At 37.9% G+C, this 72089-nt stretch overlaps 4 protein-coding genes across 5 annotated transcripts in view; 2 read left to right on the top strand and 2 right to left on the bottom strand.

The window, feature by feature from the left end:
- The window catches only part of LOC149832857 (Pentatricopeptide repeat (PPR) superfamily protein), a 2858-nt gene extending 1392 nt beyond the window's left edge, over positions 1-1466 (bottom strand). Inside the window, exon 1 of the mRNA XM_090013319.1 lies at positions 1-1466. This exon is cut by the window's left edge and continues 1392 nt beyond it. Coding sequence (XP_089869445.1) covers positions 1-1466 — 1466 coding nt within the window.
- Positions 1467-3000: 1534 nt separating this feature from the next.
- Positions 3001-10575, bottom strand: LOC149832858 (cation/H(+) antiporter 15-like). The gene is made up of 5 exons (XM_090013320.1): positions 10327-10575; positions 8943-9090; positions 8076-8597; positions 5119-5612; positions 3001-4450 (listed from the first exon to the last, which is right to left on the bottom strand). Exons 1-5 carry the CDS (start codon positions 10573-10575, stop codon positions 3098-3100), a joined length of 2766 nt encoding a protein of 921 aa, XP_089869446.1. The 3' UTR covers positions 3001-3097.
- A 4031-nt stretch (positions 10576-14606) lies between these two features.
- Positions 14607-45476, top strand: LOC149832859 (uncharacterized). The gene is made up of 14 exons (XM_090014748.1): positions 14607-14687; positions 15311-15937; positions 25048-25126; positions 25237-25293; positions 25641-25696; positions 26119-26350; positions 30504-30590; positions 30669-30740; positions 30873-30956; positions 43251-43315; positions 43382-43604; positions 43692-43780; positions 44998-45112; positions 45199-45476. Exons 2-14 carry the CDS (start codon positions 15327-15329, stop codon positions 45244-45246), a joined length of 1818 nt encoding a protein of 605 aa, XP_089870874.1. The 5' UTR covers positions 14607-14687; positions 15311-15326; the 3' UTR covers positions 45247-45476.
- Positions 45477-69606: 24130 nt separating this feature from the next.
- Positions 69607-72089, top strand: part of LOC149832860 (uncharacterized) — a 6739-nt gene continuing 4256 nt past the window's right edge. For both annotated transcript variants that reach the window (XM_090014752.1, XM_090014753.1), the window contains exons 1-2: positions 69607-69685; positions 69856-69982. In XM_090014752.1, the coding sequence (XP_089870878.1) occupies positions 69860-69982 (123 nt within the window). In that variant the 5' untranslated portion in view covers positions 69607-69685; positions 69856-69859. The remainder of the gene's footprint in view (positions 69686-69855; positions 69983-72089) is intronic.

The raw sequence follows: 72089 nt of genomic DNA on the forward strand, positions 1-72089 counted from the left end.
CACCCTTCTTCTGTTAACCCCCTTTGGCTACATGCAGAAAGAACACAAGTAAAACTTATTGAATCGGGTCTCTGCCCGCTTCTTAGCATTGACTGAAATAACTGCAGGGCTTGCTTAGCCATCCCATGCATTCCATAACCACCCATAATAGCATTCCAGGAAACCAGGTTCCTCACCGGCATCCAATCAAACATGCACTGTGCATCAGCTATCTTTCCGCATTTTGCATACATATCTATAAGAGCACTACCCACATACACGTCATAAGCGATTAAGCGTCTGAGAGAGAAGCAGTGAATTGCCCTTCCATGTTGCAATGCTGCTATGTTGGCACAAGCAGGTAGCAAGCATGGAATCGTCACAGAATTGGGCTTAACTCCTGCATCCTGCATTTCCCGGAAGAGCTCCAATGCTTCAAGATCCTTCCCATTCTGGGTACAGCAAGCAACCATTGAGGTCCACGAAATAACATTCAATTTCAATCCCTGATCTTCCATTTCTCTGAAAACCATCAGCGCTTCGTCTACAAGACCATTACGAGAGAACCCGGCAACAAGCGCATTACACAAGCCCACATCCTTCTGAGGCATTTCATGAAAAACTCTACGCATATCCTCAGTGCACCCACACTTCCCGTACATATCAACAAGAGCACTAACAGCACATACATCCCAATCTAAAGCATGCTTCATCACATAGGCATGAATCTGCTTACCAACCATAACCCTATCTAGATTGCCAACAGCAGGAAGAACACATGAAACTGACGAACCATCAGGCTTGAACCCTTGGCTGACCATCTCAACAAATACCATAACAGCTTTTAGAAAGTAGCCATTATGTGCATGACCGGTTATCAAACCGTTCCACGAAACCACGTTGGGCTCGATCCCCGATGCTCTCATCTCCACCAAGAGTGTTTCTGCCTCATCAACGCATCCTGCTCGAGCATAGCCTGCAATCATGGCGCTCCACGAGACCAAATTCCAAATAGGCATTTCATCAAACAATCTGCGGGCATCATCCAATTCACCACATTTGACATACATGCTGATCAAAGAAGACCGGATGAAAGAATCCGGATTGAACCCATTAACGAGCACGAGATTGTGGATCTGGCGGCCGACACCGAGTGCCAACAATGCAGAACATGACCTAATTGCAGAAGGGAATGCATAGTGGTCGGGAGGGAGGCTGGACGACAGGGCGCCCACGAAGACGCGGAGCGCGTCTTTGAATCGATGGTGGCGGGCGTATAGATTGACGATTTTGGAAGCAAGGAGGGGGAATTGATCCCAGAGGCCGAGTTTGCATATATGGGAGTGGGTTTGTTGGGTTTGGGAAAGGGAGGAAGATGGGGCGAGGTATTGAATAGGCATTTGGGAGAACCTGCAGAAGGCAGGCAGGAAGGAGAGGGGAAGATGGTGATGGGAGGAGAGGAGCAAAGCTTGCCCAATGGAATGCATTCTGTGACATGGTAGGATGTCCGCCCAACGGTAACAGATTTGAATTCTTCTCTGAGATGGCAGTAGTACCAGCTGTACGACGTGATATGGGCTATCCAAGTGGAAAGAAACTGATTCTTGCGCTTGCTTATGGGGTTGGTAGTAACCCAACAGGTTTGTCCACGTGGCGAAACAGAAGCGAAGGCTTGATTTAGATATATTATGTAGTTTCACTAACTGAAAAACAAGCCAAGCTGCTTGTGGCTCGGGTCACGTTCACACTCGTTCAAACGGTTTAGCAAGTTGAACATGAACATTAGGTACTCGGCTCAGCTCAACTCTCGACTCGATTAAGTAGTAAGAAATATGTTTTACACGTACGTTTTTGTAATCCTATTTCTTTCAGCTCTAAAAACAATGTGTTTTTTCTTACAAATAAGGTGGCTTGAACTCGGCTCGAACTTGGCTCATTCTAGCTTGGATTGATTATGGGCTCGAACTCGAAATGAGCCATGCTTAAACAGTTCCATCTCGTTTACTAGCCCTACTTACTACACCATACTTTTGTAATCTCTAGAGAATATTAGGGATGTAAACGGATCAGACTTGGGTCAGATTTAGGCAACACTGAGTCTGAACTAGCATAAGTTAAAACCGAATCCAGATCCTACTAACTTAAAATCTAATATTTAAATTTATTGAATTCGGATGTTAGTCGGACTCGGACACTGATCAGAATGCAAAATCCAATACCAAGTCCAACCGATTATTAATCGGATCTTACTTTGCCTACCAGATCTGACTAATTGGATTTATACTCAAGCCATATGTCGGATAATATCCAACCCATTGACATCCCTACTAGAGATGCTTGGTGTTCTTGCTTGCTTACACGATGGTCCCACTCAACATATGTCTTATGTAGATATATTTCTTTTTCTAAGTAGTATAGATAAACCAGAGCTATGGTTTGGACGACCCATTACCCATTACGAGCCTAGAGGTGTGATGTTGGCCATGCATGGAACTGAGTGGTTTCTGTAGTGTAAAACACCATGAGTACTTTCCCTGGACTATCATAGATAGCTTCTTATTTGGCAACTTAAAAGCCTTAAGCCAACCTACCCAGCTAGGCGTTCAAAGCACTTATATTTTTTTGGATTTATAACCCGAACAAACCGCACCCGGCACAAAGACCTGATCGCGTTGGCAAGACCTGATCGCGTTGGCTCAAACTGCCATACCTACTCGTGCAGTGTAATACTCTGAGGTTAGGATCCTTGCCCCCGGGGCCTATTCTACACGTTGGCTTGCACAAGGGGCGATGCCCATGGGAATCAAACCTTGACTGCTCATCTAGCAGCTAAGGCCCCACCCCACTCCCCAACCCCTCTTGGGGCAGAGCACTTAAATTTGCTTATGGGTTTAAGTTTCTATTGCCTTACAGTATAGAACACATGCATAACAAAAAAAAAGGCGGGTGTTTTTTTTGTTAAATGAAGAGAAAATTGGAGTTTTGATTCATTCACATCTACTACTAACATGACCAAAACAAATTCTAATACAATCCATTGGAAGGCCCATACTCTTCGTGTAACATATGGCTATGCTTCCTAGCAAGAAGAAGGTGCTCACTCTTATTTCTTGTGGTCTCATTGGTTGTCTTTGCGCTGAATAAGGTGATCCATTGACATATTAGGCCTACTGAAACTAGAGGAACCACCAAATGCTTGCACTGAAGAGGGATGCTTGCTAGCATTACTTATGAATTGCTTAACTTGTGCTGAGAATGCATCTTCACTCAACAACTCTCCCTTGTACTGCTGGACCACCAAAACCGAAACGGACACCGACACGAAATCCGGCGATGCCAACAGGTCACCGATCGGCCCCAGCTCGGGGCACTCGCTCCAATCCGTTAACCCGGTAGCCACGGGGGACTTCCACAGGTATTCGTTCCTTCCAATGATGAACAAGTCATGCTTACGATCTATCGACCGGATCACGGTCACTGTCTCGTCGCCATCGCACACGATGACCTCATTGTACACTACAGAGTTGTCGCTAACCGTCCTTAGTCGGAAGTCATTAAGGAACTCCTCATCAATCTCCTTCTCTTGATCATCCATGATATTGGTAGCCATGGTGTGGTCCATTTCCAGTGGGTCTTGGTTCAGGTGGGCTGCTGGGGATGCAGCTGGGTGCCTCGCATTGTCACTTACTATGAAACGTAGCACGGTTAGACTGATACCCTCATGCTCGACCATACGTGCAGCATAACATAGTGCCTCCCGGTCGTCGGGCCCACCAAAGAATAGTACCGCAATTTGGTGCGACATGTGGATAGACGAGATGCCGGTGGTCCCACTAAGCCCTCTATCAATGAGCACGCCCACCGAGCAAGGTGCAGTAGCAAGGACCTGCTGGTTGACGGTCCGGATTCCAGCACTGGCAGCCTCATTGCTAGTAAGAGCAGTAGTCTGCTTGTGGAATGGGAGTATGATAAGTGCAATTCTCTTCTCTTCAGCCACATTGCATATGTCCTCATTCATGGTTGAGTATGGGGAGATGGAGGTGAGTGCTTGGACATGGACGCCGCTGGCTTCATGGTAGTCGTGGAACGCGGTGATTATGCGGTCATTCTCGTCACGCGGCTTGGAGCGCTTGTTGCCGGAATTGCCCATGTTGACACGGAGGTCATGGACGATGAGCATCGAGGCGCGGCCCGTCAGTTGGACTAGCCGGAGGGCAAAGACAGTGAGGGGCGACTTCTTGGATACATTTGAGGCCTCCAGCAGATTGATGATTGTTGGAACACAATGGAGGTTGTGTACGCATGTTAGGACCCGGAGCTCTGACTCGTACTTGGCTCGTTGGATGGTTCTGTGCTTGTATGGGATGAGTGGCAAGGTTCGTTTGTGGAGAAGGGCTACAATTGGAGCAACTACTGATGTCATTGCAACTGAAGTGAAGACCATGATGGAGAAGGATTCCCCACTTATTGACTGTAGATGGAATCACCAACAATTTCATGTTAGACTTGACTGTTGGTGCAACAAAGTTAGGGGTCCAATCAAGAAATCATGTCTTATTCTTTTATGCAGTCACAATTTTCATTTACTTCTTTTCTTTTGGATTTGGGGGGTGGGGGGTCTAGATCAAGGGACGAGGCTGGATCAGGTGCAATCGCATTGCACATTTCTGATGTGCCACTGCACCTGCACCCTCAATCCTTTTAGTACAGCCCGGCAGATGTGAGGCCCAACAGCAGATGTTGATGCTCAAGCCCGGCACCACAATTGAAATGTACAATGTAATTGCACCTGATATTTTTCCCAGGGGCACCCCTCTTCCCCAATCACAGACTTCACAGGGATGGATTTTAACCTCCACCTCCATCTCTGGTCCAAACGGGGGTGAGGCGGGGTAGGGCTCCTCCGTTTTCCCTCGGTCTATTGTCATCCCTTAGAATGATTGGGGATGGGGTGAGGCGGGATCCATCTCGGCCTTCATCCCCGCACCGGAATAGATTTTAACCTTCATCCCCGCCTCCATCCCTGTTTCATGCCCTTCATCTCCGGTCCAAACGGGGCGGGGCCCCATTTTCCCCCGATCCATTGCCATCTATCCCTAAACACAAGACTACCTGGCTAGGCAAAGAAAATTAAAGTACCTTCTTGTCATAGAGTTGGTTCAACAAAATCATGTCCACAACTCCCTTTGTGTTTGTGAGCAGGCCAAGCAGGAACCCCTCAAGAACGGTCAGACCATAGGACATCCCCACGAGCATAGTCCCTATTCCCTTCACCAATGCAGAGGAAAGTATGACCACTAACAGAACCCATGAGCCCGCAGTTACATCAAAGAGGTTGGTCTTCAACCCTGTAATGGCGAAGAAGAGTGGCAGGAGCAAACCAGAAGTGAAGTCCTCCAACTTCTCTATCAGTGCCACACCAAGCGGGCCGTCCGGTATGATGAGCCCGAAAGCGAATGCACCGAAGGCCGGCCGGAGTCCGATCGTGTCTGTTAAGAAGGAAAATCCCACAACTCCTACCAATATTAGGCACACATAGAGCTCGTTGACAGCTTCTCCTTCTGGAGTTTGTAGCATAACCCATTCAATTGCTGGCCGAACAATGTAGACCAAAAATAGTATAAAAGCCATCCCTGCCAAATATTGAACTTGTTACATTAATCTCTTGTTAATCAAATATTCCTCTCTCTCTCTCTCTCTCTCTCTCTCTCTCACACACACACACACACACTGAAAGGGGGCATCGTGGCACTTTAAGCTTAGAATTGAACGAGATCCAGGGCTTGCTTTAAGTGCCTGCCTATGTGACATAGGTCAATCACATAACAGCATCCATGGGCCTGGCCTGAGTCACATAGGCAGACACTTAAGTGATCCTTGTATCCCTTCTGGTTTAGAATATAAAAATGACATTTGATCCAACAAAACTTCTAGGTAATTTCTAAAATAGTAGATCGGGTTAGGGCTTAGTTTTTCGGAAGAAGGCCTGATCCTACAAAATATCAGGTTGGGCCAAGTTAAATTGCGGGTTTTCTCTCTCTATATGTATATATATAGATATAGATATATATTGAAGTAGGTTAAGTATGATAATATTCCAACAATGAATCCATCTTGGATCCCAACTATTCATTTGCATTTTTAAAATTTTCTTTAAAATAACCTATCAATTCAAGGAAATGAATTAGAAATGTTTTGTTTGAATTAGGCCTGTGAGCTTAACGGGCAGGCCGTGGGCTTTGTATTAGACCTGATCCCAACTCAAGTTGTGCCTAAGCTTGACTCGATTAGTCATCAAGTCGGGCTTGAGCAGGCTGACCCATCGACTGCCCCGTCAAGCCCGTCCGCTAAACGGACTGGACTGGGCCGGCCCGCCCATTATCCAGCACTATAAAATAATGTGTCCATGTACCTTTGTGACATAGCTTGGGGCATGCCACCAAAATAGTATGACTGTTCTATTCAACAACAACAATACTAATAATAATAATATTTTTATATTATCTTACTACTTAAAGACGGAAGAGGGGGCATCGGTGCACCAAAATATTTTGCTTAAGAAAATTTTAAAAAATTGCATAGATGTGTCATTTTCAAATTTTCAAGACATTTGTAACGATGCCCCCTTCACGTCACGTGAGAGGGATTAAGAAAATCCTAGCAAAGTTACCAAAATAAAATTATGAAACATGTTGGAAATTATAGAGAATGAGTGACATTAGGAAAACTTATTTACGTGGGGATCGATGTTAGAGAGAGAATCCAATGAGGACGTTATCAAGAGAGAGAGAGATATTAGGTAAATCTTACCAAAATTACCAAAGTTAAAATTATGAATTATATTAACAGGTACCTAAAGTTAGAGAAATTGGTAGTTGCTCACACGTTAGGTGAGTGCTAAATGGGTTTTTCTGCCCTTCTGGTATTTTTTTTGCAGTTTTGAGCATGGTCATCCACCTCTGGATCATGTGTTTTCGATGAAAAAATAATATTTGGAGAATAAAAAATTTACAAAGATTTTAGACCGTTGATTTTTCAAACCTTATAAAAACTCACCCATGGGTCTGAATCTAACGATTCAAGAGCTGATTCCTATAAAATCAGTACATAGATCACATCTGCACCGTCAGAATTTATAAATAAAATGAAAAAAAAATATTGAAAACCCCATTTAACATGCTCATTTAGCACCTAATATGTGAGCTGCTACCAAACTCAATTCAGATAAGTAAGCATATGAGAGAGAGAGAGAACGCAAGGATGTTAAAGACATAATCCAATGAGGACGTTACCAAGAGAGAGAGAGAGAGAGAGAGAGAGAGAGAGTAGCCAGGGATGGTAGTGGACCGGGGGGGGCAATGGGGCTCTGCCTCGCCCGGTTTGGACTGGAGATGAAGGGCATGAAACGGGGATGGAGGCGGGGATGAAGATTAAAATCTATCCCCGTGCGGGGATGGACTTACATTTTTCCCCGCCCCACCCCATCCCATCCCCATCCCAATCCCCACCCCGCCCTGTCCCCATTCCTTTAAGGGAAAACGGGAGCCCGCCCCGCCCCGCCCCCGTTTGGACCGGGGATGGAGGCGGGGGTGGAGGTTAAAATCCATCCCCGTGCGGGGATGGAGGTTCAGATTTTGAAACGGTGCAGGGGTGGAGACCTTGTCCCCCGACCCGGTCCACTGCCATCCCTAAGAGTAGCTAAATCCTACCAAAATTATCAAACTTAAAATTATGAACTATATTAACAGTTACCTAAAGTTAAACATAGATAAGTAAGCACAAGATAGAGAGCGAGTGTGTATTAGCTATTTAAAAATAGCTAAAATTTAGAGAAGTAGATATTTTTAAAAGTTAGCGAATTTCAAAACCCATCAAGCATGAGATTCATTAGGCTCCTCCATTCTATTTATTAAGGGGTCACACCCATGATGAAGATCGTGAGATTTACTATTCTTATGGATTCCTAAAAGGAGGGTTTGCTCTTGTTCTACGTAAGCGATTCTGCGATCAGGCTGTTGATTTGAATTGAGGATTTTTTGTTTATTTAGGGCCGTTGATCTAGTAATAATAAATGAATAAATAAGATGCACACGTACCACATAAAACCACCCACAGAGGAGCCAATTTAGATGTTTCCTCAGTAGCGAGGCCACCAGCCACAATGAGCATCGACCACATGACCATATCATTGACGATGGTAGCAGACAGAGAGAGGGCGCCGAGCTCCGTGTGCACGAGTTTGAGCTCCGCAATTATCTGCGCTAAGATCGGGAAGGAGCTAACAGAGAGGAGGACGCCACCAAGGAAGACCACCAGAACGCCGTCCGGAATGGTGGCGGAGAAGACTTGTTGGACGAGGAAGTAGGCGGCCAGCGACACGAGGCAAGGTGGAATGATGCCGGCAACCACCACCACCACCGCCTTCCTGCCGACGCTCTTTAGCAACGCCACCAGGTCCAGCTGAATGCCCACCAGGAAGAGCCAGTAGACGAGCCCTATGTTCGCAAATGTCTCAAACAGGTTCACGCTTGGTGCTGGGATGAAATGCGCTCGGAACGAGGGTACCAGTTTGCCCAACACCGAAGGGCCCAACACGATTCCAGCCTGCATATATTTCTCTACATGAGTAATGGGTAAGTGCTAAATGAAACTTGCTAAATGAGATTTTCAGTTTTTGTTTTTTTCTTTTTATTCTGACTGTACAGATATAATTTATGTACTTGATTTTATAAAGATCAGCTCTTGAATTATTCAATTCAGATACATGAGTGAGTTTTTATAACGTTCTAAAAATCAACGGTCCAAAATCTAAACACATGATCCAGGTGTGGATTCCTCTTAAATAGATCATGCTCAACATGAAAGAGGGTGTTGCGTGTGCACCCATGTTTTGGGGTCTCCACTGAGTGCTGTGTGGTGCTCAGTGGAGTGTACGGGGGAGCCATACACCGCCGTACATCAACCTGCAGGATGTATGACGGTGTACGGCTCCCCCCTACGCCCCACTGCACACAACACGATGCTCAATGGGGAACCAGGAACATGCACTGTAGCTACAGTGCATGTTCCTGGAAGGAACATATGACCTGCCGGCCATTTATTAGGTCGGAACTGTGAAAATTTGCCAAAAGAACAGAAAAAACCATTTAGCATATACCCATTTTTCTTTCTTTATATATATATATATATAAGTGCTAATGTCATCATTATACAAGCAGTAAGTTCACCCAAAATGCTGATGTCATCAAATTCACCTGGTATTTTTTTTTTTTATAACATGGCTAAAAGTGAAGAAGAAAGGATCATGTAATCTCACCCAAATGTATACATGGAGTTGAGATAAAAGGAGCAGAGAAGTGTCATAGCCAATAACATGACAACATTGTATGAGGCTCGCATGCAGCTACAGAGTTCAGGCCCCACATCAAATGCTGTCATGTGATTGGCTGTGTCCATTAGTCATGGCACTTGGCCGCTCTCTGGATCCTGCTGATTTACATGGGGTAATATATTATTTGGTCATGTCAACCCACTTGGATGGGTTTCAGCATGATCCAAATGCTAAGAACGGGCTTTTCGATTGTTTATTTAATAAAAAGCCATCATTTATCCTACATTGTAGGGCTGTTGATTTTGTAAGGCTCATAAAATCGTGCCTGTGTCATAATAGGACGATCCAAGAGCAGATTCTCACCAACAAAACCATGTACATCATGCCTGTAAGGTTAGTTTCAAGAAAGAAAAAAAACTCATTTAAGCTCATAAAAACTATATATATATATATATATATATATATGTGTGTGTGTGTGTGTGTGTGTAGGGGGGGGGGGGCGGAGATGGGATTGAAATCCCGCCTATTAATGCATTTTTAAGTAAATCGGACTATGAATGTAATTCGTTTTAACATGGTTCATTTAGGTAGCATCAGGCTCCCGGAACGCTATCATGTTGGTTACAAGAGTTGGCTATCCTGATGGATTCCAAACCTCCTAGTGAAAGACTATATTTTATTTTATTAATTTTGTTATTTTTGCATATGACCCTCTAGATGTAATCGATATTATTGTCTAGTTAAAGATCATCTTTGGATCATGTTTTTACAATGTGTATGTTGGGTTTTTTTAGAGCTAAACAATCTAACAATCGACAAAGTACCCAACTTTCAAACCTTCAACAAACAGTGGATTTCTGTCTATCTTCACTAAATGAATGTGTATATATATGAAAATGAAAACCTACTAAATGAATCATGATAGTGGATTTCTGTTATTTTTTTCAAAATTCTAATCCCACATATGTGTATATATATATATAGAGAGAGAGAGAGAGATCTGTCTCATTTCTTACGAGGATCTCGGAGATGACGCGAGGTTGCCGGAACGGTCGCATTAGAAGCTCCAAGAGCCGGCTGGTCAGTAGCACCATTGAGAGTTGAATGATGAAGAGAGGGAGAGCAAATGCGATAGGGTTATCGCCCAACCATATGCCCTCACTGGTTACCCTCTGGTATCTAGGGCAGTTGAAGCCCTCCGCTCCAGTTGCACTCCCATTGGACGCTTTGGACCAATCATCCCAAGCCTTCCCATCGGTTGCCATCTAAGATGTTTTGATCAGTCACCCCAAACCCAGGAAGAGAGAGAGAGAGAGAGCATATGGTTCTTAGAGGATTGGGGTGACTAACGGTACCAGGAAAGAGGGTGGTCATCTTATATAGGTTGACCACATAGAAGGTGGTTAGTTATGTACGGATGATGGTCGGTTGTTTGGGTGGCCATTGAATATAAATATCATGTGGAGGGTTGTAGGCCACAATTCCCCACAAGTATCGGAGGGATACCTTTTTGCCATGGTCAAAGTTATCCCCAAGATTTGAGAATAACGCCATATATATATATATATATATATATATGTGAAAATGGAAACCTACTAAATGAATCATGATAGTGGATTTCTGTTATTTTTTTCAAAATTTTAATCCCACTAATTTGTTTAGTACGATTGATTTACTAGAAGTCAACACTTGGATCATGCATTTTGGATGAAAAAAATGATATTAGGTGCCTCCAAAATTTATGAGAATCCTGGGTTGTTAATTTTTTAAACCTTATAAAAACTTATTCATGCATCAGAATCAAATGTTTCAGATTCCTATAAAAACAAGCATATAGATTATGGTCAGAATTTTGAAAAAATATTCAAATATTATGAAAATCCAATAATAAAATGTTTCATTTAATAGGTTTTGTATTTAGTAGTTTTTTATTTTCTTATATATAGCCTATATATATAGAGAGAGAGAGAAAAAGAGCTTTTATGATGATACCCACCACCATAATTTATAATGGTACACACTTATTTACAAATATCTAAGCTTCAAATGCAAAATCTAAGCTTTAGATCTTGTTTAACATGTTCTATTTACTATTTACATGTGTTAAAATTGATTGACATATATTATTTTATAACATTTTTATACTATCCATAGTTTTATGAATCATAAGCCGTTGATTTTCATTGTCTTATAAATTGAATATTATAATGTATTAGACATGATAAAACCTTCTAAATTTTTCACTGTCTTGTATATTTTCACACACACACACACATATATATATATATATATATCAAGAATTTGTAAATCTTTAAGTTTTATCAAGATTTTAAAGTACAGAGAGATAAAGAAGTATGGAGAGAGAAGGGGGATGAAAGCATGCTAAATGTTTTTTTTTGAGATTTTTGGTATTTTTTTCATAATTCTAACCATATAAATGTGTTTAACATAGGCGATTTACTATGAATCAATACTTCTATCATATATTTTTTATGAAAACGAAATTTTTGGAACCTCAAGAAGAAGATTTGAAACCGTCATTTTTTTCAAACAACATAAAAACCTACCCACATGTGGGAATCTAATGTTCTAATGTCAAGATTAGCCGTAAATTAAAAAATATAACAAATCCGAAAATTTATTTTTTTCTTGATAGTTGTTGGAACACAATAACAAAAAAAAAAAGATTTTGTAAGATCGAGATCCTCAACTTAAAGGCATGTTCTTAATATCATTATCTTTAGAACTTTAATCGCGTCACTTCAAGATTTTTAAAGATATGAACTGGGATTTGTATGACTGAGTCTCCAACATACAACTAGGCTTAGGCATTAAGAGTCATTGTTTCACAAGACCAAGTAACCTCTTCCACACATGAACTTGCAAGCCAAACGAGAACAAAAATGATGTATATAAGATATATAATTTAAGTGCATTAATTATCATAAAAGACAACTTTGTACAATTGGTTAGTACATAAGGCATTTGACAAACAAAATTCAGGTTCAAATCTTACTAGATTCACCTTGTGGCTTGGCTTGGGTAACTCAAACTCCTATCATCTACCCACAAGCATGAGCCGAGCTCAAGCTGGGTGTTAGTTGGTAAACGAGCCCATTTACCAGCCCTAACGCCATGTAAGTTATTGCCTGAAAAATACATAACCACGATAAAGAGCAAAACTGTAAAGGAACAAATTAAAATCGGACCAGGGTTGTCATAATTTCTAGGTAAGTTGGTCATGTTTATCATATTTTTTAGATGACTTAATTATTTGTTCATATTATTTTATTGTGTGGCCATATATGGCATTGTGCCAAAAATTAGTTCCATCTGTCATTGTTCGTTAAAAAAGCAATATAAGTTTTTTAATTGAATTTTTCATAAAAACATAATGTGATACACTTGATTAGAGTACATGATATCATAAAGAAGGTTTAAGATTCAAAACCCATTGGTTTTAAACAAACGTGGCCCTCTTTGCAGGAACTGCCTCAGCCTCGGCTTATTTGGTTGGAGCTCAACTCAGCTATATGTAAACCCAGCTGGCTCTCATAATATATGATCCAAGTCCAAGCATCTTGTGTTCAGTTAGTTCTATCTGATATATGATCCGAATCTGAATCCAATTAATCGGATCTGTTGACAAAAGTAAGATTTGATTAATAACCAGATCCAAACTCATTATTAGATTTTGCATTAGAATCTAAGTCCGAGTGCGACCAAGATCTAAATCTGAATCCTAATACACGCATATGTGGGGTTTTAAGTTAGTTGGATCTGGATTTGGTTTTAGTTGATTCCTTTCAACTCCGAGTCAAAATCTGATCAAGTCATATCTGATTAGATCAGATTCAGTATTGCCTAGATCTGACCCGACCCTGACTCGTTTATGTCCCTCCCTAATCCCAATAGAAGCATCATTTTGATGATATCACTTATTTAAGTGAATTTATTTGCTATAATATCTTGACATTAGCTATGGACGTAAAGAGTAATATCTTGACCTTCGCAAGGCACGAGCTAAGAAAGGTTCGGGTCTGACATAATAGAAATCTTGGATTGAACCTAGAACTAACAAGTGGGTTAGTTAGTTTAGTAGGGTTGCCTAAGCTACAATAGACTCTCATTGTTGTGCTTCTTTACTCTAGTTCTAGATGTATAGAATGAAAAAAAGTACCCTATTTATGTTTTTTCTACTAGGTTTGGATCTAGTTTATATCTAGATATTTATATTTATATATGGTTGTTCCTTATGGGAAAATTTTGGTATGGATATCTTTGAATTGTGGTATTGAGTTTGATTGGATATATGGGTATTTAACATGGTCAAATCCAACCAGTAAAGACATGTTGACGTCCAACCCAAATCCTTGGACACTTGAAACTAGGGGCATCAATGGGTCGGGTTTGACCCATACCAAACATCATAGGGCCAGTGTTTGGTGATAAGAAAAGGAGGTCCAATTAGAATCTGGGTCAGAACCAAAAGGTCTGAATAGTATATGGAGCTGGGTATGGTTTATGAAGTTTTATACCAAACCCGAATCTGGCCAGGGTTTCAATTAAGATCCACAGAATTTCAATGTAAAAAAGATGCAAATTATTATTTTGCCTGGTATATATGGAGCAGGCCTGGTTCATGTAATCCCTGTAAGGCCCAGGAGTTTTTTTTTTCTCCTTTTTCTTTTTTTAATAGTGGGTCCAGTCAGATCCCGATTCTGGGTCCTGTACCATCACCTCAAAGTTAGATATGGGTTTGGAGTTTGGACCTACCTTAGTCATAACCAGGGTCGACCCGTTGACACCCTAGTCGAAACCCACTTACCAGTTACCAGAGCAGACGATCGCAAAACCTTTACCAGCAAACAGGCTGGTTTAGTTGCATTCCGTCGGTGAACCCTAACATCCTCGGGTCCACAGGGTTGTTAGCGAGTTGATTTTTTGTTGGATACCCGATCCGGTCCAAACCAAATACTTGGGTTTGGGTATGAAAAGTTTTGACCCAAACATTATTTGGATCGACCTAAGGTCAACTCAAGCAACATGTAGGCCGGGTTTGCGATGCACTTTTGCCTGTATATCCGACTCGATCCAACTGACTCGAGTACTTTAAACGTTTTTTTATAGTTTAGAAATACATTTTATTTATTAGAGGTTCGTTTTCATGGCCCGGCAACCTGGGTCGGGTATCCGAACCCGACGGGTTAGAATTTGGGCGGGTTCCGCAACCGACAAACCCGAACCGTTGACAGCCATAGAAAGAAGCCTCGAGGTCACCGGTTCTTCCGGTCACAGTCGAGCCCGCGCTCAAATTTTCTGAGTCTTCTTTCCCTCTCTTTCCAAACGGGGAGCTTCTCGTCTTCTCGATTCTGAGGTGATCTCTCTCGATTTCCTCTTCTTTCAGTTTGAATTTTCCTACTCTTGGTTCATGTCTTCCTTTCAAGTGTTTGGTTATGAAAATTCCGTGGATTACGGTTTCTATGCTCGGGAGATGCTTGCTGAATCTAGGGCTTGTTGAGAAATTCCGTGTTAGGGTCTTCATGAAGAAGATCCCTTGGATTTGTTTTCTCCTCCGCCCTTTTGATGGGGACGCAAATTAGGGTTTCTGTCGCTTCCTGCTGGAGTCTAAGTTTTCTTAATTTTTTCCTTTTTTCTTTTCAGATGATTTTTGTTTGTGTTTGATCGTTTTACACTGTTTTCCAGTTGGTCTATGGATCGATACGTGCAATAGAATTGTGGTTTTCTTTTGAACTGTTTCGATTTTCGGGTCGATTCGTTCGGAAGATATTAGGGTTTTGTGGTTATGATTTTTTAGGGTAATTATTTTTGTTTAAGAAAGTTCGAGTGTGCAAGGAAGATCAATTATTACTTCTTCTGTTTTTTCAATTTGCTTTGTACCGTAATGATTTGAGCGCTTCCGGTTGTCAATTTTTGAGTAGCGATTTGGTGCTTTCTCTACTTGTGTTTCATGATCTTTTCTGTTCGTGGTTTTTGCAGTTTGTCAGGAAAATTTATGGATTTCGACGAGTACGATTATTTGGAGAAAATGGTCGAAAATCCAGAATTGGCAAAGGATGTAGCGATTAGGGATGGAGATGGGAAAGATCGGAGCAGAAGTTCTAAACACAAGAGTGGCGAGAATGAGCGAGTTTTGGAGAGCAGGTCCAAGAGGGCTAGGTCAGACGAGGAATCCCATGACAGGAGTGATCGCCATGACTCTTCTCGTGATGGTGAGAGAAACCGGCATCGGGCGCGGTCTATGAGAGGGCCATCTGGTTACCATGGTTCTCCTGATCATAGGGACTCGGATAGAGGTGAGAAGGATCGGCATTGGAGCAGCAGAGAGCGGTGTGAACGGAGAGACAGAGATGGTGGCCGTGACGAGAGGAACGGAAAGGAGAGGGATCAAGAAAGAGGGTACAGGGATAGGCTAAGTGTGACTGAGCGGGAGAGGTCTCAAAGAAGTTCGAGCCACTCTGATAGACATTGCAGTGATCGGGACAGAGAGTTGGAGCAGGAAAGGGATAGGGGCAGGAGCAGGGACCGAGAATTCAGAGAAAGAGAGAGAGAAAGGGTAATAATAGAGAGAGAAAGGGAGAGGGAGTTAAAAGACGGAGACACCAGGTACCACATCGATCATTTTATGTGGTTTAAGCATTTGCATAGGGAAAACCTTTGGCATATTTTATCTATGGCAATGGCGTGATTAAACATTGTTCTCATCTTTTCCTGCAATATGAGTCGTCCACATTGCTGAAGTTCTAAATCTAGTTCATATTATTTAAACTTTGATCTGTGTGATTGTGTTGTGGGATTTCTTTGTCGAGGTTTGTCCTTGCTCCTCTATGAAGAAAGTTAAATCATTCTCGGACAGGATCTAACACTCTCCGATTGCATTTCTTTGTTGAGACACAGATTGAAATGCATCTTCATACATGTTTTTCCACGGGCACATGTTCATACCCTTGATAATAGCATAGTCATTGTTGTTACCATTGTTCCCCATGCCAGTTTTGGGTTTTTATTGTTGCAAAACACTGAGTTGATGGTATGACTACCTTTGGGTTTGAAACAGAGTGAAAGGAAGGAGACAAGAAAGTACTAATCGGGTGTTGTTATTAGACATGGTTGGAATTCAACATGAGTGCTGTATTATGATGATATTGTGGAAAAAGGTAACCATCCATGTTTTATAGAAGAAAATTTATAAGCATAAGTATTTGAAAGTAAATTTGTAATGCAAATGAAGCAACACCATATGATTCTTTTTACATTTTGTAGAGTTTCCACTGTTTGTAATTTTGCTAATGTGCTAAGGAAAATAAACAGCAGAGCAACTAACAAGAACTAACAAATAAATTATGTTGAAAAAATTTATTGGATGGACCAAGGTGGTCTCTGATGAGTTCAAATCCACGACCCTAAGTTAAAAATGGTGCAATGCTACCAGTCTAGCTATCACATCTATCCGTTGGAGCAAATTAGAAAAGGAGAAAAATTATGGATCATATTCTCACTTTGGCATACCTGTAGATGAGTATCAATTGGAACAAATTATTAACCTAATTAAAAACAGCTGAATTCAATTACATTTAATGGTTGATTAGTCTACAAAGTAACATACAAATGAAAAAATGAATGGTATCTAATTGCTCAAAATGAAGGTCTGAAAACTATTCTGCATATTCCAACTCTTGTCTATGTAAATGTTGGGTGGTGTCTTATTCCTGATGTGCATTGTTGCTTCATGGAACCTTTTAGAAGCTCTATGGCTATGGATTCTCCTAGTGGCATTGGAGGACCAACATCTTCTTTAGCGATGTGATGGAGCTCCATTTCTTTCGTAGTCATAAAATTTCATTCTCGGGATATTCTCGGCAAAGGAATATCTTGAGAGTTTTTCTTGGGAAAATTTCGGTAAGATGAAAAATAAAAAACAAAAGCGAGAGAGAGAGAGAGGGAGTGAGGGAGGTTTAGGCAATTACAATGGGGCGTTTAATTGCATTATGATAAAGCCCAAAAAAAAACAGAAAAAAGGGAAAATGGTTTAACGTGGTTTAGTGACTACCACTTACATCCACGAGGCATCTCACTCCAGAATTAATCCTATTATAGGTGAGTTTCCACTATTTGTAGAATCAGAATAGATGTACAAGAGAGATGAGATTACAACTATCACCAAATCTCCTATGATCAAGGGAATGCATTAGGCAAGCAGTTGTCAAACATGTATAGTGATTATTTTGCTATGCTGGCACAAATCCTTGATTTTGTCAAGATAGCTGGACTCTATCGTCTTATGTTGGGTAAATTTTATCTTCTGTTTTGGATCTGGACCTTCGTGCAAATCTGTCTTTGGTTGACCTGTGCTCATATCTCTAACAAGAGGGAAATGCTATAAAAGTGAAGGAGAATCAATTTGAAAGGCGAGGGAGTGGGTTTCCCACTAAAGGGAAGTGGTTTTCTCATATTTTGGAAGTGAGTTTTCCATAGTTTCCTCTCGTTTTGAGGAACTGCTTCTGAAGCGCAAGCTTCAGGTAACTATGTGTTGACAAGCACCTAAATTTTTCTGAAAATTTGACCTGTTTCATTCTTATTTGAAGCATCCATTTTGTGCCCATTGATATTACTTCTGTTTTGTGTTTCTTGAGTGTTTTGTGGTATAGTAAGCAAATATGTCCTAGGTATGTCCATCTCCTGGTTGCCATCCTTGATCACTTCCTTTTCCACTAAGTGATTGCGTAGGGACCTTAGTGTACGATATGGGCTGTTTCCCTCTCAACTTTGGATCTTAGCACCCAACAAGTCTGTCTTCATCTTTGGGCTGTGTATCTGCTTCTATGAACACACTATCTTCTCTGAAAAAATGAATATTAATGGAGAATAATGAGTTTTCATTCCTAAAAGGTTGTGAAGATGGTTCATAGTAAGGTTGCCAGAGTAGGAAGCAGGAGCGGGAAATGATACGGGAAATGGAAGCAAGAGGTGAGACATTTTAAATTCATAGGAAGCATGATACTTTAAAATTTTTAGGAAGTGCGAAGAGGGGAATCAATTTGAAAGCGAAATGAGAATTGAAATGGAAGTGATATGAGAATCAAATTAGAAGCGAAATGGGATTCAAATGGAATGTGAACAAAAACTAAAATAAAAATGACTATTATTAGATTTCACGATTTTTTTAGTGTAAGAATTAATTTTTTGTCAACAACAACAACAACAACTACGCCTCCATCCCAAAACAATTGGGGTCGGCGATATGAACCAAAAAAGAAAATCATTCTGGGTCTTCCACATGAATCCTTCTCCTCCAATCATTTCTATCCAATGCCATGTCCTCGGTGAGGTTCAAAGCATTCATATCCTTTCCTATCATCTCCATTCATGTCTTCCTAGGCCTACCCCGACCTCTTTTAACTAATATATTTTCCCATTTCTCCATCCTTCTAACTGGAGCATCATTAGGCTTTCGCCGAATATGTCCAAACCACCGTAAACGATTCTCTCTCATCTTATTTTCAATGGGTGCAACGCCTACCTTCTTACGTATCTCCTCGTTCTGAATCTTATCTTTTATTGTATTTCCACACATCCATCTAAGCATACGCATCTCAGCTACACTCATTTTTTGAATATGATGTCTCTTGGCAGCCCAACATTCCGTACCATATAGTAAAGCGGGCTTAATTGTTGTCCTATGCAACTTTTTCTTCAACCGCAATGGCAGCCTACGATCGCACAACACTCCAGTTGCACTTTTCCATTTCATCCACCCAACATTTATCCTATGATTTAGATCTCTATCAATTTCTCTATACTTTTGAATGATAGATCCCAAATATTTGAAACAATCATCCACCGATATTTCTTGTTCACCAAACTTCACTACACTCACATCACTACTTCGTTGCTTACTAAACCGACATTCCATATATTCTGTCTTACTCTTACTCAACTTAAAACCTCTTGCTTCCAATGTCTGTCTCCATAATTCTAACTTAGCATTAACCCCAGCTCTAGACTCATCAATCAAAACAATATCATCAGCAAACAACATACACCACGACACATTTTCTTGAATTGATCTCGTAAGCTCATCCATCACTATATCAAATAGGAAAGGGCTTAATGCAGATCCTTGATGTAACCCAACCGTTATAGGAAAATTGGTTGTCACCCCTCCACAAGTGCGGACATTGGTTACTACTCCTTCGTACATATCTTTAATTATATTAATGTACTTGAGAAAAACACCTTTCTTCATCATTGTCCACCAGAGAACATCCCTAGGTACTCTATCGTATGACTCATCAATCAAAACAATATCATCAGCAAACAACATACACCACGACACATTTTCTTGAATTGATCTCGTAAGCTCATCCATCACTATATCAAATAGGAAAGGGCTTAATGCAGATCCTTGATGTAACCCAACCGTTATAGGAAAATTGGTTGTCACCCCTCCACAAGTGGACATTGGTTACTACTCCGTCGTACATATCTTTAATTATATTAATGTACTTGAGAAAAACACCTTTCTTCATCATTGTCCACCAGAGAACATCCCTAGGTACTCTATCGTGTGCCTTCTCCAAATCAATAAAAACCATATGCAAATCTTTGTTCCTCTCTCTATATCTCTCAATAAGTTGTCTAAGAAGATGTATAGCTTCCATAGTTGATCTTCCAGGCATAAAACCAAATTGATTCTCCGATATCATGACAACCTTCCTCAACCTATACTCAATCACCTTCTCCCAAAGTTTCATAGCATGACTCATGAGTTTTATACCACGATAGTTTGTGCAATCGTGTATATCACCCTTATTCTTATATAGAGGCACCAGAGTACTCTTCCTTCACTCATTAGGCATCTTATTTGTCTGTCAAATCTTATTAAAAAGATTTGTCAACCATTCTAAAGCTTTCTCACCCAAGCATTTCCAAGCCTCGATAGGTATACCATCTGGGCCAACTGCCCTTCTTGATTCCATTCTCTTCAAAGCCTCTGCAATTTCTTTCTTTTGAATCTTGCACATGAAGTCACGACTCATCTCATGAAAAGGAATGGAGAAGTCTCCAATATCCTGAGCATGACTTTCATTAAATAGCTTATCAAAATAATCTTTTCATCTCTCCTTAATCTCCTCATCTTTGACTAAAACCCTTTGCGTTTCATCTTTGATACATCTAACCATACCCAGATCCCTCGATTTCCTATCTCTCATCTTTGCAAGCCTATAAATATCCTTCTCGCCCTCTTTGGTATCCAACTTGTCATAAACTTCCTTATATACCTTATCCCTCGCGTTTCGAACTACTTTTTAGCTTCCTTCTTTGCTATCATATACTTCTCTAAATTCTCATTATCACGACTCTTACTTAGATTTCTATAACACTCTTTTAACCTTAATAGCTAATTTGACATGCTCGTTCCACCATGATGTACCCTTACCTAGCGGTGCACAGCCTTTAGACTCACTCAATACCTCCTTAGTCACCTTTCTCATGCCACCCACTATCTTATTCCATATTGATTCTGAATCCTTCTCGAGACACCAATCAACTTCCTTAACTACCTGCTCTACAAACATTCCTTGTTTAGCTCCTTTCAATGCCCACCATTTAATTCTAGGATCTATCCTATGTCTATCCCTTTTGCGGCATTTTCTAATTCTAAGATCTAAAATTAAGACTCTATGTTGTCTAGCTACACTTTCTCCCGGTATAACCTTACAATCGATGCAACAACCTCTATCTCTCTTTCTAAGTAGGAAAAAATCTATCTGACTCGTTTTAATCCCATTTTTAAATGTTACTAGGTGAGACTCCCTCTTCCTAAACCAAGTGTTTGCTAAGATCATATCATAGGACAAACCAAAATCTAAAATCCTTTCTCCACTTTCGTTTCTTTCTCCTATACCATAGCCTCCATGAATACTCTCAAGTCCAATTTATTAATGCCTACATGTGCATTAAGGTCACCGCCGATGAAAAGCTTTTCTCCATAAGATATCCCTTGTACTTCTCCATCTAAATCTTCCCAAAATTGATGCTTAATGGAATCATCTAAACCTACTTGAGGTGCATAAACACTAATAATATTAATAATATCCGTACCTAATACTAATTTAATAAGTAAAATCCTATCACCCTTCCTACGGACCTCAACTACATTATTTATAAACTCACGACTAATAACAATCCCTACTCTATTCCTATTCCTATTTATTCCTGTATACCAAATCTTATATCCCTAAGGTTCTATCACTTTTTCTTTCTCACCTACCCATCTGGTCTCTTGTAGACATAAAATATCCATCTTTCTCCTACACATAACATCTACTAACTCTACCAACTTACCAGTTAAAGACCCTATATTCCAAGTGGCTAACCTAATTTTATAGTCTTAAACTATCTTCTTTACCCCCACCTGTCCAACAAAATGAGGGAACCCTTGCCTATTTGACACCACACCCGGGCGCCGATGTGACGTGTCGCTTCTGGGCGACGACCTAGCAACCCTTGCTCATTTATTACTGCCTTCGGGCCTATAGAGTACAGTGCGTCGCTCAGTAGGGAACGCCCCAACGAAATTCTCATATTGATTCATATTCATAGGGTGTGACTAAGTTTTTGTGTTGGGTGTCACTGGCCTACCGCAACCCTCCTCCTTTATCCGGGCTTGGGACCGGCAGTGTATAACTAAACAGTTATACACGGGCGGAGTTAAATTTTTGTCGAAATCTAAAAATGATGGGTACCAATTTAGAGAAAGCATATATGAAGTGAATGAAAAATGTGAGAGAAAGCACATAGAAAACATGAAAAAAAGTGTGACAAGACGTATAAGCATGGACAAAGTGTGTGGGATGCATAGGAGAACCATGGGAGAATTGAGATTCCCATCAATTTTTGGAAGCGAGGAGTATCGCGCTTCTGAAACGAGTTTTCGAAAAGCGCGCTTCCCACCTATCTAAGATTTTCCAGTAACTCTGGTTCATACTTGACAATTTACTACTGAAATGATTCAGGGAGCTAAGCTGCCAAGCAAAATTTATGTAAGTATGACTTAATAATTTTGAAAACAAATGAAAATCCTACATAGCTTTTTCTTTTCCAAATCACAAAAAATTTGTTGTGGTTGTGGTAACTCTTTGTAGTCCATGTGGTTATGGATTGAGTAAAATGAGATGTGGGACTCTAGGTATCTCCGTAAGTAACTTAGTGCAACATGGCAAATGGAATTTTTAGGAATCGTAGTCATTAGGTGCCTGTGGACCGCAATATGTTGGTTGGACCATAAGATCATTCATCACGATTCATAAAGATATGTATGCATCCATCTGTATGTATAGGATCTATTTTAGAATCTACTACTGCTGCTGCTGCTGCTACTACTATTATTATTAATAATTTTAACTCTTAAAGATATACATTTGAACACAAACTCTATCTGTGCCGATGTCTGACTTGAGATGTGGGAATTGCTACATGAATTAATGTGCTAAAGACTGATGACCTTGAGGGCCCAGGTTGCATATTGTGATCCAAAGTTTAGAATCCAGTAACTACAGGCCACTGGCTGCTTGTGTCATGCTTAATATCTGGAAATTACTTTTGTGCTGTTTGTTTAGATGTGGATGGACCTTGGGGGCAACGTTGATGCTTCCTTATTTCATGCCAGATCTTTTTGTGCAATAAACATACAATATGTGCTACATTTTGGCTATATGATATCACATATTCTCTTACTTTGCAGTAATGATTTATGGATTATCTATGGGGTAATTAACAGTTTCTCATTCTGCAACTTTTGACACCATATATGTATTAAATGGGGTTCTGGTAGTTAGCTCTAGCTCAGTTATATCTCCTGCTGGTTGAGATAGCAGCTGCAAATCCATTCTATCGATCCTATGCCTCTTGAGGGTTTCTGTGCAGGGCAAACTACTTGGCCACTTTCTTCTGTTCTTGCCAGCACATGCTTAGGAGTGATTATGAAATTTAGATTTGTCATTTTTCAAAATTGATTGCTTGAATTTGACCTTTTGACACTTCTAAGGCTGGCCTGTTTTCTTCTATTTTATCAACCTTTGAAAATTCTGAGTATTGAACATTAGATTCTGGAAACTCGCAGATATGCTATGAACACTCTCCAGATGGTCAGCCTGTCAAGTGGGCCATGGTCAGGAACTCAGGTCATGGATCCTAAAAGTTCCTTCTTGAAAATGGGAATCTATATCGTAACTGTGCGGCATGTGGTTGGGTGTGTGACACAAAGACCTTAGAGAGTTCTGATGGCGGGCTAAATTTTGATTATCCCCTAGGTCAACCACAGCTGCTTAATTAAATTATTTCTGTTGCAGAAATGCTGGTGAGGGGATTCTTGGGCTTTGCTTCACAGAACTGCTCTCATCTTAGCTGCATGTGGGGAAGATGTCAGATGACTGCTAGAAGCAGCTTTGCGTTTTCTCTAATACCTTTTTTCTTTTGGCAGGATATGCTATTACATGGCAGATGGAGTATCACTAATTATAGGCATTTTGTCAAGCATTGTAAAGATCACTTTCTTTTTAGTTCTGTGATGTCTATTTTCTTTGTCACCTATGTCTGGCTTTTCTAGCTTGAGATCACCAATAACTTGGTGCGGTCTCTTTCCTAGTTGAAAAAGATCTTGTCACCTTTAATTTTTTTCCCGCTTGTCTGGTAGTCAAGCTACTTAAGTCTGTCAGTGAGTTTGGTCATTGTTCAACCTCCCATTTTTTATTTCCCATCTTTGTGAAAGCTAGTTTCATCTGCTTAAAATAATTGTTCTGCATTTTGCAAGTGATGTTCAGTTCAATTGTTTTTCCGTGTAAGCATAAGCGATTATCACTAGTATCAATTAAAGTATAATCAATCAACAGGTCTACAGCAACTATTTACACACTTTTTTGTATTTATGGTTGTGTATGTATGATGCTCGTGTTTTTTCCTGTTTTCTTTATTTGTTTCCTTCTCAATTCCAGTGAATATTCTCTTCTTGTTAACAGTTTCTATGCATTTGCTTTCCAATCTCAGGCAGTTTCCAGGGATTTATTTTCATCTTTTCTCACTGGACTCTTAGCTTGTCCATGGAGTCAAATCTATCCTTTTTGTCTGATTCGATAAAACTCTGGGCTGTATAAATTCACCATTCTTTAAACATTTTGCAAATATCTTATTTCTTGATTATTTCTGTATTTTTGCTTCTAGAATTCATTGCAAATTGCTTGTTCTTGTTTGACTCTGATATTGATTGACAGTTAGATGTTTGACATGAGTCTATAGATTGACGTTAGTTATAATATATATATTTTTGAAGCTTTTCAAACTCAAATATTCTTCCAAATTTGTAGATGGTAAAATCAAGATCCAAAAGTTGGTTGCAGTTTGCAGTTTGGGCAAAAAATGTATTATGTTTTCATTTTTCTTTTGCTCTTCTATCTAGTTGACATAATTGCAGTTTTCTGCAGGAATACGGGGATCTAATCTTTGTCCCTTGTACTAAAGCACAATAATTGAAGGAGCATGAATTGTATATTCAGCGGATATTTATTCTTAACATAAAAGACATGATTTTCCTTGATGCCAGAAGTATTTTTGCTTTATCATCACATTAGGAATGATCAGTGATAAATTTCTTTTTTAATGTGGATATTCATCATTTGTCATAGTTACATTGGAACATTGTCTCTCCATATATGCAGGCGAGCTAAAGATAAAAAAGATGATGTGGAGCTGGAGGCTGATCCAGAGAGGGATCAAAGAACTGTTTTTGCTTATCAGGTATGTTCTGAATCTATTTTTTCATGCCTCTGGACTAACAACCTGAATATTTTGTCATGTAAATCTTTATACCAAGTGTCGCTAACATGCTTCTGTGTAAAAATTTTCAGATATGTTTAAAGGCTGATGAAAGAGATGTATATGAATTTTTTGCTAGGGCTGGCAAGGTCTGCTTCTTCTTGGTTAAAATCTGATGTATTTTATGATGGTTCATATAGCACCAACATGGGACTAAGAAATGTTTCTCATATATTTTCTGCTATTGCATATGCTCTGTTTTCTAGAATTGTGATAAATGTTACGCAATTTATGTTGCACACACACAATCACACACACATATGTGTGTGTGTACATATATATTGAATTGTGCATCTCATGCATGCAGTTATGCACGAGATAGTTATCATATAAACTACTTGTGGAGTTTATACTATAAAGCATAGCATCCATGTTTTGGGTTGTCCATTTTGTATTACAAAGTAATGAACAGTGTTGTCATGCTATTTCTGTTCAGGTTCGTGATGTGCGGCTCATAATGGACCGGAAATCCAGGCGCTCGAAGGGAGTCGGGTAATTTTTTTCCTTCACTTGATATGATTGGGAAAATATTCATATCAGACATTTTGTACTTGCCCTTATCCATTTAGATGTATCTTTTTTTGTGCTTTGTCATTTATTTCTTGTCAAGCTTTTGTTGTAGCTAATTTCCACCTGCAGCAAAATTTACGGTGTTTAGATGCCATCTTTCTATTCTATTATATTTACTTCAAACATTAATTATGTACTTTCTATTGTTCATTTAGATGTGTATGTTTTTATTTCCTATTTTTTGTTAAGCTTTTGTTGTAGCTAATTTCTAGCTGCAACGAATTTTGCAGTGTTAAAATCCCATCTTGTTCTCCCATTATATTTACTTTCAATATGTCATAGTATTTCAAGAAACATGCTCTTTTCATGTTACACAAAATTGATTCGTTTGGTTTCTTGTACAGGTATATTGAGTTTTACGATGCTATGTCAGTACCCATGGCAATAGCACTCTCTGGTCAGTTGCTTCTTGGTCATCCCGTAATGGTTAAGCCATCAGATGCTGAAAAGAATCTTGTTCAATCAAATACGGCTGCTGGTGGAGCAGGTGGTTCAATCGGGCCATATTCAGGTGGGGCAAGAAGATTATATGTTGGGAATTTGCATCTGAATATGACAGAAGATCTACTCCGCCAGGCAAGCATAATTCATTGCACCACAATGATCTGTATCCATGCACTATATCTGTTGCCTATAAATGCAATTTTATGTGATCAAAATGGCTTGTATTGACTTCCAGTTCTGCTACATGGAGTTCATAAAACAGAAGACAGTTTAAGTGGTTGAGTATTATTTCCTGTTTGAATTACAGTTGTTTTGCTTTTTCATTTATTTGTCTACATTTTTGATCTTTATCTTAGTCATGATTAATATTTCTTGAGCATGATATACTTGGAATTTCTTATTCTAGTACTGTAGTACTGACTGGGTGCCTAATTCTTGGGCTGTCAAGGGTTATGTTTGGTCCAAAGCCAGACATGCCCAGGTCTGATTTGAATGTTGAAGGACCCTTAGTGACTCTAGGTATGTATAGCAATACAAACCAGGCCTGGGTTGACTAGGACTTGGTGTGTGTGTGTGTGTGCAAATGTGGGCATGCGTATCTTGCTCTCCTATTGTTCATGACTTTCATCCTAAGGCATGTGTATATTGTTCTCCCATTGCGATTAAATGACATAAGAGCTTAGTTGTCAAAGGTGGTGCCTAGGCAACCTAGTCACAGCCCTACCGCCTAGGCGATCAGGTTTGGGTGGTGGGGCCTTATATTACTGCCTAGGCTTTTTTTAGAGCCTAGGCTTTTTTTTTGAAGATTTTTTAAGACATTTGTTTTCTTCTTCGAGGAGGAGGAGAAGGAGAAGACATGTTATTTGTCTATTGCTTGTATTATGTCTATTGTTGAGAAGAATAAGACATAGTATTTGTCTATTGTTGAGAAGAATAAAACATATTATTTGTCTATTGCTTGTATTATGTCTATTGTTTAGAAGAAGAAGACATTATTTGTCTATTGCTTGTGTTATGTCTATTGTTGTGTTAATTTTTTTGTATACATTATTTTATTTTGTGTATTGTTCATTCACACTGTTAGTTATATGGTTTGTTTATTCAATAGTTAATTTATTCTTAATTTGTTTGAGCAGGTTAAGGTTATGTAATATAATTGCTTTCCAGTGTTCAACGACATATTATTTGCCTGGTGCTTATTGTTGATTGATTTTATGTTGTATACATGTTTCTTATTATGTTTTTTTATATTTGGGGTACTGCCTAGGCCTTTTTAGGGGCTCACCGCCTAGGTTCCGCCTAACGCCTATAACAACTAAGCATAAGAGGATCATGGAATTGACGTGACTGTAAGGATGGTTGCAGTTCCAGGCATGAATTCCATGCTAATATAAAGTACATGGATACAAGTTCTGCCTTAGGATGAAAGACTATTTTAAATCAGCTTTGTCCTTGAAGAAGGAAGCTACAAATAATGCAAAATGTGAATCTTACAGAGTTTGATCCTTGCTTAGGATGAAAACTGGCAGCATGCAAGATATATATATATATATATATATATATATATATATATATATATATATATATATTTGAAAGGCAAGCTAGGGTTAGGCGGACCCCTACCAGAACAACAGCTGCCCCTTGTGGCAGAGGGATTCGATCCTGAGCCTTCAGCTTGACACAGGACCCCGCTTACCACATGGGATAGGTGGTTTTATATATATATATATATATATATATATATATATATATATATATATATATAGAGAGAGAGAGAGAGAGAGAGAGAGAGAGAGGTACTTGCCTACTTCAATCCGTGCCTAGTGGGCTTATGAAGAGTTTTCTTCATGTTCTTCTCAAATCTGGCCCTACAAATGTGTTCTACATGCTTGATTTTATAGGAATAGACTCTTGGATTGTCCGATTCTGGCACATGGGTAGGTTTTTATAAGGCTTGAAAATCGACGGTCTACAATTTTCATAAATATTCAAACTGAAAAAATTCACGTTTGTTCATTGAAAAAACATGATCCAAGTGCCATTTCTAGCAAATCAACCATGCCGAACACATATGCAATGTCAGATTTGCGAAAAAACACCCCAAAAATCCCCGTTCTCTTTCAGTAGGCTCCTAACTTTGGTGGGCACAACTCCCTTCCTATATATATATTGTACTTTTGCTAATGATGCTTCATTGCTGTAGTGGTTGTTCTGCCTGTCTTTTATCCAGAAGACCGACTTTTGAATCTCCTCTCCCTCAGCTTTCTGATGTCTATAACCCAACTCAGTGACCCTTCTGTGATTTGATCTCGTTATGTAAGAAAGTGGTATACGGATCCAATCTAACTTGGTTTGTGAAAGATTTATCCCATATCTGACCCTTTTTAGTAATGCCACTTTTGACCATTCCATCCAGTTAATTGGTGCCTGTGCAACTGGGTATTTTATCGCCAGTCTGACCCATTGACAGTCCTAATTGAAAATCACATGTTAAGGAGTCTCTTAGCTTTAAAATAATTGTGACAATTCTTTCAGTTGATGCAAGATAAAATGACTTGTCCATTCCCACTACCTGCATGACATTTTCCAAGGCACTGAGTGTGTGATGCTGATGCAACTTGGGTGGTCTCATTCTTGATCTGGTTGCAGTTTGTTGTTTAATGAATCCAGGTCATACGAGGTTTGAACTTGATAAAATGTTATGCAACTTAAGTTAATTTCCATAAATTCATGAACATGAATAAATGTAAATTTAGATATACTGTGAGGATAAAATATCCATTACAGGAAGTTTTTCTTGTAAAATGCTTCACTTGACCTAACATCTGAATAAACATGTGACCTTCGTAAAGAGGCCTAAAATAAACGTGACAAACTGTGTGGTATACATGTCAAGAAACTGCTTACCTGAAATCCTGCTGGTGCATGGGGGTTGTCGTTGCTTTACCAAGGTTGGGGCACACAAGGTTGGGTGGTTGTGTCCTCAACCTGGACTTTTACCTCACAGGGAGGCAGGCCCATTAAGTGACCCGGTTCTTGGTGAGGGTTTTCCTTGGTCATAAAAAAAAAGACAGATATTCTTCATGGACATCTCCCTTGAACAGCGGGTCTTGATGCAGAGAGGACATGTCTTCCCACGTCACATCTTCTGCCTATAACAAACTTGGGTGTGTGTTTGTGCCTTTAAGAAAATTTGAACTTGTGATTTGTTACAGCTTACATATTTTTTTAAGAAAAGTTACCTCAAATATTTTGGCATTAGTACCAATGTTCCCAGTGCTTTCAATGAATGTACTTCGGATAAGGGGCCTGTTTGGGGTTGTTCCTTGAAAGTACCAATTAAGGAAACGGGTATAGGTTTTCTAGAAACTCATGCCAACTTGATGGAAACCCAAACCGATCACGTCTGCGAAGAATATGAAATCATTATCTATAATAAACTAATCCTCCAATTTCTTTTTTGAAGCCTTTGCAAGGGCAAATTTGCTTCATTTTTTGGCATTTACTATCATTTGCAGCACAGCTTTTGACAATAGGTTTATTATTTTAATCACCATGTCCTCAAATATTCTTTTTCAGTACCTTGACAGTGGCTGACGAATTAAAATATATTTTTGTCTTTCAATGAAGTGGTGTCTTGATCAGGCAAACCTGCTTACTAACAATATGCAACCATGATCCATCGATCACTGGGATTGTTATATAGTAAACACATTGATATTTTCAATATACAATGGTACCTGTCATATTTTTGTTTTACAGTCATTTTTACAATGCTATTTTAGAAGTTAAATGATTTGTTTGCCAATTTACTATTTTGGTGGTTTCTTATTGAAAGTGGTTTAGTGTTGAAACTGATAACCATATTTTTGGAACCTTATGAGCATTTGTGCTATAAAAGTAGTTGAAAGCTTTTGGACTGTTTAGTATCCATACTTTGTAGCAATTAGGGAATTGCAGTAAACCTAAAACTTGAACATTGCTTCCCTTGTGTTTCTTGTATGTGGGATGATGATGATTGCATGTTAATTTGTTTACCCTCTCATGTTTCCTGTGTTAAGTGTTTATATTGGTGAAATGTGATGTGCTAATCGCTAACTCTTATTTTACATTTTATTGCCTTCTATTTCAAATCATTACTTGGTTTTATGGACCCTTTACCTGTACTTTGGAGGGACTTCATTTTCTGAGTATACACATTCAATCTGGCTTCAATTTCAGAGCTTGGAAATTTTGTACATGACGTGTTGAACCTTATTGGAAATTTTCTTTTGCTGCTTCTTAGGTGTTTGAATCTTTTGGTACCATAGAATTGGTGCAATTACCTCTCGACTCAGAAACAGGGCTTTTCAGAGGTTTTGGATTTGTCCAGGTTAGTATCAATGTAGTGTCATAGGTGGCTACTATCGGAAGGATAATGACAATCTTTCTTCTTCCATGATCCTGTCAGTTTGCACGACTTGAAGATGCAAGAGCTGCTTTAACTTTAAATGGGTTATCCATTGCAGGCAGGAATATAAAGGTCAGTGTGTGCGTGTATGCTTTTTCCCAATTCTGTTCTAATCTTGTTTGATTTAACTTTTTACATATATGTTGTGCTGCTTTTATTTTATTAAAAGACCTAGGGGTCACAATCGTCCTTCTGTATGTTCAGGTTTCTGCAGTTTCTGAGCAACCGGGAATGGAAGATATTGGAGCTAATGCTGGTGATTTTGATGATGAGGATGGTGGTGGTTTGGTCTGACATTTTTCTTTGTTTTTCTACTTATTTATTTCTTTAGACTAACCATTAATGAGGATCACTTTCTGCTAAGTTGCACTACTCTTTTGAGTCAAATTTGGGTTATGAACAACTTACTTTCCTTTTTGTCAAAAGTGAGCGGCTTGGGCAGACTAGGTGCAGCGTCACCTCGTATACTTGTGGGTCTCGGCAGTAGGGCCCTGTTTTCCCAGCTAGCAGTAGAGACATGATTGTCTCTTTTTTTTCCTTTTTCCTTTCTTTTTCTTCTTCTTCCTTCGGCCTCAACCTCTTTATTTTTCCTTCCTCTTTTTCTTCTTTCTTTCTTTCTTTTTCTTTTTTTCTTCTTCTCCTTTTCTTCTTCCTCTTCCTCTCGCCCCTTCACCTTCTTTTCCCTTTTCTTTTTCTTCTTCTTCCTCCTCTTGCCCCTCCACTCACTTCTTTTTTCTTCTCCTTTCCCCTTTTCTTCTTTGGTTTTTTATTTTTTTTCCTTTTTCCTTCTGTTTTATTTATGTTCTTCACATATATGTCTGTGTTTTTCACACACACACACACACGCATATAAGTTATATATATATATATATATATGTGGCTTTATCTACTATTAAACTAATAATATTTGATGTTAGCTGCCTTCAATTATATTAAATTATCAAAATGTCCTGAAAGGGGTGGCATTTATGAAAATTTTGGAACACTTTCAAGGGCTAGCTTGGTAATTTACTGATTTTCATTTGTGTGGGAGATTTTATTTTGGTGGGAGATGAAGTCTCTCTCTCTCTCTCTGCACCTTTTTCCTCCCACTCAAAGAAAAATCACCATTGTCTACTTTCATCGGCCTAATAGAACTCGTCTTAAGATATTCTCCGGCAGACCTTCCCCGGCCATCAAAATGAGAACCATTTTCCATGAAGTGGAATATGAAAAATAAAAACATTATTTCCATGAAGTGGTATATGGAAAACAAGAAAATATTCCCATTTATGTGCTATTTATAATCAATTTTATCGTTATTTTTTAAGGTATCACTTTCAAATTTGAATTCTGGCTGTGAATTTAATTAAAATTTCTCGTGCACATCCATATTTTTTGATGTGGCACACTGCAGCCCTACAGATCAAGTTTTCCCTTTTTTTCTTAATAAAGCGAACTATTTGAGAAGAAAAATCAAAACAAGGGAGAAAAAAAAAGAAAAACTTCATCCTAAAGTTATTTCCATCCCAGTCATTTCCTCATAAATCTCACAGCATCCTACAAAAATGATGGTCTGCTGAAAGCCTTTTCAGGCGATGGTTTCGCCATAACCTTCAAAGAGAAGAAAGAGATCTGTTGGACAACTCCTACTGGTGATGATTGCCCTAGAACCCTAAAAGGGAGGGGAACATCTGCTGGAAATTTCTTTGAATAATGAATTTTCCATAGCTCTATTATGTCTCTCTGTTTGGTTTCTTCTCGGCGCAAAACCCTTCAACTCCCACTCAAATGCAAAGTTAATAAACTAGCCCTTAAAAGTACCATTTTTTTTTTGAAAATTGTCACCACCTTCGTAACATTTTGGTAATTTAATACCGTTGAAGGCAGCTAACCTCAAATACCATTAGTTTAATAGTAGATGAACCCTATGTATATAGTCACCGATATCGCCGATATTTTGAAAATATCACGATATTATCGGTATTTCAAGGTCAGCTGATATTTTCTTGAGATTTTCAAAATATCATCATAAATAAAAATATCACGATACTATCACGATTTTTCTGAGATTTCAAAAATTCCTTTTGTACATATTTTATGTATCTTTACTCGTTTCTTTTATATTTTAAGTTTAAAACCTTTTCTAATTGTTTCTTTATATTTTTTGCAAAAAAAATAATAGAAAACCAATTATTTTCTTATCTTTCTTATTACTATATATATTTTTTTTCAATTTTTAAAGCTTTCGAGATTTTCTTGAGAAAAAACCCATTTTAAAAATATCTCCGAGAAAAACCCTCGCCTAGAACTAGAAGTTACCTTGAACGATATATATTTTGCAGACGCATTATGCAAGCAATTTTATGAATATTGTGATATGTTACACTGAATTACACACTTACACTTCATTCATAGTTATAATCATATGCTTGTTGCTAAATTTACCTATTTATTGTAATATTTATGCTTTTGTTGATGTTTTGCTCTTTTGGCCCCGACTAGACAGATTAGTCTTGCCTAAGCCTCAAAGCGTTCTTTTAGGGGTCTTCCGCTTAGGCCTCGACTATCCCTTTTGACAACTAAGCTTTTGTTATTTGTTTATACTTTATAGAACAATTAGATGACCTGACCCTCCAAACATATACCTTATGGGATAAGGAAAACTATGATACTTTTGAGTGATGATATGCCTTATCTGGACTTCTCATTTTACTTTTGTACTCTATATTGTACAAGGTATTTGAACACTCATGTTAGACCTGCATGTTAGAATCTTCACAGAAACTGCGTTGAGAAAGAGAAAATGAATAGAAGAAAGGGGTTGCGGCTGTCACGATTTCAATATATGAAATCGTGACCTAAAGAGAGTATATTAATATGTTTTGAGTGTGCAATATGGGTCCGGGTTTGGTATAATATCTAGACCCAGAATGAAATAAAACATATACAGTTGTACATAAAGGTTATACATGTGGATTTGGGTATGGTATGATATCCAGACCCAAAACACCACTTTATCACCCCCCTCAAGTTGATCATGGTTCTGAACCATGAACAACTTGCCTTTAAGCGTCCAAAAACGATCTTTTGTGAAGCCCTTGGTAAAAATGTCTGTAACTTGTCTTTCAGTGTTAACAAATTCAGGCTCAATCTCTTTTTCTTCAACCTTTTGTCTCACAAAATGTTGGTCGATCTCAATATTCTTAGCGCGACTGTGGTGTACTGGATTGAATGACATATTGAGAGCACTTTGATTGTCACACAACAAGGTAGACAGAGAGATCGTTTCTCCCACTTCAGTCAGTAAGTGCCTGACCCATGTGACTTCGACAGTAGCGGCAACCATGGATCTATACTCAACTTCAGTGCTTGATTTAGCAACAACCTTTTGTTTTCTACTACTCCAAGAGATTAAGTTTCTCCCAATAAAAACACAATATCCTGATGTAGACCTTCGCTCATCAGGATCTCCTGCCCAGTCTGTATCACAATATACAATAAGTTCACGCACATTCTTGCCAGACGACTGTGAAGAATATATCAACCCATCTCCAATGGTCCCTTTTAGATATCTGAGTATCCTCTTAACCGCCTCCATATGCCCAGTACATGGCGCATGCATGAATTGAGACACTTGATTGATTGAATAAACAATATCAGGTCGAGTAAATGTGAGAAACTGTAACATTCATATTAGACTGCGATACCTGGTGGGGTCTTCATACAGGTCTCCATCATGAGCACTTAATTTTTGGTGGAGCACACTTGGAGTGGCTAAAGGTTTGTAGTCTTTCATACCTGCCTTGCCGAGAACATCTATCGTATACTTGTGCTGAGTGAGGGTCAAGCCATGAGCCTGACTATCGACTTCTACGCCAAGAAAATAGCGCAAGGCTCCGAGATCTTTCATTTTGAATCTCTGACCTAATAGATTTTTTACTTCTTTGATATGATCTTCAGAGTTTCCTGTGATAACTATATCATCAACATAAATTAACAATAGAGTGATCACATTCTGACTTCTAAAAATGAATAATGAGTGATCCAATAAGGGGCGTGAGAATCCATGTTTCTGAATCTTAAGGGAGCTCTTTTTAGCCTGCACACATGTGTTTTACAGTTTTGTTCTTGATATCCAGGGGGTTGTTCCATATAGACTTCCTCCTTTAAATCCCCATGCAAAAATGCATTTTTTACATCAAGCTGACTCAGCTTCCATCCATGCTCAACGGCAAGGAAAGAATAATTCGAATCGTTCCCATTCTCACCACTGGACTGAATGTCTCATCATAGTCTTGTCCTGCTTCTTGAGTGCATCCTTTTGCAACTAGTCTCGCCTTGTATCGTTCAATGGTTTCATCTGGTTTATACTTTATTTTGTAGACCCATTTGCATCCAACAACATTTTTGTCAGGTGGTCTAGGAACGATTTCCCAGGTTCCACATTCATGTAAGGCTTGCATTTAATCATTTATGGCTTATACCCATTTAGTGGAAGTAGTTGCCTGATAGTACATGATAGGTTCATCTCTCTTATTCAGAGTAGTTAAGAAAAGTTGAAAGTCCAAAGAGAAATTGTTATAGCTGACCCACCTATCAATAGGATGTCGCATGCGATTGGATCTTCTGACCTCAAGAGTATGAGAGGGAGTAGGTGCAACTGCTGAGGTGTGATTTGAAAGATTTGGCGTTGTCGTTCTCTGTCTAGCATAGCAAATGCCCTTGTATCTGCCCGGTATAGATGATATTTCTTCCCAATCCTGTGATCTCGATGTACCAATAGTCTCAAACATTTCTTTTTTCTACTGCCCACAATTTGGAGGGCAGACTTCATTGGAACTAGCAAAAAGTTCTGAATTCAGCCAAGGATAATAAACTTCGGTCATGGTAGAGGACATATCCATTGTGCCAGCTTGGTGATCAAAATTGTGTTCATCAAAGATGACATTTCTTGAGATTCTGATACGTTTGTTGACGGGATCGTAACACCTGTATTCTTTGTAGTCGTCGGCATATCCCACAAATGTACACTTCTGAGCCTTGTCCTGAAACTTGTTTCTCAGGGACCGATGAATATGCACATAACAAACACATCCAAAAGCACACAAATCATGATAACTAGGATGAGCTTCAAAAAGACAGTAATAAGGAGACTTATTTTCTAGAACAACCATAGGCAATCTATTTATCACATGTACGGCGGAATGGAAGGCTTCTGTCCACAGATTAATGAGAAGATTACTATCATGGAGCATACTCATGGCACTTTCAACGATGTGCCTGTGTTTTCGCTCAGCAATCCCATTTTGTTGTGGCGTGTGTGGGCAGGACACCCTTCTTCCTATCCCATTATTTTGAAGAAAAGAAATAAAGTCACTTGATGAGAACTCCTCACCTCCATCACATTGAAAGAATTGGATAGACTTAGAGAATTGATTTTTTACTAAGGAAAGAAAATTTTGAAACAAAAGGAAAACTTCTGACTTATTTTTTATGAAATATATCCAGGTGTATCGAGAGTAGCTATCAACAAAGATTAGGTAGTATCTGCTCCCAGACCCAGAGGCAATTGGGGCAGGTCTCCATACATCAGAACATATCGTCTCAAAAGGCTTTGAAGCTCTTATTAATAGAATGAAAAGGCAATACATGACTTTTGCATAAAGAACAACTGGAACATTTCTGCCTTTTCCCATCCACATTGAGACTTTTTTTTGGAATGAGATTATTAGAAACAAGTTTCTCAATAAAATGACTCCCACAATGTCCTAATTGACTATGCCACAAGAAAGGCTTATTACATTCAGAAATACTAAAAACAATTGCTGAAGGGAAGGAACACAACTCTAATGAAGACTTCGAATCCAGATGAATAGGGCGGACGGGATGACATGGAGCTTCTTCAAAGACATACATATTGTCTCGTCTTTTTCCTTCAACGAATGTTTCCCTCGTGCGAAGGTCCTTGACCTGCACGGAGAAGGGAGTGAATTCGCCTGAAGCATGATTATCATCAACAAGCTTGGAAATAGCGACAATATTTTTCTTGATATTTGGAGCATGAAGTACATCAGTAAGTTCAAGAGTAGAGTGTGACATGGGAATGACAGATTTTCCAACATGGGAAACATGATGATAGGATTCATTTCCAGTGACAATGTTACTTTTGCCAAAATAAGGGATAGGTTTAGAAAGTTTACCTGCATCACCAGTCACGTGAGTTGCTGCCCCTGAGTCGACAAACCATGTGCCTTGATCGTTCTGTTTTAACTTCAATTCTGAGAGGGCAGATATTAACAAATCTCTAATCTCTCCATTGTCTCTGATATTAGTGGGCTTTGCTTTCTGTTCTGTCTGTGGAGCCTTTCCTTTATTTTCAGGGTTGTGCCAACAATTCGCCTTGATATGCCCCCTTTTGTTGCAGAGGAAGCAAGTGGGGATTGACCTTTGTCCCTGAGTATGAGTTAAGATATTTGGAGTGGGAAGCAATCCACGTCCTCCGTGTCCATTTCGCCCTTGTCCTCCTCGCCCTCGTCCTCGACCATAAGTCACTCCTGTGGCAAAGACTTCTTGGGAATTTGTATGTGCATGTGTTTCTTGAGAAAATCCCTTCAGAGTCATCTCATACTGAATCAGTTTGGCTCTCAACTCATCAAAGGTAGGAAGAGCAGGCAGACATAATAGTGAAGTGACAATCATATTATAGTCAGGTCCCAATCCACTCAGAGTTTGTTGCACCATATCACTGTCACTCACGGCACATCCTATAACTGCAAGTTGGTCTATGATAGTCTTCATCTTGTTGAGATATTCCATGATGGTCATGGAATTTTTTCTCAGTAGCTGAAATTCTCTCTTGAGAAAAACCATCCTCGCCTGTGAAACTTGTGAATACGTTTGAACCAATTTCTCACAAAGTTGCAGGGTTCTACAATTATCGGGGATCGCAACAAGAACCTCTTGAGATAAGGTAGAAGTGATGTATGCAACTACTGATTGATCTTTCCTTTCCCAATTGAGATATTCTGCATTTTTGACATACACAATTGAACTTGCCCCTTTATCATCTTTCTCTTCTCTCGTAGCAAATTCTAAGGGAATTGGAGTGGTTCCATCCAAGTGACCTAAGAGACCTTGGCTCCTTATGAAAGGTATGATTTGTCTCTTCCAAATCAAGAAATTTGAGGTGTTTAACTTTTCATAAACGAGTTGATTAAGAAAATTTGAAGAGAGACTTGATTGAGAAGAATAAGAATCCATGGAGAAAGGAAAGGTGACAAGAGTGTTCATAAAATACTCAATCTTCTGCCTGTAAGATTTGTTGATCGGCCCTTTTTTTTCCGGCTATGTAAACCTTAAAACTGGCGATCAGTAAAGGGAATAAAAAATAAGCTTTCCCTTACACTTTTATAAGATTGGAGATTAACGTAATGAAAGTTGAAAATTTTCACACATGGAACAGAAAATTAATCTGAATGTACTAAGTGTTTTTCAGATAAAAACAATGTAGGTACCACCTGTGACAGTGAGAGAAGACTTATTTTAAAGATGAGACACTTAAAAAGAGAGGTGAGAATCAGATTAAACACAAACTATTGTCACTCAGCAAATGCGAACAACAAAGAGGGTTTAATTTCTCAGATCTGAATACGCGGAGTAGATGCGTAGAGGGAAATGCGCAAGAAGTGAAACAGATCTGGTGCACCAGGTTTGAAAAAAAAACAGGCGAAAAGGATGAATCATGGGTAAAAAGGTGGGTCGATTCACGTGAACGATTGAATCAACTTCAGCGATTCACGTCGTTACGTGAATCAACTTTAGTAGAATTTTCCTTTTGCGACACTCAGGGTCTGCATGAACAAGGGTTCACGTGAATATCAGACCCTCGTGGGACGTGAATTCACCAGCAAGAGAATAGAAAGGGGGGGTGGAGGAACGAGAAAAAGAACTGAAGAAGAGTGCAAGGCAGGAGACAGTGGAGACCTCAAACCTTTCGTCAATCGGTTGCACCTTCAGAAGCCTCTTCAACCCTCGATGGACCTTGGCTCTGATACCATGTTAGAATCTTCACAGAAACTGCGTTGAGAAAGAGAAAAGGAATAGAAGAAGAAAGGGGTTGTGGCTGCCACGATTTCAATATATGAAATCGTGACCTAAAGAGAGTATATTAATATGTTTTGAGTGTACAATATGGGTCCGGGTCTGGTATAATATCCAGACCCGGAATGAAATAAAACATATACAGTTGTACATAAAGGTTATACAGATGGATTTGGGTCTGGTATGATATCCAGACCCAAAACACCACTTTATCACTGCAATGCTAGCTATTCTCTCTCTCTCTCTCTCTCTCTCCCAGATATTTTCTCTTTGCTCAAATGGGTGGCACATGCATGCACACACACACACATCCAGCGGTACACACACTCCCTCACTCTCTCAATCTGATATTTGCTGTGTCAAAAGGGGTGGCTGTGCAATGATGCAAATGCTTTGCTAGTTTCTATATACTGTGGATTATGGTATATTTCCTACTAAGGATGGGGCAGTCTCGTGAAAGGTTTCTATCAAGTGCTTGCATGTTCTTTTTTATGAACACAAAATAGCAATCATATTAGAGTTGGATTTTAAATTATCCAGAATTAATTCATGGGTCAAGATTCAAAATCTAGTTGATGTTGTAATGAAATATGTGAAAATTCAAATATGAAATTCACAAGCACAATTGCAAGTCCATTAAGGGACAATACAAAGACACTAAGACACTACACAAGCACAAAGTGCATACAAATGACTTCAAAGAGTCAAAACATAAACACAAGAACATAAAAAATATTAACTTTATTATGAGAGAATGCTTAGAAAAGCATTAGTAACAAATGGGGTAAAATACCCCTTTATAGTTTATACAGGCTACATGGGTTACCATATCGTTGTTGGGATGTTCCCAACGTCTATAAATAATTAAATATAGCCTTTGGAGAGATCCCAACGACTATGTTGGACTTTTTCCAATATACCCTCATACAAAAGGGAAAAAACAAAAACTATAAAAAAAACTGTACAAAGACAAAACTGCCCCTAATGGGCAGTACCTATTAAGTAGGTGCAAATGATAAAAAATACCACTACATGGGAAAAACCTATTACAATAATAAATCAATTACAAAAATATATAATTGTGTTGAATTAGCGGAAAATACAAAAACAATGCCACTAAGGGCTTTACAAGATTTTGACCACAAAAGTGCATAGGCACGAACCAATGCCATTAAGGGCTTACAAGTTCGCAATCACAATGTGCACAATCACAAGTCCACTATATAACAAAACAATAGCCCACAAGGAACAACACAAGCACTAAGTGCATATAAAACATTAAAAAACTAAATATAAAAATAATCATCTTTATTGAGCATAAATGCTTAAGAGAAGCATTAGTTACAATAAGGGTTTCAACCCCTATTTATACACAAAGAGAGAGCATTGGGCTCTATTGGGGAGCTCTCAATAGAACTTAACAATAATATATATATATATATATATATATATATATATATATATATATATATATATATATATATATATGAATCAATACATTTTAACACCCCCTCAAACTTGCGGTGTAATATACCGAAAATTTGAAAATACAAAAAGAAACAAAGTGAAGGATCCAAGTCTTCATTGATAATCTTCACCAAATGCTTGTATTGGCAATCTTTATCTTCATAATACATCAACAATAAAATTTCTTTCTCAACCCATATCATCTTTAAGAACCTGCAAAGAGAACAAAACAAAGGTTCCAACTAAACAAAAGAAATCCTAACCAAATAGTTATTAAATGAAAACTTTTTTAACCCAATAGTTTAAAAAATAGATATAAAATACATGTATATAGTTTTAAAAACAAAACTACATATTTTTTGAATAAATAACTCTGATTAATTCATATATATAAAGCGAGGATGGTTAAGTTCCCCAACAGTACATAGAGGTACTATAAACTAAACAATCTTTAAAGAGTCCGATGTGCACCTTAAGCAATAATTTTAATATATGTTTATGATATGTTAATATATATAATTATATACAAATACGCGGAAAACATATATATGTGTGTGCAACTGCGCATCAGACCGAGAGACTACTTAGGCTAGGCCGCTTAGGCTCCGCTTTTGACAACTAAGCGGAGGGGTGAAAGGAGGAGGAAAAATAAAAAAATATAAGAAAAAAAAAACAAAATAAGAAAAGGAGAGAATGAAAAGGAAAGCCTTTGGGGCAGGAGGAAGAAGAAAAAGAAAGAAAGAAAGAAAGTAAAAGACAATTTTTTTTTATAAAAACATGACAACTATGTCCTTACGGCTTGGGCATGGACAACTTAGGTAGTCTAGGTAAGAAACATGGCCCTACCACCTAGACCCATAAGCCTAGGTGGTGGCCTTACGCCTAGCCAGCCTAGGCGCAACTTTTGACAGCTAAGAGCATGTCCCATGCCACCTTAGTTCATTAGTTCTCAAACTCCTCCTTAGTCAATTATATTATGGTTAAGGCAATAAAATACATAAAATTGTATTATAGTTGTTCCATAATAAGGTATATCCTCCCATACCAAGCATGCCTTTCATATTATGAACCCATGATTGTGATTATGGATTTCGATTTGGTCCAAATATTGGATCCAATCCAAGATCCACTTAACAAGAGTAACCAGCTGCCTTGTGAAGCTTTGTTTTTAATTGGGAGGACATTTTTGGAGGATTTTTATGACCCCATATGATTAAAAGCCTAAGGGCCGGTGCTTGGCGCAATGACACATGTTGAGGCTGACAATGTGGTGATGTTGGTTAGGTCGTAGAGTCTTGAGGCTGGGACGACCACTTATTGCTGGAAAGCAGACGATTAACACCAACCACCAGTATGCCCCTCCCCGTGTTAAAACATATGTATATATATATTACTCTTTTATTTTCTGTTATTGCTAGGGGTGTTTTGGTCTTTTCCCTTGTAATAGAATATGTCCTTTGGGGACAGTCTTTTATTTGCTCCTTTTCCCAAAATACCAAGGGCTCTTTGGACATTCTCCCAAAGAGTCGTTGGGGCTCCCTAACGGTCATTTTTATGACGGTTGGGAGCTCCCAATAGCATCTCTTAGTGGCTGTTTTGTGTATAAATAGGGGTTGAACCCCTCTTGTATAGATAATGCTTCTTTTAAGCATTTATGCTCAATAAAGATGAATATTTTTTATTTTGTGTTTTTCTATTTAGTTCGTTAATGTGTTATATGCACTTAATGCTTATGTTGTTGCCTCTTGTTGGCTATTGTTTTGTCCTATAGTGGACTTGTGCTATACATTGTGATTGTGATTTTGTAAGCCCTTAGTGACATCGGTTTGTGCTTATGCACCTTTGTGATCGTGATCATGTAAAACCCTTAGTGGCATTGTTTTTGTATTTTCCGCTATTTCATTACATTCCGACACCTGGTGTGTGGAACTGCGCTAGACATGGCTCTTTAGATGTTTACTAGCATAGATTTGTGGCCTGTCTATATGGTCAGGCCCTAGATAAATGATGTCTAACTTTTTATTACATAAGATGAATAAAGGCATAGGAATATGTAAACTTTTAAAACATACCATATTTTAGTTTAAAACTTGAAACTGAAAAAAAAATTGAAGCAAATAAATGCCCTTTCTTTATGGCCTGTGGGAGAAGTAGGGGTGTGCACAGTGCTTGTAGCGTGAAAGAAAACTGCACAAAAAGATTACCTCAGGTTGTTTATCCATGCATGTAGAAAAACAGGAAAATGAAAGTTATTTTAAATATAAATACTACGTTAAAAGGTGAAAATTGAAAGCATACTTACCATGGTTTAAAGGTGAAATACATATAGTAGAGGGAAGGGGGCTGTTTGCTAGGTCACACACTAAAAGAGGCTTATTTTTACCCAAAAACGTGAATGCTGAAAATTATGAAAGTAGTTTTAGATAAATTAAAACCTTTTTAGTTGGCATACAACAACCAGCCATCTGAACTGTTGCATTTTCAAACAGTAACTGTTCATTTTTGTTAGAAAATTAGACCTGGCATGTAACATGCCTAATTTTTTTCACAAGAATTACAAATTTCCAAAAAAAATTATAATTTCAAGTGAACATCACATGAAAACAATGTCAAATAGGAAAAACTAGTAAAGAATCAGATTGTTGGGTTACCCTGCTTCTGCTTTTATAAGATCTAAGAAAAGCCTATGATACTTCTAATCCTAAAATAACAGAAGACCTACAATTTACAAAGAAGAAAGTCCTGTTGTCTAATGCCCTTAAAACTCTTGTTGATGAAAGGAAGAAAAAGTCCTTGGGTTTAATTTATGATGGTGGGACTTGACCTGAACACTAGTCTATGAAACGTTGAATTGGTACATGCTGCCCTGCCTCCTCCCCATTATTCAGCTGTGTAGCTTCAACCTAGGAGTAGCATCACTGTTTGATTGTTGCTTGGCTGCTATCTTTGTGATTCAACATTGTAAAAAATTGAGATACTTGAGTTTCTGTTATGCCTCCTTTTGTAGCTCACATTAGATTTATTAATATGCAGGCACTAAATGCTCGTTCTCGGGCGATTCTAATGCAGAAACTAGACCGCAGTGCCGCCACCACTAGGTTTGCTTCCTAATGCCGTTGCTTACCTTATTATGGATAAATGTATTCTAAAATACTCCTCTGCAGCATTGCTAGTTCACTTAACGTGCCTATGCTCAATGGTCGCTCCCTCAACATCCCAACTGCTTCACTTCCTGGTGTTGTTCCTCTGATACATTCTGTTGGACAGAGCACTATACCTACACCGGCAGGATTGACAGCTGCATCATCAACATTAGCAGCAATGGATCCCATGGGGACTCCCAGCGATTGTTTGTTGCTTACAAATATGTTTGATCCAATGAAGGAGGTTTTATGACACCACCTTTTTGCTGCCATTTGTTGTGAAAAACCTTTCATGCATGGTCATGTATTAAGGCCTGGAATGTGACTGCAGACTGAACCAGATTTTGATTTGGATATCAAAGAAGATGTACAAGATGAATGTTCCAAGTTTGGCCCTGTGAAACACATCTTTGTGGACAAGTATGCAACTCTCTCTCTCTCTCTCTCTCTCTCTCTCTCTCTCTCTCTCTCTCTCTCTCTCTCTCTCAGGATAAACATGTTACCGCCTTTGTCGAGGCTAGTGCTAGAGCATACAGAATAATAGATGTTTATTTCCCTTTGATAATTCAGCAGAACTTGAAGAATGATATTCAAAGTTCCTGTTTAAGAAGAAGTTCACAGTTGCCTTTACTTTTCACAGGGATATATCAATTTTTATCCTTGATTGTATTTTGGTCAATCTAATTGATGAATTTAAGTTTCTTCCCCCCCAACTCAGTTAAGTTAGCATGGTATGCTAGAATTTAATGTTGTATCTTTGTGTATTGTAAAGCCTAATATGTTGGAAAAGACTCAAATTTTAACGTCTGAGCCCATCCTCCTAAGCAATAGAAAAGATACAGGCTTTCATTTTTTAAATCGTTAACCTTTCTCTCTCAATTTTCATTTATTATTACTCATCATCTAGATTAATAAAATAGTAAACATTTTCATTTTTTTAATTTGCCCCCTCTCTCTATTGTGTTGCTCTGGTATCTTCCAACAAGCGAATTTGTTTAATGCTATGTTCATGGTGTTAGCATGGTCATTTTTAAATTCGGTTAAGATGACAATTTCCATTAAATTCTCCAGTTATAATATTTCCACTGGTTTTATTATTGTTAAAGATTTGATGCTCTACATGTCAGTCTCTTTATTATGATTGTTGCCATTGACTCAAGGTGCATGAGGTAGTTGGTTTGTGTCTCCCCCCCTCCATCATAACAGTTTTATTTCATGAATCCTGTTCATTTTGGCATTTCCCATACAAAAGTGTTACTTTTGATTCATTCTGTTCTGGATATCTTTGCCTCATGCTCTGACGTTGACTGCTCTTCACTTTGTTTCCATTCTCGTCTTTAAAAGAAACTTTTTACTAATATTTTTCCCTCTTGGTAGTCCAGCCCACATTAGCCACAAGTTGCAGGAATGGCCATCCAGGTGGCTCCTGTTGCTGAGGCTTGAACTTATCCTTGTCATTTTGAAGTTACATTCTTATCCATCCACTGCCAAGTAGAATTGCTACCTCAACTTTCCTGTCTGAATGTTTAGTTTTGATCTAGAGAGAGAGAGAGAGAGTTATCCACCTTTCTGTTGTCAGGTCATGCCTGGTTAAATCTAAATCTCACTACACATTTGTAATGTTATTCTGAACATAGGAATAGTGCTGGCTATGTGTACTTGCGGTTTGATAGTGCTGCATCTGCTACCAGTGCACAGAAAGCTCTACATGGAAGGTGGTTTGCCGGGAAAATGATCACTGCAACATTCATGGTAGTTAGTTAGTTATGTTATTCCATTTAACTTCTTGTTTCACATTTGTTGTGCTCTTCTAATTGTTCTCCTTGTTTTATTTGCAGCTTCCACAGAACTATGAGGCTAAATTTCCTGATTCCAAAGGAACATAACATGTTAAGAGGGCTTCAATGCATTTCTCGTTTTTTTTCTTTGGTGGCACTGCATGATTGTGCCCTTTTTTAAAATTCAAAACCTATATTTGTAATATAAGTGGGCTAGTCGAGGTGGTGTCAAATCGTATAGCTCATGGTGTTTTGCTCATACTCTATTTCTGTTCTTGGGGAGCCAAAGCTGCTGCATGTTTCTTTTTCTACAATTTTATAAAGTTCTTTTTTTGTGTATTTATTACTGTCAGATTCATATTTGTAGTTCACAGTTATTAGATACATTAACTCAAAGAAGCATTAGGTTTACAGATGTGGTCTCCTCCGCTGGATCTGCAAGGGCATGTAGAAGCATTATTAAATACTTTAAGCACTGATTTGTCTCGTGTTTGGGTTTGTGGAATTGAGAAGAATTGCAGTCCAGATCCATCGAGATTCTTCTATCAAAATTGTACTCTTCAAGAGTGGATATTTAGATTGCCTGCAAGGGCTTGATGCACTTGGCTAGGTGGGTCAGTTTAAGGTCTTTCAGTTCAAGGACGTGAGTTCGATACCCTGGTGCTATGTCACACGGATACTGCATTTTGGCCCCCTAATCATGTCCATTTATATACTAGTCATAGTAAAAACTTCATAAAAATGGACGTAGCCCCATGCCCACATTTGTATCCATGTGACATTGCAGAGGTGTTCACATCCGTTATTGCAAGGTCGAAGCTATCCTCGTGGGTTGGGGGATTTCTTGTGAAGTTTTACACCATGGACACCAAAATGAGCCCATGGTCGATGTGGCAGCTCTAGGTCAATGTTGTATCGAAATCGGACCTGTATCGTTTGGCCAACGATTCTCAAGTGAATTGGCTGGTACCAATTCTCAAGTGAATCGGCCAAAAATAATTAAAATTTATTACATGTCAATCAGAACATGGCACGTATTAAAATGATTAAAACAATATTAAAAAATATTTAAAAATAATTTTAAGCTATTTTTACATTTATTAAAAAATAGCTTATTCAGGTCAGTATTGTATCGATACGTATCGGCAGATACACACAGACTGAAGACTGCCCTTGGCCCTTAATGGGAGGGGGGAGTCTAACCCATATAATGGTCAATTCTCTTTATAAAGAAAAAAGGTGGATATGTAGGTTTAATTGTGTGGAAGGCATATCAATTTGTTGTGATGAGTGGAGGTGAATCCAAGGATTAATCACTGAGATGCCCCTAATTTTTTTTGTCTGAAATTTAGTTCAGATTTTTTTCATCAAATTCCATCTTATCAATGAAAAAAAAAATCTAAAAATTTAAAAAGCTTGATCACTAATTGATAATGTCTGGATTCCTTTGTTTTTTATGATACCTGAATTTTAGTTCCACCAATTCGGTGAATCCAACAACACCCTAAAGCATTGTCTTTAAAAAAACACACCCTAAAACAGCACCAACAGTGGCGGATCCACAAACTGGCAAGGTTGGGCAAATGCCCACCCTGACCCTGAAATTCCCAATAAGGGTGTTTGGGTCACTGGGCCGAATGCTATATGTAGAGAGAGAGAGTGGTGTATCTTTGAACAATGTAACTGTCAAACAAACTTGGACGCTTAATAAGTGTTTGATTTCCGAAAAATCACCATAAAAGGTCTTTAGTGGCTGTCATGACCTAAAAACCCTTTTTCAGAAAAAAATTATGCTGTTGATTGCATGCGACACGCGGGGCGTCTGATTAGCTTCGAAGTTACACCTTCAGCTTTGATTTTATATATATATATATATATATATATATATATATATATATATATATATAGAGAGAGAGAGAGAGAGAGAGAGAGAGAGAGAGAGAGAGATCAATGAAAACCTGCTAACCGAATGTGAACCGTTGATCAAAAAATCATAAAAGCCTGCCCTAGCCCTAGCCCTAGCCCGACACCTCCCCTGTCCCCTTTCTCATATCTTCCTCTCCCTTACCCTTTTCGGTGATGATGAAGCAAGCCTCCGGCGACAATGACCAAGGCCTCAGTCCGCTCGGGTGATTACGCCACCCCGCTCACTCTCTCCCTCTTCGCTCTCTGCTCCACTCCCTCTCCCGTTTGGTGATATGAGAGTTCGTGAGGCTCTGACGACGGCAAGCACCAGAGTTCTCTACCTCTTCTCTCTTCCTCACGGCAAGCACCACAGGGTTACCATCTCACGGTAGCATAGATTTTTTCATTCTTGTATGGCACAACAAGTGTATATGTATTTGTCTTTCAAAAAAAAGTGTATATGTATCATACCTCAAAAAAGTAAGTCTTACAAGCTGATTTTGGCTAAAAATGTAATTCATATTCTACTTAATTTTGTCAAAATGTCATAGTGTTGGGTTTTTGTATTTTTTATTATAAGATTTAAGCTCAACATATTTTCATAGAATAATGAACACATTAGGGTTGTTTATGCAATATTGATAGAAAAATAAAGTATTTACTATGATCAATGTTGTCATTGCAGAATTCTAGCACTTAAACGTAACATAACAAACAACAAACCAAATGCAGAATATTTTTTGGGTGTTAGAATTATATAAGGTTTTTTATCGTAATTTAATATTCTTGAAATTTATAATAAAGTTTTTTTAAGTATTTTTAACAAATATTATACAGTACTGCAAAATTTATTAAGTTTTTCGAGTGGTACTATAAGGAGGGTGACTCAAAATCATTGCATGAGCAAAACGAAGAATTTCTGTTATCTATATTGGAGGATTTACTAAAGAAGATAGTGTAGGCACACGAAGATCTGCAACAAACTCATCGTGATTCAACAACACATGGAGAACTTGCTATATAAGTGAAAGTTTAAATATCCATAATTATTTTAATGTAAAGTATAGGTAGGGTGAACATAACGATGGGCATAACTTTAGTATAACTTTATTTTATCAAGTTTTATTTGTAATACCTTTACTACCTCATTTTGTCGCTATTCCGTCGCTAATCGGCTTAGCGATGAAGTAGCGACGAATAGCTTACGTCGCAAATTTTTGGATGCTAACTGGCGACGCCATAAATCCGTCCCCAGTTCCGTCGCTAATTGTGACGAAATAACGAACGACGGATTCCATCGCAAATCCGCCGGTACTAAACGACGACCTCGGCTTGGCAACGAATTTATAGTCATCGTTAAGCCATCTCTAAATTATATGTATAGTGACAGATATATCCGTCGCTAATCCGTCGCAAACAAGAAAAAACTAAAAAAACATATATGAAAATTAAATATCGAGAACGCTACAATTTATATTTCTTATATAATTTATATTTCCTGTAAATAAAAAACAAAGTACACATAAAATTACATATAAAAGGAAACTAAAATAGTTAATCATTTCACTTTAAAATTAACAAGTTTAATTATTTACAATTCAACAATAAAATTTTTGAAACAAAAAAAAAAATAGAACAAATTCAACACATTAATCTAATCATCGCCCAGATTTTGTGCGTCTTCTTGTTCATTGCCTTGATTTGTCCCTTCAGCTCCGCTACGCTGATTATTGCTAGCAACCTACACAAGAAAAGAACCGTCACTATTGATAAACAAAATATATTGAAATAAATTATACACTATATGTGATTCTATCGTGTGCTCATATGTGTTTTAAGGCAGTAAAAAAACTCTATATGTGATTCTATCATACTCATATGTGCTCTAAGGCAGGCAAAAAACTCTATATGTGATTCTATCATGAATGATATGTGTTCTAAGGCAGTAAAAAAACTCTATATGTGATTATATCATGCTCATATGTGTTTTAAGGCAGCCAAAAAAACTCTATATGTGATTTTACCATGCTCATATGTGCTCTAAGGCAGGCAAAAAGCTATATATGTGATTCGATCATGCTCATATGTGTTCTAAGGCAGTAAAAAAACTGAATATGTGACTATAGCATGCTCATATGTGTTCTAAGGCAGTCAAAAAAACTTTATATGTGATTCTATAATGCTCATATGTGCTCTAAGGCAAGCAAAGCAAAAAACTTTATATGTGATTCTACCATAAATGATATGTGTTTTAAGGCAGTAAAAAAACTCTATATGTGATTCTAGCATGCTCATATGTGTTTTAAGGCAATCAAAAAACTGAATATGTGATTATAGCATACTCATATGTGTTCTAAGGCAGTCCAAAAACTGAATATATGATTATAGCATGCTCATATGTGTTCTAAGGCAGTAAAAAAAACTTTATATGTGATTCTATCATGCTCATATATGCTCTAAGGCAGGCAAAAAACTTTATATGTGATTATAGCATGCTCATATGTGCTCTAAGGCAGGCAAAAAACTCTATATGTGATTCTACTATGCTCATATGTGCTCTAAGGCAAGCAAAAAACTATATATGTGATTCGATCATGCTCATATGTGTTCTAAAGCAATCAAAAAACTGAATATGTGATTATAACATGCTCATATGTGTTCTAAGGCAGTCAGAAAAACTCTATATGTGATCCTATCATGCTTATATGTGCTCTAAGGCAGGCAAAAAGCTGCATATGTGATTCTAGCATGCTCATATGTATTCTACGGCAGTCAAAAAACTGAATATGTGATTATAGCATGCTCATATGTGTTCTAAGGCAGTAAAAAAAACTGAATATGTTAAGGCAATCAAAGTTACATGAAATCTAACAACATGTAATATATTGCATGAAACTTTCATACCTGAGAGGGACCTGCAATCGAAGTTCCCCTGTTCAGCAAAAAACTGTTGAACTCAGCTCGAAGAACGTCGACAACGGTTTCATGGAAGTGGTCACGCATTGTGTCCTTAATGATCTAACGTACATCATCATCGGAAAGAATAAGATGCTGCTTGGAGCTTATGTCGACGGAAGAAGTCTGTGAGCCGTAACTGGAAGAAGCAATAACAGGTAAAGTGTTCATATTACTCTAAAACCTGAACACACGACCCTTTTTGGGTTCAACTGCTGCAGTCACCCATGCTGCAGGATCAAATGATGGATGCTGAGTAGCGTCATCGCCATATCGCTCTACCATTTGTTTCTCATATGCCTCCTACAAAATAATGTTTAAAGTATGCATTAATAATTAATGATATCATTATGATAATTTGCATATTGCAATGATTATTAATAGAATAAATACATACTGTTGTCGTTCTCGCCTTCTCTGATACGAAGTTTCCCGTGGTCTTTCATTTAAGTGTTTCATCAAACACATCCTTATATAGTATAATGTCTCCTTTTTCTACTTCCTGCGAAGTTAAATGATAAAAGATTTAGTTAACAAGTTTGCAACAATACTTATAAAATTGATATTATATATTGATGAGTTACCATTTTCTTCAGGTGGCTCCCAAAAGTCTTAGATCCACCTGTGTGTAGATGGGCTTCGAGCATTTTCGCTCGATTTTGTGCAGCCTTCGCAAAGCGATTTCGAAATGCATCCCCTGCCCACTTGTCGCACATTCCCTCCCAATAATCTCTCTTGATAGTAATAGGGTCATGGCCCTTCCACTGTAGTGGATCATCTATTCCGCCAAATGCTTTTTTTGTTGCAGTCTTAATATTGTGCAGCATGTCTGCAAATCGATTGACAGTCACCCTCTGCCACACCTTCCTTGCATCATGTTCCTCCACCGTAGTCGTGAAGCGATTTGAAGCCTATATATATTTTCAAAAAGTTAGTAGACATGATTATAAAAAAAATTAAATATGAAACACATTAACTATGACAAACAACTATATACCGTGAATGAGGACCACAATTTGTCTATCACCTCTTTTGGATACTCTTTACATTGAGCGACTGATCCTGGTAGATGTTGAAGAAGTGAATTCCTAATCTCGTGTACTACTTCTTGTGGCTCAAACCTCGTGTTGTATATGAATTGGTACACAGTAAATATCAATATAAAATATTTATAAGATATGCAATAATTGAAAACGAAATACTTATGGTCGATTATCGATATACACTATTCGAATGAGTCTTCTTGTGCCAGACTGAGAAGACCCTGCATCCTGTGTTGGCTCCTAACTTGTGTGATCAACTGGTGTAGGTGGGTCGTGTACAGGCGAAACATCATCTGTAAAAAAATACGTTAGAAATTCTCAGAATGCGCATTTCAACTAATCAAGCATCTAATTAGTTAAATGATATACCTATCACAGGAGCCCGTAAAAATGAAGGTTGAGCCTGACTACTACTAAATGAACGACCACTGTAACCTCCACGAACCATATTCTAACAAATAACAAATGTCACATCAAGTACAATACAACTCATTCATTCACATCAAGTATTACAATACATTCAAGTCATTCATATCAAGTATTACAATACATTTAAGTCATTTATATCAAGTATTACAATACATTTAAGTCATTCACATCAAGTATTGCAATGCATTCAAATCATTCACATCAAGTATTGTAATGCATTCAAATCATTCGCATCAAGTATTACAATACATTCAAATAAATCAAATCATTCACATCAAGTATTGCAATACAACTCATTCATTCGCATCAAGTATTACAATACATTTAAATATTTCAAATCATTCACATCAAGTACAATACAACTCATTCATTCGCATCAAGTATTACAATACATTCAAGTCATTCACATCAAGTATTGCAATACAACTCATTCATTCGCATCAAGTATTACAATACATTCAAGTCATTCACATCAAGTATTGCAATACAACTCATTCATTTGCATCAAGTATTATAATATATTCAAATAATTCAAGTCATTCACATCAAGTATTGCAATGCATTCAAATCATTCACATCAAGTATTGCAATGCATTTAAATCATTCGCGTTAAGTATTACAATACATTCAAATAATTCAAATCATTCACATCAAGTATTGCAATACAACTCATTCATTCGCATCAAGTATTACAATATATTCAAATCATTCATATCAAGTATTGCAATGCATTCAAATCATTCATATCAAGTATTACAATACATTCAAATAATTCAAATCATTCACATCAAGTATTGCAATACAACTCATTCATTCGCATTAAGTATTGCAATACATTCAAATAATTCAAATCATTCACATCAAGTATTGCAATGCATTCAAATAGAGGTTTGTATTACAAGATTTTGCTCACTAGCTTGAGAATTCTTCATCATCATTTGTTTGACTTTCTTCTTCTTCTTCATTGTTTACCCATCCACTTGGTATATCATTTGGATCACATTCTTCTATGAATGTTTTATCGGTCAATTGAGATATGACATGCATATCATGTGCAACATCGTGACCATAAGAGAAGTAATAGATATCATCTGATTGATAGTAATCACTGTCTTCAGCTAACTTGTCTTCCTGTAACTAATCATACTCAGGGTATAGTTTGGACTTCACCTTGCAAACTGCCCACCATTCATTTTTATCTGACTTTTTTATACTCGAATATGAAGTATAATAAACCTGTTGAGCTTGCAAGGCTAATATGAATGATTCATATATTCCAAACCTTGATTTATGATTCACCTCCACAATGCCTGAGGCTTTGTCGAGTCTTGTTGCAGTTGGATCAAACCAATGACACTTGAATAAATTTACCCTATTATTTATGCCTAAGTAAGTCAACTTTATTATTTCCTCTATAACACCGTAGTAATCATGTTCATTTTTACCGTAGCTGCTACCCTTAACGCACACACCACTATTCATCATTGATTTGTTTGTACCGTAATCTTTTGTATGAAATCGATAACCATTTACGATGTACTCATTGTAGCATTACACAACTTTGGTTGGACCATTTTAAATCACATATTCATTGATCTTTAACATCACCATGGCGGACCTATGCACAGACATAAACAATGATTGTGATCACAACCAATTAAGTAACTTAGTGTTGTTTATAAGTACAAAATTTATGTTAACGTCCTTACCAACTGTTTCAACCACTCCACAAACTTAGTTTCATGTTCTTTTTGTACTTCTGCATCAATGAGATGTGAAACTTCTCTTCGCAACTCCAGATCAAATCGTCTGCAAACCACAAATACTTATATTACCGAACCATGTATGCACGTATAGAATATAAAAGGATTTATAATTGTATTGCGTCTACATATACTTACTCGATGTATGGGTCGATCACTGAGCAATTAAAAAGAATATAGATGTGTGCTGCGTCTTTCTCTCGATCTGTCAAGAGCCTTGATCGGCAACTACCAAATGCGTGCCCAAGTGGTTGAAATATCGACAGTTTGTCAGCTACAGTTACTTGTTTTCCATCATCGTTACGAGGCGGGCATGTGTAACGTGTTGGAATGTGAGGTTCAAAGTACATAGATGAGAAATCTGAAATCTCTTCTAAAGTGTATGCCTCACAAATAGAGTTTTTTACTCTTGCTTTATTACGAACCTTTTTTTTGAGGTCAAACATGCATCTGTCAAAAATATACATTTCAAATTTGAATGTCATTAAATAGACAAATATAAAAAAATATATATCTTTCAAATGGGTACATCCATCGATATTGCGCTGGGCCACCAACCCTTAGTTCATATGACAAATGTATAATCAAATGTTCCATAACATCGAAAAATGATGACAGAAAAATCTTTTCTAGCAGACAAACAATGGTGATGACAGAGTCCTCGAGATTATTTATATCAGATACTGCGACTTCCGATGTGCACAATGTTCTAAAAAATCCACTCAACTCAGACAATACCCCCATATATGTTTGTCTAACATATCATGGAATGCTAGGGGTATCAATCGTTGCATAATGACATGACAATCATGGCTCTTCAACCCATATAACTATTCATCGTCAATCTTCACAGCCCGAGCAATGTTAGAGACATATCCATCTGGAAATCTCAATTGTCTCAACCATTGACATACATGCTTTATTTGATCAGGTCCAAGCACGTATTTTGCCTTAGGTTTCAGTACTTTGCCATTATACTCTTTGAGTTCCAATTCTGGTCTTTTATATATTACTTCCTTTGGATTATCCTTCGTTTTCCCTTTAACATTCATTACTGTATTGAACATATTATCAAATACATTTTTCTCCACATGCATCACATCCAAATTATATCGTAACAATAGGGTCAACCAATATGGTAGTTTCCAAAAAATAGATTTCTTTTTCCAATTGTGATCCTTCCCAAATCCACAGAAGGGTGTTGGACTGCGGGCATCTGTTGATACATCTGGAAAGTATCGCAATTTTCTTAGAATCTCTATGTCAGACAATCTTGTGGATGAACCATCCATTTCAGTTGTGCCTGCTCTAAACGCATTTCTTTGTCGATGAAACAAATGGTCGTTGGGTAGAAATCGACGATAACACTCAAACCAGCAAGACTTCCTTCCATGTGTCAATCTAAAAGCTTTGGAATCCTCCATGCAGTACGGACATGCCAACCTCTCATGTGTGCTCCAACCAGATAACATACCATATGCAGGGAAGTCACTGATTGTCCATAGAACAACGACCTTCATATTGAAATTTTGTTTTTTTTTAGCATCATACGTGGTAACACTGTCATCCCACAATACTTTTATTTCATCAATCAATGACCTTAAATATACATCAAGATTTTGGCCAGGTGAGGTCGGACCAGGGATCAACAGAGACAAAAAAAGATTTGGATGTTTCATACACAAGCTTGATGGAAGGTTGTATGGAGTTACAAATACTGGCCAGCATGAGTATGAAGTTAATCTACCCCCAAATTGATTAAATCCATCTGTACATAGACCAAGTCTAACATTTTGCACTTTCATTGCGAAGTTTTGATGAGTACGATCAAAGTGCTTCCAAGCTTCAACGTCAATAGGATGCGTGATCTTGTTTTCATCGTGTCGAACTTTATTTGCATGTCATCTCACGTGTTTAGCTGTCCTTGAAGACATATACAATCGTTGCAATCTAGGAGTGATAGGAAAGTAGCAGAGCGACTTTCATGAAAGTTCCCTTGATCTCGTGCTACCATTGCCTCTTGTGTTTGGCTTGAACCGAGGATGCCCACATGACGGGCATGATATGTTATTTTCATGATCCTTGAAATACAACATGCAGTGATTTGAACAAGCATTAATCTTTTTATACCTCATACATAGAGCGTTGACCATAACTTTCGCACGATAGAAATTTTGTGGCAATTTCTCATCTTCGGGCAACATACTTTTCACAATCATGGACAAACGATCAAAACATGATTGACTCAAATTATACTCAGACTTCAAATTCATTAGTTGAAGAACTGCAAACAAGATAGTGTGACTCTCGCAACCGTTCCAAAGTGGCTCATCAGCATCTTTAAGTAAATCATAAAATCTACTAGCTGCATCGTTTGGTGATTCTTTATCTACTGCAGTTCTTACATCACTAGGACTCATAGCAGAACCCAGTTATGTTCCTGTGGCATCAAATATCAAATCTATATATGGATTATCGTGCACCACATTTACCCGTGCATCAAAATTGTTTCTAAATTCTTTTCCATGAAACGTTCAATTCTGATAGTCACTCACAAAACCCTTCCTGTATAGGTGATGTTTAACGCAAGAGGTTCTACAAATCGATTATTCTTACAAATCTTGCAGGGACACCTAATTCGACCTGTGAGATCCACTGTACTGACACTTACCGTTGCAAATTCAATAAAACTTTCAACATCATCCATATATTCATGCGATAACTCATTATCCACTATCCTACGGTATAACCATTCATGGTTTGCAGCCATTTTCGTATGATGTTACGAATAATAACCTAACTAGTTAAAAGAGAACCATCAGAATGCTATGATGAAGAAAATATCAAATTTATCATGAAATATATGATGTCATACAATAACAAGAATTATGATGCATGCATTGATAACTTAATATTTTCATGTGCAAACTATTAATGACACGATACATTCATTTGAAGCATGCTTTCATTATACAATTTCACATGGAAGCCATAATCAAATTGAAAGTAACTACATGCAAGCATGGATACAATTATATCAAATATTGCAATACATTGAAATCATCCATATCAAACAAATGTCAAACATGTACCTGCAACAAACACACTTCAATATTTTACTAACTACTACCATGCCTAGCATGGAATCCGTACTCCAAAAATAAGAGCACTTCTATTCTCATACATTAAAATCATGCTCAGCATGATCTCCGAACTCCAACAAAGCAACCCTAGATATCAACAACTAAAGTGAGTGTGTGAACAATAAAGTGTTACATCTAATAAATTACATAACATGTGATGTGTTTGCATCACTTACTTACCACGGGTATTTACCCGATTTGCATTATTTTTGTCACTTACTTACCACGGGTGGCTGAGCACAAGCGGGTTCCGTTGAGAAATCTGCAAAAAACACTGTTTTAAAATGAAGTCACCACCTGCCGAAAAAAAATCGAGGGAAATGAAAACATCTTGCATAGGCCTTGAGAAGCCCAGCACCCAATGACCTACCGAAACGCATGGGGTCGACCCCCTGCCGGAAACGCAGGGGGTTGACCCCCTAACGAAAAATGCAGGGGTCGACCCCTGCAGGAACGCAGGGAGTCGACCCCCTGCCAGAATTTTACAAATTACCTACGCGTCTCCGGGCGGCGGCAGAAGGCTGACGAGGATCGGCAGCCGGTGAACGGTGGACGGTGGGGCCCGGAGAGAGGTCGACGGGACGGAGAGGGCAGCGGGCGGGAGTGGGAGCAGCGAAAGAAGAAAAGAAAAAGAAGGCTGTGATTAGGGGTTATGCGACATTTAGCGACGGCTTAGCGACGAAATATATTCCGTCGCTAAGCCGCCGTAAATCAAAACACGAAAATGGCGACGTAATATATTCCGCCGCTAAATCGCGACATAATATTTTCTGTCGCAAAAGACATCGCTAAATGGTGCGTCCATTACGACAAAATATTCCCTCACAAAATCCATCGCTAATTAACGACGGGATATATTCCATCTCTATTTTCGTAAATTTCATTGATTATAGCGACTGATGTGTTTTTTTCGTTAATCTGTCGCTAACTAGCGACGGAATAATTTCGTCGCTAATCATCTATTTTCTTGTAGTGTTAAAGCTAAAGTATGGATTTCATTTGTACCAATTTGGTGATCTCAATTTTGTTTGGCAATGATTCATCCTAGTTTAGTTTCACCCCTATCCATGGATTGGGATTCTTCTTTGTATGATTATCCCACACTAATGGATAAAGCTAGATTGTTCATAATTAACAGATATCGACTTGAAAAAAAGAAAATTTGGTACCTTCCTCAATCTGGAGTTTTTGGCAATTTAATCTACATGAGATGGGCAATGTGAAGGTAGTTTTTGTAAAATATGTGGTTGAAATTAGTTGATAACTCAATTGTATAGCTTGAATGGAAGAAAATGCATGAAATGATTCTACAAACCCTTAAAAATATACTAACATACAACCAATATCTCTAGCTGTGTAAACATCGCCGAACTGACCCAGTACATAAACCCCTTTCGTGCTGAAAAGGATCCAGTTGAATGGGACTAATTGGCTTAAAGGGGGATGACAATGGAAGTCAAATGGTTTATAGCATAACCGTGGCAGCAATACATTAACTATCTAGAGAGAGAGAGAGAGAGAGAGAGAGAGAGAGAGAGATGTTCATAGTGGGACTGGCCTTTCTGAGAGAGAGAGAGAGATGTTCATAGTGGGACTGGCCTTTCTGTCCGTGCAATGATACAACCCACAATAAAAGATGGGCCTAACTGGAAGGGTACAGACGAGTTCAAAAAATCATACCTAGACGTAATATTTGGTTATCTGAATCACCAATATTTATTTATTATGACTTGTTTACCGAGGAGCCTGCTTTGGATCAAATTGTTATGAAAAAAAGCCAATTATTTCATACCCCATGCCTAAATAGAAACCCAGAAACAATGCCATGAAAGGGTCCAAGAACCATATATCATGATGTAGCCATGTCAGGCCACTGCAAAAATATACAGCATCACCTGAATACTAGTTACAATAACAAGAAATATTTTCATTAAACCACACTAGGAGAACCCAAAAACCCAATCACGGACTCAGCCATCTGATTAGCATGCACACCAGACACCTAATCTTCTGGCAATGGGCCACCACCACTTACATTCAAAGCTCCCTGTTATAATGCCCAGCTGGTGCAAATATACACTCAAAGCTCCATGGTAAAAAAATACATTACTTTCAAGAAAACACATCAAAAAATACTATAAATCCATAACAAAAAGCACCATTCATAGGTGATAAACAATTTTTAAATATGGATCCAAGCTCCATCACGGGGAAATGCAGGACAGGACATCAATCACAAGAAATACATCAAATAAGATAAAGCCTAATACTAATAATACACAAATAAGCAGCAGTTAATATCTACATTTTTAGCAACTTTTCCACGAAACCAACATAAAAAAAACTATAGATGTGCCTGCCCACCCCCACAACAGAGAACAGTTCCAACCTCATTAGAAAAAGGGAAAAAATGTCAAATATGTCCCTAAGCATTCTATTCAGCGATCCCCAAGATGATCGGCCCTTCTTGCAGCAATGAGACCAGCCTTTTGGCTAGGAGGGACATCACGACGACCAACCTTGAAGGGCATGACAGCTAACTTTCAATTTCAACCTATACAATATCATTTGCAAAATTTCAATAAAATATTAATTTGGAATTACAAGGAAATGTTTTGTCAATGAAATCAGAAAATAAAAAATTACGCTAATAGCATGCACCAGTGCACCACATTAGGGCAAAAGTAGCAAGAAATTAATATACATTTATTCTTTAAATTTTTACAAAATTTTTTGTCATGCCCTCTCTCCTTACAAACGTGACATATTCTTGGTGGTTTACCACTAACAACAGTTTCAGAAGTGTTCCTACAACAGCAAAAATAAAGCATACAACCAAATTGTCAAAATCTGTTTCAAATAATATAAAATATATTAACAAAAAAGTGGATTATTTTGATTTGAGGTTGATGTTGCATTTTTTATAATTATGTCCAGACTGTCCACAATGTCGCCTTATTTTGATGGATGTCTGATAAGATACCACATTCTTTAGAACACACACGTTCACAGTCTCTAAGAAATAAAATCATCATTGGCACGCAGAACTCTCATGCGTCCACTTGTATTAGAGGTGTTCTCATCATGGACACTTTCTTGCTCATATCCGATAATATTGGCACTTGTAGCACACTCTTGCAAATTTATTTTTATTGGGTTTGAAAACATACCCTTTCCTTGAAGCGAAAGCGGAAACACAGGATCGATGATGTTCGCTTTTGCTCAACGGATGTGCGCCCTCACTTGGAGAGAACGACAGATCCACGATCCAAATGCTCACTAAGTTGATTCACCACAAAGACAGATTCACTATCTTCTTCTTCTATATTTTTCCTTTACATTGTGCAGAGATCTCTCTGTTGAGATCTTTCTCTCAAAGACACAATGCACGGTCACCCACTGTGTACCAGCATACACGGTGCTTTCTCTTTCTCTTAAGCACACAAAAGGCCTAGCCTTTGTGTCTTCTTGTGTCTCACACAAACTCTCTTCTCTCTTAAGCACACAAAGGCTCAGCCTTTTCTTTCCTTGTGTCTCACACTCTGTGTGAGCTTTTTCGCTCCTGTATTTTTTTCTGTCTCTCTCTATTTCCTTTTCTCTACACTTTACGCATGTCAGGAATTCCTAGAAGAGGGGATTATGGGCGGTTATCAAACTGCCCCTTTCTCAAATGGTGGGCTGGGTTTGGATCTCGCCCATCATGGGCGGACCCGATACCCAACCCAACATTCTCTCACTCGCACATGATGGGAGAAGATCTTAGAAGAAGGAACATCATACATGTTCTTATGGTGAATAACATAGTATATTCATACTGGCAAATGGATCGTGCGACCCGTGAGCTTAGGGAGTGGAGACATATTATGTACCGGTTAGTGTAACATAATAACCTAAACCTGCAAATAATAAAATAACACAAAGTATACCTGCACAAGCCAGGTAAGAAGCTCACTATGTCCTAGATCAAATACATTTTTCACATTCTAGCATACTGAATTCCTCTGCACATTTTATAGTGCTAAGCTATGCTATACCAGGCCTTTTCATTATGTCACATGTTTAATCATAAACTCAACATCTCCGGGATATGGTAAAATAAGCTAGCATTTAACATGTGTATAATCTGAAAATGTCAAATGATCTTCCTTTCCAACTCTTATTCTTTGAATCAAGATAAGTTGTTTTCTCAGACATGTACTTTTAAACTGAATCAGACATAACCTTAAGCAACATGCTAAACTAGCATCACTCATCTTTCTCCTTAAAATAAGGTCAAAAGTCAATAAAGACACCAATATATATATATATATATAAAGGACTCACACAATGAAGAAGCAAGGATAATTCTTCATTTTCTTTTATGGTCGACTTATAGTTATGGTAAGACATACATGGTATAACTCACGTATTATGGCAAGACTATCTCACTCTAGTGAGTGTATGCATACACCATTAATTCTTTGTTGTACAGATCTTTACTAGTTCAGTTCCTCTCCGAGAAACTAACTCCTTTAGGATGCACATTCTCATGCACTGTCTATCCAAGTTCTCAGATCTGGTCAAGCAGGTTTCCCTTGACATTTAAATAGCAAGGTCGGTCTCTCCATATAGTTAAATATACACGAGACCTCATCCTATCCCAGTTAAAGTGATGTATCCCATATACGTATATATAGCAAATATCATAACTCGTTGCACTCCCACTCTTTTGAGTTACTATCACATGATATCCCCAAAATTCGACATGCTTCTTAATTCAGCAATCCTAGATTTTGTTACATCTCATCTCAGCCCGCCCACAAGCAGCGTTTGAGGCGATAAATCTGTGTGAGAAAATTTATCTTAAACCTGGTAGCATACTCATATAGATGTGCAACATGCTATACAATGATCATAGAAAGAAATATGAATAACATTAGCATATCAAATCTTACAAATAACCATAGATTTTACATATTTAACATAAGAATCCTTATTAATCGTGTTAGTAAAGGGATCTGCCACCATATCTTGGGTATTAACATATGTCAAGACAACCTTGCATTTAGATACAATGTCGCACATATACTTGCATCTCGTATCTATATGTTTGGTTCTATTGTGAAACTTGGGATCCTAAGAAAACACAATTGTCACTTGATTATCATAGAATAAAGTCACTGACAGTTTTGCTTCAGAAGTGAGTCTCAAATGTTTGATGAATCTTCTTAACCAAACACATTCTTGCACTACGAACGAGCCTCCAACAAATTCAGCTTTCATTATGGACAAGACTACACACGTCTGCTTCTTGCTAGGCGTAGACTTACGCTCATCAGGGTCCCCGCCCCAATCTGCATCCGTATAGCCTATCACGCGCATGTTACCACCATGGTAACAGAGAACTGAATTCAATGTGCCTTTAAGATATCTCATAATCCGCTTGACAGTCTTTCAATAGGCTTGTCCTGGATTAGCTTGATATCTACTCACCAACCCTGCTGCATATACATATGTCAGGTCGGATGCACATCATAAGGTACATAAGGCTGCCTACTGCACTGGAGTAAAGTACTTTAAACATAGCTTCTATTTTTTTTAGATTCTTTTGGACACATCTTAAGATTTAAATCATTCCCTTTTGTAACAAGAGTATCTATGAGTTTACAATCTTGCATATGAAATCGTTATAAGACCTTCTTTATATATAACTATTGTGAAAGAGAAAGAAGTCTTTTTGAACAATCTCTTTTAATCTCTATGCCCAGCATAAAACATGTTTCACCTATGTCTTTCATTTCAAAATGAATAGACAATCATTCTTTAATGGTTTTTAAAAACTCTAAATCATTACTAGCCAATAAAATATCATCTACATATAGAGTTAGAATTACAAATTTTGGACCTTGACGCTTAAGATAAACACAATGATCCTCATCAATCATTGCAAAGTCATTGCTCATGATGGTCTCATGAAACCTTAAATATCACTGTCTGGATGACTGCTTTAATCCATAAATGGATTGTTTGAGCTTACATACTTTGCGCTCAAAGCCAACAATAACAAACCCTTAGGCCCCATCCCACTGTGCCTAACCCCTTTGGGGTCACTCTAATTTAGATTTCTAGCTCAGCCTGTTAGCACCAAGTTTCTATTTCAACTCCCTTTTCCAAATGTCACTGGCTCTTGTGTTTTGTATCAGTTTTCCAATTCCTGTGGTTTGATTACTTCGTGGGAAAAATATTTTTGTATCAATTGTTTACTAGGTTGAAATCCAATGAACAATGGTTGGTGCAATTTGTGTCCAGCCTTGAGCCAGAGGGTTTTTCTTAGGAAGGGAAATAGGAAAAAATGGGAGAGAGAACTTCTATTTTAAGATATGATTTCCAAGATGGTGTTTGAATCACTTTGGTTGCTTCAAAGCTGAGGGTACCAGAAGTCTGACAGTGGGTCAGAAGACCACTCAAGTTGACCCAGATATGTACGAAAATTCATGTAAACAACATGGTTTGGACTTTGGATCCATACAGGTGTTGCTTTTTTATACATTCATCGGAAAAAAGAGATAAAAGAAGGTGGGATAGACCAAATTGACCTAAAGAACATGGTTTGGATCCATATGGATGTAGCTTTTTCACACATAAAAGATGAGTTGGGTCGAGATCAGCCTCGGATGGCATTCTCTAAAATGAGATTTTGGTTAATTAAATTTGTCACCAATGCAGATCTGATCTCAGATATGGATCCCAGATCTTGCATCTTCCCACATGCATAGTGACAAATCTCATGAGAATCTCGTGAAAATATTGCGAGAAATTACCTGAAAGTTAAAAACAGTAATTTCTCATGATTTTTTTGTCATAAACATAAACATTGCATTTTAAACGGGATATTTATGTTTTTATCGGCTACTCATCATAAAAAACTGCATGTTTTTTTAATATTTATATTTTCATTTATTTTATAAAGTTTTATTTTTTATATCTTAATTTGTTTTTATTGTCAAAATTTTGCCAAAAAAATACTAGATTTACAAATTTTTTATTTTCACAATTTTTTGCCGTTTTTTTAACTTTTGTCACTACGCCCACATGTTCGCCTACCTTCACCAGGTCATTTACAATATCTATCTAAAGTGGAGTGCAAGAAGAAGGAAGTCAATTTTACTAATGGGGCCTCCACTCATCCTGGTAGGAGTGTTAGTGCATGTCGTTCCTGTGATTGGACGCTGCAAGTTCGAAACTCACTGGTTTCTAGCTGGTTGCATAATTGTTGTAAAAGGAGGGGCTTTAATTCCCCTAGTCCGGTTATAGAAAAAAATAAATAGAAGCAAGCAGTGTTGGGTCGCCACAAGGGGTTGGCGTAGTGGGGTGGGGCCCTGGCTCCTAGACGAGCGGTCAAGGTTCGATTCTCATGAGCGTTGCCCTTATACGCAAGCCATCTCATAGCATAGATCCCGAGGGCAGGAGTCCTAGCCTTGGAGTTTTACGCTGTGGGCACGACGACCAGGTTTTCGTGTCGGGTATGGTTTCTTAGGGTTATAAATAAAATAAAAACCAGTGTTTGGTCTCTTGAAATGACCAAATGGTGCAATCCTTTATAGGCCTATCATGTCATTACTTGTTGTTAAGAAACCTAAACAAGTAATCAAAGTGGGATTTTCTTTGTTAGCCAAAAGAAATCTCTACATATACAAGGAAATATGAAATTCTTTGTGAGTTCATTTTTTTTTTCTATAGAGAAAGATGGGGTTAGGCAGACTCCTACCAGTTATACAACCATACCATTTGGAGTTGGAACCTGCAACATCCCAACACAAGGTGACATGCACTAACGGATCTTACCGGACAAGCGGAGCCTATAAGGGCTCTGTGCACCTGGCTATGTGCGTCGGTTTTAGGCATTCAAGTTGAAGGACACCAAGAGTTGTCGCAAAGCCAAAGCCAAAGCCAAACTATCTAAAGACAAGTAGAAAAGTGCTTGTAGAGTTTTACACCTTGGATACCCAAATAAGGCCACTCAATAGTGAAAAGATCAGGTGCAATATGATTGCACAAATATTAGTGCATTAAGCACCTGATTACCCTTCATCTTAAGGACAGAGCCTGTCAGGTGTGGGGTCCATGACTTGATGGATGGCGATCGGCTGCTTAATGCATAATTTTTGTGCAATCATATTGCACCCCATCCGAACTCCAATCAATGTGGCACCCCTTCCGCCCACAGCCACCTCCAAAGTCCAAACTACAAGTTGTAGCTTGTCCCTCCTTATATATAAAGGAAATAAAACTTACTATGAAAAATAAGACTGGATGGTGTGAAATCATTAAATTTGGACCTTGATTGATTGTATAATGCACGTCCTATGCGGCAAGGTCAAAGACAATGAAATGTTCTTTAATAGGACTGGATGGCGTGCAAGCATTCTCTGCTTGGTGTTGGTGCATAATGTTGACCTTCCATCTCTCTCTCTCTCTCTCTCTCTCTCTCTCTCTTATTAAATAATATATTGTTTTTATATTTATACAAAAAAAAACACCCTCAAGATGTGTTTATATTTATACAAAGAAACCACCCTCAAGATCAAAGACCTAGTCACTCTGGTTGTGCCTGTCAATGTGTCTGGTTTATCTCGATCCAACTCCATTCAGACCTTATAGGGTTCGGATGACAAATAAAAAGACCCGGGTTCAGACCCAAAGGTCTGATTAGTACATGGACTCGAGTATGGTTTGTGAAATTTTATACCAAACCGGAACCCAACCTGAGTTATGATTAAGACCCACAATTTTTCAATATAAAAATTATTATTTTACAGGGTAGGTATGATCCGGGTCTTATTCATGTAGTTCTTATCAGATCCGGCTATGGTTTCTCTTATAGTAGACCCAATTACATCTGAATTTGAACCTGATACCATATCGAAAAATCTGATTCCACTTGGATCCGAACCAAACCCAACCCTTTGACACCCCCTAGTGACACCCATAGAATTTGAATCTATACTGCCTGCCTAGCGACCTAGGCCCAATCTCATTACTCCAAACCCCAATCAAAACCTGACATGATAGTTTAACATATCAGTACCCATTATCACCAACTTTTACTGGCTTGTACAAAAAAACAATGATTTTGATTATAGTCAAGGTAAATGGTAACTTCTTCCATACTAGTGGTAAAAACCATAGAAAGAATGGGCAATTCAAATAGTCCAGGATCTTACATTTTCCATGATTCTAGCCATAAGTTAGATCACATCATCAATGACATGACGAAAGACCTAAATTTAAACCGTTAACACACATTATTTCCAAGCTATTCTATCAGAAAAATAAAAAAGTTTTCCCACGAGGCATTAGGAGAAAAGATAAGAAAAAAAAAAGAAATGTAAAATATGTAAAATATATCTTCAACACACTGATAAAATCTTTGAAGGGACACACAATATATACATATAGAGAGAGAAAACCCCAGTGGTATGATTGAATAATAAGTGATGCTGTCGGTTTTAACTAGGGTTGGCAAAATATGACACGACCCGCCAACCCGCTTATTAGCCGGGTTTGGGTTTGGCTTAAACAGGTTCGTGTGGTAAACGGGTCGACCCGCCTAACCCATTTATTAAATGGGTCGGGTTCGTGTTAGGGGTATGCCAACACGGCTGACCCGTTTAATAAATGGGTTAGGCGGGCGAGTCAACCCGTTTACCCGACCCCGACCAACTCGCCAACCCGTTTACCCGAACCCGCCCACCAACCCGCCAACCCGTTTACCTGACCCGACCCGTTTATTAAACGGGTTAACCGTGTCGTGTCGGGTTACCCGTTTAATAAATGAGTCAGGTTCATGTTTGCCACAGTCGACCCGTTTAATAAACGGGCCGGGTTCATGTTGAGGTATGTTGACACGCCAACCCGACCCGATTGCCACCCCTAGTCTTAACTCAGGAATGCCTTAAAAAAATGGTTTTGTCTTGGCTTCAAGCAAATGGGAGAGGTGTCTTTTTACGTTATAGAAGGATAAATCCATCTTTTAACCTAAGATAATCAAGGTATGAGCCCCAAAGTTAGTTAGAGCTGCAGTTTGAGAATTATTTTGTTAACTCAAGGGCCTATTCATAAAATTTCAAAGGTTGGGTTTGTTTTTGCAATAAAATCAAAAGTCAACTTTTTGAAAATGCCTTTTTTTATGTTGAAAGTGTTGTGTTTTCATTGTCAAGACTGTTCTTTTTATCGGAAAATTATGGTACTGTATGACTGTGACCCAATTATTTAAAAACTTATAATTTTTGAAATTCTCCATGTTCAAAATCACAAATATCCAACTATCTTTTTACTCTTCTCAACTGAGAACTGAGGCTTTATTGTGATAAAATTATACTGCCTGTCTATCGATTAGGTTCAACTCCTACTTAAATCTAGAATCTGTGAAACTCACATAAATGTATATTTACAAATTTTTGGTGAAATTGAAACCATCAAAATCGTAAATATCTTACATTTTCATATATATATATATATATATATATATATATTAAAATATTTTATATAAATATATTTACAAAACTTTACTTACCACTAAATTCATAAATATTTTATTTTTTTGTATATACTTTTAAAAATCACATAAATTTATTTGTGAAACTTACTACTAAATTTACAAATATTATATTTTTTGCATATACTTCCAAAAATCACATAAATTTAAATATGAAACTTCACTTACCACTAAATTCACAAATATCTTATTTATTCACATATACTACACTATTTTGCATAAAGTAATTTATAAATCACCTTATATCGTAAATATCGTACTTAAATATTTATGCAATTATGTCAAATATTTGATTTTTATTTTATTTTTTGCAAAAAAAAATCGAATCATATATAAACTCGTTGTGGTCCCCAACCTGATTATTTTTGGATAATCTAAGTTTTTTATCTTTTGTCGCCAACCAATGGTCCCAACATGCTTCCTTTCCAGCAATTATTTTTGTCAAACTATTCATAGGAGGCACGTCATCACTGCATAACAATGGATGATCTATTTTTCCATTTAACACAATGTTCTCTTTTGTTTAATGGATGAATCAAACACGATTCTCTTTTGTTTAACTACTCAATCAAACAGTGTTTTTTTTAAATGAAATGATTTTTCAATATTTTTGGTAAACATAGTGTTCCCTTTTTATTTTGAAATTGTTTGTATTCCTCTACGAGCCCTCTGCTTAGGGCTGTCAACAGGTACTCGGCCCAACCCCAACCTGAATTCTCGCGGATGGGCACGAAAAGCACTAACCTGAATAATATTCAGGTCGACCCAAGCAATATAGACTGGTTGGGTTTGGGTCTTGATTTTTGCTGAGTACTCAACTAAACTGAATATTTTATATGTATTGCTAATAAAATTTTATTTCTAAAATTATGCAGGTTCTGGTTTGGGATTTCATTTTCGTGACCCGGCAAAAACCTGAGCCCGAACCCAAAATCTGCAATTGTTTATTTGGGCAGGGTCCGAGCATACACTGCTGAGTCGAGAACTCGACCCATTGACATTCCTAGAAGTGCTGCAACTCATGAACATCACCAAGCTCATCGGACGTCATGAACATAAAACTCATGAGTGTGGTGGATACTTAGGTACCATTTGGATGATTTTCAAAACCCAAATTAAAACTGAGTTTTTGGCATAAACTGTGTTTTGGATGAAAATTCTTTTTTTTTTCATCTTTAGTGACGTCATTTTTTTTCAAAACCTAGTTAAATAAAAAAGGCCCTCAACACCAAGTTGAAAACTTGGTTTATCGAACAGGAGTGGCTTTTCCACCCTCTTCCACCCCCACGATACTCCCTCAACACCTGTCCATCATCAGATCATTTCTGGCCCGTTACCCTTTGAAAAAATGAAAAATGGCTTATAGTTTGAAAATTAGCCAAGTCAACCCAGTGACTCAGTTGACTTGATTGTTCAAGTACTGAGTCAAAATTCAGTACAACTTGTTTATGTACAAAACTCAATTGAGTCATGTGTTGATTTGAATCATGGCCAAGTTTGCCCATGACTGGGTCGAGTCAGGCATATATATAAAAATATTATTATACATGTATTAGTAATATTATACATTAAAATATTAAAAAACATCATTATATATACTATATTGCTAACATGTTATAAAAATATGTATAGTATATATATATATATATATATTTTATATACAATCTAAACTTAACATGATCCAACCCAATCACCAATTTAACTCGACCGAGTCACGAGTCACTCAAGGACAAGTCAAATGAGGTGTCACCAGGTTTTAAAACCATGAAATGACCAACTGAAGCATTATTTTTAAATGTTTTTTTCTCTAGATTTTTCGAAGCTATATATTTTTCTTAAGTTTTTTTTTTTTTAAGTAATAAGGCTAACCAACCATTTTTTTCCGATGGAAAATGGTTGAACCGGTGCTGCTCAACAAAGGCAACAACGGCCTGGCCATTTTTCGACTAGTGGCTGGCCAGAAAATCGCCGACATATTTTTTTTTTGGTCACCCAAACATATTAAAAACCTGGTTTTTGGCAAATCAGGTTTGCCAAGACCAGGTTTTGAGGAAAAATCTAGTTTTTTTTTTTATTCAAAACTATATTTTACCCCGCATCATCCAAAGGGCCTCTTATGGTTTCATGCTCAGAAACTCGATGAAATAGGCAATTCTTCCTCAATAATTGAAAAAAAATTAATCAAAATAATAAAAAAAAAGAACTTAGTGACCCAGCTTAATCCACCTTTCTTGAAAAAAAAAATAAAAATCAAACCAGCATCATTTAACCCATGTCATCCATGTAATGATGTCACCTATCAATAACAATGTAACATCAATTTCCAAACCCAATAATAAATATATATCACTACACTAGGCACAAAATGTCAGGCACTTTTAAACGACACAGGCCCTTTATCTCCTTCCCAAGACAAATCTGAACCGTACAATGCCAATCAATGGATCGCCCATTGGTATTTAACGTGGGGGTACAAACCATGGAGAGAAAAGGTACAAGAGGGATCTTATTCCCCAATAACCCAAAATTGAACCAATAAACAAATCCAAAAAAAAAACAAAAAAAAATTCAAAAGTAAACGTCGAAAACGATATACCATTATCAAATTAAATATACAAGAAAACAAAACCTTTATTTTATTCAATAAAAAACAAAAATAAAATCGGAGAGGCATAGGCGGTTTGGCAGTGTCGGGTATAAAAGGAGGGTTCGATGCGAAATTAGGGTTTTAGGGCGGAAGAGAAGAAACGAAGCCGTTCTAGGGCTACAAAGGTCGGGGCGAAATCTCTACCTAGTTTGTTTTTTCTTCTTCTTTCATGATTATCGCGTTTGGATTGGCTTTGTTTTCGTTCTCCTGTGGAGAATATCTGTGATTGCGTCGCGTGATCTGGTTTTTGTGACGTTTTCCTTTTTTTTTTTTGCTATTTTTTGGGGGTTTCTAGGAAGATGGATCGGTACCAGAGGGTGGAGAAGCCTCGGCCAGAGGCGCCGATAAACGAGAACGAGATCAGGATCACCACACTGGGAAGAATGCGGAGCTATATCACGTACGCGACTACTTTGCTTCAGGTAAACTTTTCGAGGAAAAGTTTCGTTTGCTTGGGTTGGTTGTTGTTGGTTCTGGATCCGATGGGGTTTTTGTTGTGGTTGTTGTTCCGTGGTTTATGCGCCGGTTTTCGTTGTAAAATCGTGTTTTTGGTTCCTGTTGATTAGTAGTTTTTGAGGAAAAAAATGCAAATTTTCTTTTTGTGTTATAGTTGATTGTCGATTCGATTGCGATTTGACTGGCCTCTATGGGTGAATAATAAGATAGAAAGTGAAAATATGTTTACAAAATGGAGGTTTTTTGAACTGGCATTGTGGCCATATACGAGTTCTATTGTTTTTATTTTTTCTTGTTTTGATTTGTTTTTGTTGGTTCTGGATTTGATGGGTTATTGCCTGGATTTTTCTCGAATTTTGTGCTGGTTTGTCTACCAAAAGTGGGTTTTCATTCTTGTTTATTAGTTTTCTTTGAGAAAAAAAGCAATTTTATTGCAACTGGAGCTAATTTCTAATTCAATTGCAAATTTGCAATTCTATGGTGCTATTCTGGTGAACAAGAGTCTATAACAAGATAGGAATTAAAAACATCGAAACAACAAGGAGTTTTCATGAATTCTGGATGCCGGCAGACACGAGTTTGATTGTTTTTTGGTTTTTGATTTACTGCTTCATGGATGGTGTAGGGGGAACTGGTTTTTGTTTGGCTGGTGGCATGGATTCATAATCAGGACATATAAAGAGGGTGTTATCGGTCTAACTTTTGTGCTTGTACTTTCTTGGTAGGGTGATTTTCGTTGACTAGTTTTTGGTAGCATTTTTTGAACATATATTCTCACTCTTCGAGCAAGAGAGTAGTTTATGACCATTGGTAGTTTTATTTTCTTTCCTTTTTTCAGCCCTTGATGCTAAGCCTGCTTCAGGTTTATTGCTCTTCCCTCCTCCGTTTTGTCCACAAATATGCAATGATATATAGGAGTCCATTTTCCATTGATGTCTTGCATCTAATTCAGCCAATTCTTGCTGCTTTTATCATCGATTTTGCAGGAACCTCATGCTTGTGCTAGTAATTTGTCATCTCATAAATCTGAGTGTTTGTTGATATTTGATTGAGCATGTCACTCTGAAAATGTTGCATGTGCTTGTTAAGACTATGTAGGGAAAAATGATAGGTGCACCTAAGGAGTTACCTTGTCCAATTTTTAAAAAAATACAACAAAAACCTACTCATATTTTATTAGGGATGTTTCTGTTCAAATGCAATGTTGATGGATTTTGTGTTTGACATACTGATTAGAATAAAGGAATTGAGCGACCATCTGATCAGTCTTTATTGAATGATTTTCCTTGTTTATTGGTTGGGAAGTGTTCTTGACGGATAACCAGAACTCTCTGAAATCATGCATTTGAATGTTGTTTATGCATAAGGTCCAAATTACTGCGTAGATTTTGTGGAGCTCTCTCTACCTTTTCAATAACTGACTTGTTCTCTTTTATGCAACTAAACTGTCACTCACAACTTAAAATAAAGATAGAATGACCTACATAGTCTTTGCTTTCTGTTTTTCATCTGTTCACCACATTGTCTTCCATATAAAACTTTATGCCTCCATCAAATACACAATGGTCTTCTCGTCTGCTACAAAATCATACTTGCATCGTGAAAATGTACTTTTATGGAAAATCTTGAGGAATATAACTGTTTCTTTAAAGTAGAAACACGGCTCAATGCGTTCAATTCATGTCTAAAATGGGATCAAGAGAAGCAACAAGAGAAGAATAACGATCTAAATGGTTGAAGGTAAAAAGAAAAACCTAGTAAAACATAAGGACTTTTCAGGTGTGAAAGATACTTCTTATAATCCTATATTAACACGACATGGCACATACGTAATGGAAGGAAAATGGGCAAATCCCATGCAAAGGTATCCCTGTATTGTCTGCATTAACTCAGAAAGTCAGTGAGTGGATGGATATGCAAAAGAATCAATCAGTCAACTGGTTCAGTTCCTGTGTCAAGGAGGACTGAGAAGTGAGAACAGTGACAGAAGACTTGGTTATAAAATAAGTGTTATAAAATTCTTTAGGAATTGAAAATATCTGTGGGGAAAAATATTGCAACAAAAAATCTAGT

This window comes from Nuphar pumila, chromosome 7 (genome assembly GCF_984573655.1).
Source record: "Nuphar pumila chromosome 7, dmNupPumi1.hap1.1, whole genome shotgun sequence".
Taxonomy (NCBI): Eukaryota; Viridiplantae; Streptophyta; class Magnoliopsida; order Nymphaeales; family Nymphaeaceae; genus Nuphar; species Nuphar pumila.

Bases quoted from the DNA above. Each gene is read 5' to 3' on its own strand.
- LOC149832858 (XM_090013320.1), bottom strand. From the start codon at position 10,575: ATGGCAACCGATGGGAAGGCTTGGGATGATTGGTCCAAAGCGTCCAAT. The intron at 5,613-8,075 runs GTACGTGTGCAT...AATATTTGGCAG, and splicing joins TCTGTGGGTGGTTTTATGTG to GGATGGCTTTTATACTATTT. The intron at 4,451-5,118 runs GTACTTTAATTT...TTCCATCTACAG, and splicing joins ACCAACTCTATGACAAGAAG to TCAATAAGTGGGGAATCCTT.
- LOC149832859 (XM_090014748.1), top strand. From the start codon at position 15,327: ATGGATTTCGACGAGTACGATTATTTGGAGAAAATGGTCGAAAATCCA. The intron at 25,697-26,118 runs GTAATTTTTTTC...TTTCTTGTACAG, and splicing joins AGGCGCTCGAAGGGAGTCGG to GTATATTGAGTTTTACGATG. The intron at 26,351-30,503 runs GCAAGCATAATT...GCTGCTTCTTAG, and splicing joins CAGAAGATCTACTCCGCCAG to GTGTTTGAATCTTTTGGTAC.